At 41.8% G+C, this 72,089-nt stretch overlaps 3 long non-coding RNA genes and 1 pseudogene across 3 annotated transcripts; 1 reads left to right on the forward strand and 3 right to left on the reverse strand.

The window, feature by feature from the left end:
• Window positions 1–9,141: 9,141 nt before the first annotated feature.
• LOC135259557 (uncharacterized) lies at window positions 9,142–11,066 on the reverse strand. The gene is made up of 2 exons (XR_010331320.1): window positions 10,449–11,066; window positions 9,142–10,310 (listed from the first exon to the last, which is right to left on the reverse strand). It is a non-coding gene; the product is annotated as an uncharacterized LOC135259557 (long non-coding RNA).
• Window positions 11,067–13,183: 2,117 nt separating this feature from the next.
• On the forward strand, window positions 13,184–18,952 carry LOC135259559 (uncharacterized). The gene is made up of 2 exons (XR_010331322.1): window positions 13,184–16,488; window positions 17,331–18,952. It is a non-coding gene; the product is annotated as an uncharacterized LOC135259559 (long non-coding RNA).
• Window positions 18,953–35,032: 16,080 nt separating this feature from the next.
• Window positions 35,033–42,975, reverse strand: LOC135259556 (uncharacterized). The gene is made up of 2 exons (XR_010331319.1): window positions 41,917–42,975; window positions 35,033–35,578 (listed from the first exon to the last, which is right to left on the reverse strand). It is a non-coding gene; the product is annotated as an uncharacterized LOC135259556 (long non-coding RNA).
• A 1,118-nt stretch (window positions 42,976–44,093) lies between these two features.
• Window positions 44,094–45,885, reverse strand: LOC135258536 (coiled-coil domain-containing protein 106-like; annotated as a pseudogene).
• Between the last annotated feature and the right edge of the window lie 26,204 nt (window positions 45,886–72,089).

Here is a 72,089-nt window from a genome sequence, read left to right on the forward strand (position 1 = left end):
CGTTAACGTGTCGATTCCAATTGCCTTAATAAACAAATGTTTTAATATAAATTTGACTACCAATGTTTATTATTTGCTTGTAAATTCAACGATGAGAGATATAATGGTTTCACAAGGAAAACTACCTCAAACGAAGGCGCTTGCTAAGTAGCTACCCAAAAGTGAAATGGCGGGCAGGAAGCCTTTGGGGTTTTATCGACGCTGAGAATGCTGGGATTTTTTCCCAGACGCCACTGACTAGCAAACTAGGAAAAGGTAGAACCATCACACTATTGTTATTATAAGTGGACGCTTTTAATGCAAAGTGGTCATCATTGCATGTGAATGCATGAACGTGGCAGATCTCCGCTCCACAGGACAGCCATTTACAAGTCTGGCCCTCCGGAGGACAGGCATTCACACGTCTGGGTACCACCACTCAGTGCGCGCTGCCTAACGATCAACCGATTGTATCGTCTATGCTGCTGCATACCATCTTTTCTTCAACATTCCGATACTTTTATTTGTAGGATTGATAGGGAAGGCAAGAAAGGAACAGAAGAGCCCTGACAAGAACAACAAACATGATATAACAGGCCAATATACAGATTGTAACAGTTTTATATAGCCTCTCAAACACATTCATTATGTTTTTATGCGAACATTCACTTTGATGTCTTGACATCCGAGGCGACTGAATACATTCACATTCCACAAATAACTGTTAGCAACATTTATAGCACTTTTTGGTAATTTGTATTTGTTCTAATACTGTAGCTTATTCTTCTGCCTAGTTGGCTCTGCAGAGGTTAGGTCAGAATAGTGTTCACTGTGTGAACTAAACTGTGTTCTTGGCTAGAAATAGCTGTACAAAATAAGTATTCTATCTTATTGAACCTGTGTTTCGTAGTTGTCCATGACCATGAAATGCACTTTCCGCAGCGTCCGCCAAATAAATGTAATGCAATGTAATATAGCAGAAAACATGCACACGTCATAAAGATTTTGTTGCTGAATTGATTAATGCGACTCTCATCGTCATTTCCATATAATCGGAAAATTACAAGAATAAATACAATGAAAACTCGGACTTGCATGAAATTTTTAACTAATATTGCAGTGGTACACCCACCGTTTGCTTTCATCTATTTTAGATCCCTTCAAACTTACTGCTAGCGGAGCAGCTGAATACTTGAGTGCAATAAAATTCTGGCACTTTGCAAAAGCAAAAGGGACGACTGCTAGAATTAACCAGTTATTTTACCCTGACAAAAAGTGCGGAAGGCGATTTTCCCTGTTTGATTTTACTGTATATCCAAAGTAAATTACGCAGAACTACCACATACCTCACATAACTGTGCCAAACGTTTTGAGTCAGTTATAAGTGGCTAAGAAACAAAATCCGGATGGAAATATTCCGCAACCGAATTAAAGCGTTTGCATGTTTTGCTACATAATATGCTGTCCGAGCACGAATGCTTAATATTTTATAAAAACAGACTTGATGCTAAAGCAAGAAAAGAACAGAAGAGGATACATGTTATAATCCTCAATCTTAATTTCTTATCTGTTCCAAGAAGTTGGCAGGCTATAACCAAAAGTAGGCTACTGCGCGATATAACATAAAAGTTTGAATTGAAGTAATTATTATGAAAATAATAAATCACAGCGGCAGATTTTTACTTGACCAATGAGAAATATTCAGCCCTGCTATGCCGACTGCCAAAGTTCCTGTTCTTTTGGAAAGTACTACCCGCTGAGCAGGGACATTTTTGGGGGTAAAATAATTTAGACCTTGGTCCTGCGGTGGAAATGCACTGAGATCCTAAAAAGGTTCTGAGTTTCCGCGGCAGAAACGGCAGCACTTTGAACCGCATACTGAAAGGTGGATTACACAGTTGGGCGCAGTATATTTATTCGCCTCCGGGCGGCGGTGTAATGATACGTGTGGACGGGGCCTAGCAGCCAAGTTAGCGTTGACGACTATTTTTTTTAATAATCTGTAAGAGTACATTAGCAAACGGTGCAAAAGTAGCTGCATAAACAGTTGATTACAGTGGGTTTTAGCACATTCGTTGCAAAACACGTAGCCAAGCTAGGAAGCCATTCGCCAAACAGTGAAAATGAGAAACTTACCCCAGGCCTGGTTTGTCAACGCTGATCTTCAGTTAAAACTGTGGTCGTTCGTTAATGTGTCGATTCCAATTGCCTTAATAAACAAATGTTTTAATATAAATTTGACTACCAATGTTTATTATTTGCTTGTTAATTCAACGATGAGAGATATAATGGTTTCACAAGGAAAACTACCTCAAACGAAGGCGCTTGCTAAGTAGCTACCCAAAAGTGAAATGGCGGGCAGGTAGCCTTTGGGGTTTTATCGACGCTGAGAATACTGGGATTTTTTCCCAGACGCCACTGACTAGCCAACTAGGAAAAGGTAGAATCATCACACTATTGTTATTATAAGTGGACGCTTTTAATGCAAAGTGGTCATCATTGCATGTGAATGCATGAACGCGGCAGATCTCCGCTCCACAGGACAGCCATTTACACGTCTGGCCGCTCCGGAGGACAGGCATTCACACGTCTGGGTACCACCACTCAGTGCGCGCTGCCTAACTATGAACCTATTGTGTAGTCTATGCTGCTGCATACCATCTTTTCTTCAACATTCCGATACTTTTATTTGTAGGATTGATAGGGAAGGCATAAGTTTGTAGAAGGCAATGCACGAGCATTTACTGAGACACCCGACATTGCCTTTCACTTTACTCAGTGGCTGTCATTCTGTTGCACCGTTTATACTCACTCTGTTTATACTGTACGTCCTGTCAATATTCTTCATACTATACCTTTCCTTTTCATACTGTGGCGATCTTGCCTGTGTGTAACTAAATAATTGTTAGCTTGTTAGCGGTTAACTTGTCCTGCTCCGCGATCGTGTAAATACTCGTTATTTTGAATGTGTGTAGCCTGCTAGGAATCGCTTCCGTAGCGCTAGCAGCCCTCGGGTTTATGATTTTCACCGTCATGTTTCTGTCATTAGTCAATTAGCCAATACTGTTGTTGTATTCCCTGCCTGTCTCTGTTTTGCGTGTCTCGTGCTGCTGTTTCCCGCTGTATGTAAATCCGACCTTTGTGTGATGTGCCGTTAAGGCTGTGTGATTGGTTAGTCCCGTTGCGCCGGGGCAGCCAATCACGGCAAACGGGGTTTGACAAAAGCAGGCTTCGCCCAGCTATGATGGTCAGTCTACGAATTACCGTTTTGAGGAGATGTCACAAATAAAGCGAAGCTCCCCGGGAGCGATTCGAAAACAGCCAAGCCAGTCTCCGTCTCTGCTTCCTCGCGAAATCGCCACATTGGTGTCCGGAAGTGGGATTCAGCTAGCTGAAGTGGAGAAGGCGATCCGAGAGCTGGAAGACAGACTGGGGGTACCGAGGCGGCGGAAGACCGAGGCAGCAGAGACGGCGACGGGCGCCGATCTGCAGAGCTCGGTGGCGCAACGACAGAGGGCCCCCAGACAACCAGACGGAGCCAGTGCTGTTCGACCAACGCACCCGAGGGAAGCTAACGTTAGCACGCCAGCCAGCGCCAGCATGACAACCACCACGGCAGCTAGCACACAGCCGAAGCTAGCCCGGTTCAGTGGAGCAGCACAGTGGGAGACGTACCTAGCCCAGCTGCAGCTGGCTGCCCGTCACTGCGGCTGGAGCGAGAGCCAGACGGCGACGCATCTAGCACTCGCCCTGGAGGGTCCAGCGCTGCAGGTCCTGCTAGACCTCGATGCTGCCGAACAGGGCGATCTGAAGGCACTGACGACGGCCTTGGCAAGGCGTTTCGGCCAGAGGCGGTCAATGCAGAGCAGTCGGGAGAAGCTCAACAGCCGCCACCGCGAAGGAAAAGAGAGCTGGGGGACCGTGGCTGCAGACGTGCGGCTCCACGCTCGGCAGGGCTACCCGTCCCTCGACTCGGCAGGGCAGGACGAGCTCGCGTTGCACGCCTTCCTCCAGACTCTCTCCCCGGAACGGTTGCGACAGCACGTCATCCTGACCCACGCCCTGCTCCCTAGACGACGCTCTGAAGGAAGTAGAGAGGGCGGAAGACGTTCTCTGCTTGGTTCCAGGGCAGACAACCCGGCCCCGCGTCCGCGAAATCGACTGCTACGAGGAGGAGGAGGAAGTCCGTTGGGCACGCTCACCCCCACAACAGCGGCGACAGCGCCCACCACCAGCACGACGCGGTCGCTGCTATCGCTGCGACGAGCCAGGGCACCTGGCCCGCGACTGCCCAGCACCAGCGCCCAAACCCCGATCGCCACGGCCGGCGGGAAACGACACGGGGGCGGCGCTGTGAGGAAACCGCTGCCCCAAGAACCCATCCTCAACCAGGAGCAGCCTGCTGCGCCTGAAACCAGTTCGGTCCCACTCGCAGAAGCAAATGTTTCATCTGCCTTTGTGAAGGCGGGAACTGAGCAAAGTCCTTCTATTATGAGAGCTGAAAGCAAATTCCAGCCCGCCCTTTTCAGGGCAGGAGAGCAGCCTGCCCTTTTGAGGGCGGAAGAGCAATCCATCCAACAGCGAGTGGGCCGACTGGGAGAGGCGGGCGGGCTATACCTGCATTGTAGGCTGGATGGGCAAGCCTGCTGGGCACTGGTCGACACGGGGGCCACCATCTCCCTGGTGCGACCAGGAACGCTCCCCAACACTGCCTGGTCCTCAACAACCACTCAGCTGCAGTCAGTGACGGGACAGAGGCTCGCCATGCGGGGCAAGAAGATGGTGAGCGTGGAGGTCGGAAACAGAGAGGTGGTGACGCACGAGTTCTGGCTGGCCGACATCAGCGACACGTGCATAATCGGCCTGGATCTGCTGGTCCACTGGGGTGCTACGGTGGACATCGCCAACGCCAGGCTCTCCATCGGTGCCACCACCCTCGCCCTCCACGCCACCCCCAAGAGGAAACGCAGGTCCAGGAGGACCCGTCGCCGAGCAGCCTCAGCCCACCCTCACCAGCCGCCGCCAGCCTCAGCCCACCCTCACCAGCCGCCGCCCCAGCTAACCAACACAGAGCGTGGCTCGCCTGCCCCACTGTCACAACCTGCGCCCCCCTCTGTCGAGACGGTGAGTGCTGTCCGCGAGCTGTGGCGATGCAGCTGCAGCGGCCTCAACCTTCACCAATGCCAACAGCTTGAACGCTTGCTGAAGGACAATGCAGACCTCTTCGCTGCCCGCGATGAGGAATGCACGCAGACCGAGCTAGTGCAGCACGCCATTGACACTGGTGACGCTGCACCGGTTCGTCTGCGCCCTCACCGGTTGTCACTAGCAAAGCGGCTGGGGGCAGAGGAGAAGGTTAGAGAGATGGCCGCTGCAGGCGTCATTGAGCCCTCCAACAGCCCGTGGGCGGCCCCTGCTGTCCTAGTGCGGAAGAAGAACGGAGAGTGGCGTTTTTGCGTGGACTATCGGCGCCTCAACGCCGTAACGCGCAAAGATGCCTACCCTCTCCCCCGCATCGACGAGGCGCTAGACCACATCGCGGGGTCCAGTTGGTTCTGCTCGCTGGACCTCCGGAGTGGCTACTGGCAGGTCAAAATGGCCGAGGATGCGAAGCCTAAGACCGCCTTCACCATCGGGCAAGGGTTGTGGCAGTTCCGCGTGATGCCGTTCGGACTGTGCAATGCCCTGCCACGTTCGAGCGGCTGATGGAAAGGGTGCTGTCGGCCGTCCCCGAAGCTGCTGCGTAGTGTACCTGGACGACCTCCTAGTACATGCCAGTAGCTTCGAGCACGCCCTCGCTAACCTCCACAACGTGCTCGCGGCGATTCGCCGGGCTGGGCTACGGTTGAATCCCGGAAGTGCCAGCTGCTCCGGAGGGAGACGGCCTTCCTGGGGCACGTTGTGAGTGAGCGAGGGGTAGCCACCGACCCAGCTAAGGTGACTGCTGTGCGGGATTGGCCGACCCCAGCAAATGTAGGCGAGCTGCGCAGCTTCCTGGGGTTGGCGAGCTACTATCGGCGGTTCGTGCGGGGTTTCGCCTCCATTGCCAGTCCCCTCCATCGCCTCACCGACAAGTACCAGCCGTTCATCTGGACCACTGCATGCACAGAAGCCTTTGCCCGGCTCAGAACGGCTCTCACGGAGGCCCCCGTACTGGCGTATCCCGATGTGCACCGCCCATTCATTGTCGACACCGACGCCAGTAACGTGGGGGTGGGAGCCGTCCTCTCTCAGGAGGACAGCGACGGAGAGAGAGCTGTCGCCTACTACAGCGGTGCCCTGAGCCGGGCAGAGCGGAACTACTGCGTGACCCGCCGAGAGCTGCTGGCCGTAGTCAAGGCACTGAGGCACTTCCGACCCTATCTCCAAGGTAGCCACTTCCGCCTCCGCACTGACCACGCTTCGCTCACCTGGCTCCTAAACTTCAAGCACCCGGAGGGCCAAGTCGCACGGTGGTTAGAAGAGCTACAAGAGTGCGATTTCCAGATCGAGCACAGGGCGGGCGGCACCACACCAACGCCGACGCTTTGTCCCGCCGTCCCTGTGCTGAGCTGGATTGTCAACACTGCCAGCGACAGGAAGATAAGAGCCAGGTGGAGCTAGCGGTGGCTACCGCTAACATCAGCGAGGCGGGGTGGCTGCCAGTGTCGCAGGAGCAGCTGCGGGAAGGCCAGGAGGCTGACAGCACGCTAAGAAAGGTGAGGGGCTGGCTGGAGGCAGAAACACCGCCGCAGTGGGCTGAGGTCTCGGCTGAGGGGCCCGAGCTCAAGACCTACTACGGGCAAAGGAGGAGCCTTGAGCTGCGGGACGGGCTGCTGTATCGGCGGTGGCAGGCACCCGGGCTTGGAAGCGACCTCCTCCAACTCCTCGTTCCCGAGCGCTCCGGCTCCAAGTCCTCGGGTTGGTGCATGGCTCGGTGGGGCGGGCCATTTCGGGAACAGCAAGACCCTGCGACGATTGAGGGGCGCTTCTACTGGCCTGGGTGCCGCCGGGACGTGGAGCTGCACGTCCACTGCTGCGACTCCTGTACGGCATGCAAGGGGCCTACCAGGCGCTCCCGCGCCCCTCTACAACGCTACGTGGTGGGGGCCCCGATGGAGCGAGTGGGGGTGGACGTCCTCGGCCCCTTCCCTGTCACTGAGGCCGGTAACCGCTATGTGCTTGTGGCTATGGACTACTTTACGAAGTGGCCCGAGGCGTACGCGGTGCCGGACCAAAGTGCTGCAACAACAGCGGGGAAGCTAGTCGAGGAGATGTTTGCCCGTTTCGGGGTCCCCGCCCAACTCCACAGCGACCAGGGGCGAAATTTTGAATCGCAGGTGTTAGCTGAGGTCTGCAGTCGGCTCGGGGTAGCGAAGACCCGCACAACTCCACTCCATCCCCAGAGCGACGGACTAGTTGAACGGTTCAACAAGACCCTGACTGCACAACTCGCTATCCTCGCCAGCCAGCACCAACGAGACTGGGACCGCCACCTGCCCCTGGTCCTGTGGTCCTACAGAACTGCCGTACAGGAGTCCAGCCTCTGCACGCCCGCCGCCCTGATGTTCGGACGGGAGCTCCGGACGCCCGTGGATTTGGTGTTCGGGGCCCCGCCTGAAAGCAGGGAACCAGCCCGTACAGAGGCCTGCTACTTCCGCCAGCTGCTGGAACGACTGCGGGTGGCACACGACTTCTCTCGCCAGGCCCAGGACACTGCGGGACTGCGGCAGAAGCGCGCCTACGATCAGCACTGCAAGGGGCAGGCCTTCAAGCCAGGTGATAAAGTGTGGGTCCACTGCCCAGTGCGCAAGAAGGGCCTGTCTCCTAAGCTGCAGTCACATTGGCGTGGGCCTGGCGAGATCTTGGAGCGGCTGAGTGAGGTGACGTATCGCCTGCGCATGCCAAATCGAGGGCGCCTGGTGGTGCTCCACCAAGACCGACTCGCACCTTACCAACCACTCGCCACCGAAAACGCAGCTGGCGGACAAGGTAGCAGCCCTGTCCCCTCTACACCACCGGCAGCAGAGGAAATGGCACAGCCCACCGCGGGCCGACCTACTCGGAAGCGACGGCTACCGAATTATTTAATCGACTACGAGGTAAATCGCATAGAAATTGTGGGTCGTCGGGGACTAGCGACCCTTTAGGTGGGGGCTGTGTAGCGATCTTGCCTGTGTGTAACTAAATAATTGTTAGCTTGTTAGCGGTTAACTTGTCCCGCTCCGCGATCGTGTAAATACTCGTTATTTTGAATGTGTGTAGCCTGCTAGGAATCGCTTCCGTAGCGCTAGCAGCCCTCGGGTTTATGATTTTCACCGTCATGTTTCTGTCATTAGTCAATTAGCCAATACTGTTGTTGTATTCCCTGCCTGTCTCTGTTTTGCGTGTCTCGTGCTGCTGTTTCCCGCTGTATGTAAATCCGACCTTTGTGTGATGTGCCGTTAAGGCTGTGTGATTGGTTAGTCCCGTTGCGCCGGGGCAGCCAATCACGGCAAACGGGGTTTGACAAAAGCAGGCTTCGCCCAGCTATGATGTTCAGTCTACAAATTACCGTTTTGAGGAGATGTCACAAATAAAGCGAAGCTCCCCGGAAGCGATTCGAAAACAGCCAAGCCAGTCTCCGTCTCTGCTTCCTCGCGAAATCGCCACAATACCTTTCATATTCTATATAGGCTATATATATATATAACATATGTACATACGCTGCATTGGACTTTACTGCTTCTTTTGCACTTCAGGTGACATGCTAACTGCATTTTGTTCTCCCAGTACTTGTGCTTGGTGCAATGACAATAAAGTTGAATCTAATGTAATGTCATGTAATGATGCTGGCTATTGCCCTACTAACAAAATGTGGTTGTGGCGACGTACTATTAACGTCCTCTATTGGTCTCCTGACGTCCGCGTTACGTATCAATTTACGTAGTATTAACGTAAAAACGTAAGACTAGCGTTATTACGTGATTACCTTTCCACAACGTTGCTGATTGGTCACTTGCTTATTAAACCCTGACGATCCATTTAGAGTTTGTGTATTAAAAAAGGTATATCATGGTGTTGTAATTTTGTTCTCCATTCTATCCTACCAATGAAATGCCATTGCTTCTGTAATTCATATCTTCAAAAAAAAAAAAAAATACTCAGTGCAGCAATACAAAATGTACACATATCAAGCCCAAATGGAATAGAAAGCCTTTATTGTCATTGTATAGAATACCACTGAGATCAGGTTCAAGTTACATTTCTAGGTACGCAATATGTGCTGAAGCAAGCATAATTATGGTACAGAAGATGAGACAAACATACAAAACTAGATACAAAAACAACATAAAAAGGGTGACTTGCACTAGTGTAATGTCTATAGCAGGTCCCCCAAAGCATATGTGCTAGTATAATATGCAGTACCTCCTCATCACCATAATCATTTCCACCACCATCATAAGCATCAACTGCAGCATATTGACAGAATATCATGACTACGTCCTCCCTAGTATTTTTCTGATAAATGTATTGATATGTCAACAGATTGAAGTGCACAAGAACTAAATTTAAAACACCCAAAACTCCTTGTCAATAAAATATGCATTGTCTTGCATTGTTGTAGTTTCAGGACAGTAATAACCATAGACCAATTATTTCAACATTATAACAGTCTTGAGTATTTTTGTCTTTTTCAAGCAGTGAACTACATTTAAGTTACGATCCCCCACATATTAAAGTAGGATGTCTGCAGGCATTAGCAAGTTAAATTTAAGGCTTTTTAGACATTTTAAATGCTTCTTAGAATAACATTTAAGACAGTTTGCCACACAAGTAAGCACAGGCAAGTTGTACTCTCAGCTAATTGACATTTTTACAGTTATCTAAAACGACAACATTGACATTTGTCCAAATGTTTATTCTGGTCCAAGAAAAGGACACATTGTGGGCTTTTACCATTGAAATACAAACACATTGTAACCACAGATAAATACACCATGATATATTCAACTGTCATGATGTATTAGACAATTTCATGAACAAAAATAAATTTAAGACAATGTAGGACTTTTTAAGGGCTTGTAATCACCCCTAAAGACATGTCACATTCATTTTTTCATGTTACTTAATTTTCAAAAATGCTGTCCATGTTAGCTATTTAATAAGGTTATAAGAGCTCAATAGAGTCTTATTACGTACTATACAATTCCAAATCACACTGCCCAAATTCACAGGCCTCCCATGCATTGTTCAACGTGGAATAATGGAACTTGGAATACAGTCACTCTTGTCTCAGGCATGTCTTGAGTGGGGAAGGCTGGACCTCGGGTTCTTCACTGGGGCAACAGTCATAAGACCATGTGTGGGAGCTGAAAGGATATTAAATTGGACCAAGTAAGAAAAATACATTGAGTAACACACGCAGCAGGATAAAATCGTAATTGTGTTTTGACAATGACAAACAGTCAATGAACAAAGAGCTGTTTCCATATAATATCCATAACTACCTTTATTCTGATCTTCTGCTGTAGTTTCCATTTGAGCTGTTGCGCCAAATGTAGAGAACTCTGCAAAACAAAATCAATTTAAGTCAGTATTTGTTTAAATACAGAGAAATACTCTTGATTAATATGGATTACACAATGCACTGGCGCAAAGCCAAAGCCGATTTATTTATTTATTAAATTTTTTTAAGACCACGATTACACCAGGTATGGAGTAATAATGCTGCAGGATTTGTGGGAAAAAGGTTTTTGGATTTCTAATGGAAATAATGTTTAGCTAAATGCTTTCAAATGAGCGCAAAAATAGCTTGCAAAAGAGGCGCCAACAATGCTAGCTTGAAAAGGCTTGCTAGCTCCAGTTTGTCAAACACCCAAAACCAAATGAAGACCACATAACTATTTCATATCATATTTAATAACACCTTAGTTGCTACTGCCATATAGTGAAGATTCTGACAAATTACACTTTCCATCGTCTAAATCAGCAATGCGGGAGACACGTTTCCCTGGCTTTTACACAAAACTACCGAACGTCGGAAAATTCTAATAGCGAAACGTTTATTTTTATGTTCATTTTTTTAAGTTCCGAGAAAGTGCTGAAGTTTCGGTATACCGTGCAACAGTACGTCAGACACATATTCCAATCCATTGCTCAGCTTAGTAGAGAATGCACATTTCAGAGCGCCTCAGAGAGACAGATAGAATAATGACACATAAATACAAATTGCAAATAATAAATACGCGTAAAACCAATGGTAAGATTGTATATTTATTCAATGTGTAGTCCCAGATATTGACTGTAGAATGACGTGGTAATTTTTAAAAAAAAGTTAGTCTCGCTTATTTCGTCATTCAGTTAGCAGCGTTTTCACTGCTGTAGTGGCATATTTTAGGGCTAATGTCGGGTTCATCTTGTTGCTACGGAATATTGCATTACATTACAGGCATTTGGCAGACGCTCTTATCCAGAGCGATGTACAACAAAATGTGTAACCATAACCAGGAACAAGTGTGTCGAAAACCCTAGAGGGCAGTAGCCTACCGTTCTAAGTGCAGGGAACAACCGCATTGTGCAACTTAAACCCTGTAGGTTACACTGATTAACACTAACACAGACAAGAACAGCAACAACGCAGTCCATGCACAAATACAAGCAATAGTTAAGACGAGTTAAGTCACCTACGAAACAACTACATAGTTACAACCCTAAGCTTACAGTCAATTTAGAGATTAAATTGAGAATACGATTTCTCTCAGCATAATGACGGATTTACAGACTAAACGAACTTACCCGATATTGTCTTCAAACGGACCGTATTATTTATCTAGACATTGACAGACTACAGCATAAATTGCGTCTTTTGTTTATATTCAATATTAGTAACTGCAGCGAGAAACTGCAGCTCTAGGTCGTTATGTTATGGTAGCAACGGAACGAAGCGGACTATATATGTATTAGGATACCGTTATTATTTCATTATACCAGCGTGTTTTCGCGCGTGTGCACAGAAACTCAGAACCCATAAATAAAATGGTTTAGCTGTTTCTCAGCATAATGACGGATTTAAAGAGTAAACGAACTCACCTGTTATTGTCATCAAATGGATCCATGTCAAAGAAAAGTAACGATTCATCCTCTCTAAGCTTTACCGTAGCGTATTATTTATGTAGACATTGGCAGAGTACAGTATAAATTGCGTCTTTTGTGAATATTCAATGTTAGAAATTGCAGCAAGAAACTGCAGCTGTAGACACAAGGTAGTCTGTTATGTTATGGTAGCAACGGAACGAAGCGGACTATGTATGTATTACCGTCATTGTTTTATTATACCAGCATGTTTTCGCGCGTTTGCGCAGAAACTCAAAAACTACCAATAAAATGGTTTAGCTTTTTCTCACCATAATGACAGATTTAAAGACTTAACGAACTCACCCGATACTGTCTTCAAATGGATCCATACCAAAGAAAAGTAATTATTCGTCCTCTCAGAAAGGTTTTACTGAAAAACTTTGGGTAGCCTATCCTAGCATGCACGCTAGGTGGCACTGTCAGACCGTCTTTTCACTGATAAAAACTAGACCTAAGATGTCGGATTACTTGCGTCGCCATGGTTGTCGCTTGCCGTAAAGAAGTTTACTCGATGTCGTAATCGTTTGGATTTGGAGCTCCAGCTTTTCCGCACCCCACCTAATGAAAAAGTCCAAATGGTGTGCAAACCATATGGCGGACATAGGTGCTCCCAATAGGAAAGTTGTAGAGCACATTCAGATGCATCAGTCGATGAAGTTTTGTGTTGATCTGACTTACGGTGTGGGAGTTATGACCTTTTGAACTATGATCCTTTGTTATTGCGCCACCATCTGGCCGACATAGGTGATTTTTAGTGCCTGGGTAGTGGGGTGCCATAGGAACCCACCTACCAAATTTGGTTGGTCTACAACTTATGGTTGCTGAGCCTCAGACATTTTTGCGGAGAAAACTGCCACGCCCCAACTAAAAAGTCTAAATGGCAGGCAAACAATATGGCGGACATAGGTGGGGCCAATGGCAAAGTTGTAGAGCACGTTCAGATGCATAGGTCGATGAAGTTTCTTGTTCATCTAACTTATGGTGTGGGCGTTATGGGCTTTTACGCGTTACCCTTTGTTATAGCGCCACCATCTGGCTGACTTACGTGCTTTTTAGTGCCTGAGTAGTGGGGGGCCATAGGAACCCACCTGCCAAATTTGGTTGCGCCAGGACTTATGGGTGCTGAGCCTCAGACACTTTTAGCGGAGAAAAATAATAATAATAATTAAAGCCGCAAGCGGCGTTGGAAGGGGTCCAAGCAGTGGCAGCATCGCGCCCCCTATGGAGCGATTTTAAAAAGGCTTTGTCCTCACGATCATATGCCTTCACCCAACATATCTACTGAATATCATGATGATCGTATGATATATTGATGACTTATGGCCAATTTTGAGCTAAGAGACGCTGTCGGATGACTTAGTTACGTCGCCATGGATGTGTCCTGACAGCTTCCCGTTGATAGGTTCCCTGTTTTAGGTACATGTATTACTATATATATATTAGGCTGTATGTAGTGTATTGTGTTTCCCTTTCTGCCATCACTGTGTCTGTAGTTTGTATGCCTGTATGTCTAGCACCTCTGTAGTGTGTCTCCGTATAACACCTCTAGTGTCTGCGGCAAGGAGGTCACATTCCTATGCTAAATGGCTGCGAGGGTCCACAGGAAGGGACAAGACCATTTGTCTCCGGTCCGCCACTTAACTCAACCTTTTGATGTGTATGAAGGAAAACTGTATATCTAGACACCACACAGTGTGATGGGCAGAGATTCTCTCAGCGCAGCGCCCGAGTGTGCTGGGTCTGTCTCTCCCTTGCGCATTGAATTAAACCACAAATCCTCTGAGGAAACTTTGTCAGCGTGTTCTTCATCGTCCTGCATTTGACTCCACGAATAAGGGCAAAAATATCCTAACAGTTTTGGCAACCACGAAGGGACAGGAAATATCTTCCACTTGAAACAACGAGAATCAACAAGAAGGTGAGTATCTTTTATTAAACACAACTTACCACCTTCATTAGGCGTTGATTTTCCTTGGTGCAATTTGGAAGTGACTCCTGTTCTGTATTTTAAGAAATAGTTACGTGGACGGGACTTTGATGTAACAACTGATAATGAGTTTGTCTTTTAATGTTGACGTCATTTTAATGTGGTAGTGCTAGCAGTATTAACAGAGTACGCGGGAGCGTCAATCTGTTCAGTAACGTCTGCGTGCTGAAGTAGAGCACGGCAGCGTTCCGGACCACGTCGGGTCCTCGACGCTGAGAAACGCGTCGGTAGTAACGTGTGTCGGTATTTGACAGAAGGACACGTTTCGAGCCACGTCGGGCTCACGGGCGAAGTAGCGTCCACTTTCCTTAGTAACGTCTGCGTGCTGGGTGAAGTCACGTAACGTTCCGGACCACGTCGGGTCCTCGACGCTGAGAAACGCGTCGGTAGTAACGTGTGTCGGTATTTGACAGAAGGACACGTTTCGAGCCACGTCGGGCTCACGGGCGAAGTAGCGTCCACCTTCCTTAAAACAGTAACGTGTGTCGGTATTTGGCAGAAGGACACATTTCGAGCCACGTCGGGCTCACGGGCGAAGTAGCGTCCACCTTCCTTAAAACAGTAACGTGTGTCGGTATTTGGCAAAAGGACACGTTTCGAGCCACGTCGGGCTCACGGGCGAAGTAGCGTCCACCTTCCTTAAAACAGTAACGTGTGTCGGTATTTGGCAGAAGGACACGTTTCGAGCCACGTCGGGCTCACGGGCGAAGTAGCGTCCACCTTCCTTAAAACAGTAACGTGTGTCGGTATTTGGCAGAAGGACACGTTTCGAGCCACGTCAGGCTCACGGGCGAAGTAGCGTCCACCTTCCTTAAAACAGTAACGTGTGTCGGTATTTGGCAGAAGGACACGTTTCGAGCCACGTCGGGCTCACGGGCGAAGTAGCGTCCACCTTCCTTAACAGTAACGTGTGATATTTCCTGTGTGTGTCGTTTTGGGTCAGAGCACATCAGACGAGGGAGCGTCTGTGTAATAATTTGTTGGACAAGTTTTGGTGTTGCTGATTGCTGTTAGTAGCCTAAGTGTTTCGGAGTAACACTGCAAATTGTGAAAAAACTGGGCTGCGTGCCAAAGTGTGTGCAAGAAGAGAACCTTGGTTGTTTACCAATGCGAGTGAATGCGAGAAAGTGCACTCAATGTTGTTTTGTTCGGAGCTCCATCAGTGTTGTCATGTCTACAGAATAACGTATTGTTGTGTTAGGCCTACGTGATATGTTTGTTATATGTGTACACAATATAGTATATATAACCCATATAATATAAGAGTAAAAGCGCATATTTTCCTTTCGTGTAGTTAACGGCTCATAATAGCTAATCTGCGTAATTCTGAAGGGCTACCAACTACGGGAATGATGACGGAGAAAGAAGTTTTATGCGGGGATCTAATGGCAGCGGCATTAAAGCTATGGTTAAAAGATATGGAAAGCAATGAGAACTAATCCCCCATTCCCTAGCAAAAATGACTCCGGTGTAATTTCAGAGAAGGCACTGAACGTATGGTGGTCCCAACAGAAAAACAATAAAGAGAAAGGTAAATATGCAGCAATGTGTGTTAGCTGATGTAATTAATAGCCTCCCTGAAATTAAATCATGTGTGTGCCAATATGTCGATGATTTATTAATTTCGTACAAAATACGGACACGCATTGCAGAGACTTAGATGTTATTTTAAAACATCTGGCAAAACATGGTGTGAAGTGTAACCCACGCAAAGCACAGATCGCACAAACAGAAGTCGTTTATCTAGGGTATATGGTTTCACAGGGGTGTAAGAGAATGACCACAAACCGAATTGAAGCCATAACAGAGTGGCGGCGACCTACTACAGTACGAGCGCTACGCAAAATACTTGGTATTTTTAATTATTGTCGGACCCATATACCCAACTACTCAACAATTGTTCAACCGATAAACGACCTCTTAAAGGGAGCGGGGGGTCCACATGACGGGATAGAATGGTCGTTTGAGTGTGAGACGGCTTTTTCCATTTTAAAACAAAAAAACTTCGCACTTCGCTCCCCAACCCACTTGTGCCTTTCACACTATATACTCATGTAAATACAGGACACATGGCGGCGGTGCTTACACAAAAGCATGGGGACAGACAAAGGCCGGTTGCATATTTCTCCTCTAAATTAGATGTGGTTGTAAAAGCGATGCCGGAATGTTTACAAGCTGTTGAAGCTGCCTCCATTGCCTTAAATCAAGCGTTGCCGTTAATTAGCACACAGGAAATTGATGTTGTAGTCCCTCATTCTGTTCTGTCTATTTTGTCAAGAAAAAGGTTGACAGCAGTACACGTGGCTCGATGGACTCGATGGGAAACACGTCTTCGGATGCCATCAGTACATTTAAAACATATAACTACTTTGAACCCAGCTACCCTATTCCCAAATCCTGATGAGGGACAACCTCATCACTGTTGTGTAGAAGGGGAAGGTAATTTTGATAACCGTGAAAGAAATCGCCATTCAGGGCGCATTTGGCCTATATGTTGATGGTTCATCTTTTTATATAGATGGAAAAAAACACAAAACACAAAACACAAAACGGACAGTTAGTGAAACATGGTAGACTGGTGAATCAGTCAGCACAAGTTGCGGAATTATGGGCTTTGGCAGAAGCGTGTACAGTAATGGGAGGGAACAATGTAAACATATACACTGACTCACGTTATGCATTTGGAGTAGTACATGATTACCTGAACTTGTGGGCTAACAGGGGATTTACCACCAGTGCAGGATCACCAATACAAAATGGGGGAAATTGCATAAAGCCACTGAACTACCAAAGTAGTACATGATTACCTGAACTTGTGGGCTAACAGGGGATTTACCACCAGTGCAGGATCACCAATACAAAATGGGGGAAATTGCATAAAGCCACTGAACTACCAAAGTGGCAGTAATTAAAATTAAAGCTCACACAAAAGGTACAGACCTACACTCAAATGGGAATAGGTGGGCAGATGAAGACAACATATGGAGGGGTCCAAACAACACAGTGATCCTACCAGCTGTTTTGATGAGTACTATGGTTAGCTTATATCACTCCTTAGGACCTGATGGAGCATGGCGCATGCAACATCGGATGAAGCAAACATGGTGGCATCCAAAATTAAACACTAACATCAATGACTATGTCCGCAGGTGTATCACATGCTCTCGATGCAACCCCGGACCAACCATCGAAGTGAGAATGAGACAACAGCCCAGACCAGAACAACCGTTTGCCCAATTGCAAATTGATTTCATCGGTCCTCTACCAGGATGTAGGGGAAAGAAATATGTGCTGGTGCTCATTGATCATTTTACTAAATGGGTAGAAGCATTTCCAACAGCGCACAACACAGCAACTGACGTAGCCAAAGTGCTATTAACCGAAATAATTCCAAGATGGGGTTTGCCATGTGCTATTGACAGTGATCAAGGTACTCACTTTACAGGAAAAATCATTAAAACAGTATGCCGAGCACTGGGGATTAAACAAAAGTTTCACTGCCCTTTTCATCCCCAAAGCTCCGGTCTGGTGGAACGTGCGAACCGCAGCTTAAAAAACAAACTAACCAAACAGTTGTTTGCAGGCACTGGAGAAGACTGGGTTTCACACTTACCGGCTGTCCTTCTTTCCCTAAGAGCAGGCCCCACTAATCCTGAATCACTCTCTCCTTTTGAAATGCTAACAGGTAGACCCATGAGGACTCCCGGGGATTTGTGTATTGCAGGAGGAGAATTGCATGTGATGGGAGATAGGTTGCTGGAATATTGTAAGCTTTTGTCTCAGTGTGTACCACAGGACCCACGGACAAAACCGGATCCAGTGACAGACCTGGAGGAGAGCCCCGCAGTCCAACCCGGAGACCAAGTCCTGGTGAAGTCCTTCCAGAAAAAGACATTCGGCCCTCACTGGACTGGACAACATACTGTGTTACTCACCACCCCATCAGCTGCCCGCTTGACCGGAATACCAACATGGATTCACCTGACTCGTCTGAGAAAGTACACGAGTCCAACACAACATGAAGCGCAGCTCAATCCTTCTTCCCCACAAAGTACTGGGAAGCCGGTTTGTGTTAACACACCTTAAGGCAGAAAGATATGCGGATCCGCAGTTCTCAAATGTGCACCAACGCGAGTGGATACATCTGGACTTGGGACCATACTTTTAATCAAACTGGATGGGGATCTTTCCAATGCAACAAGGACATATGGAGAGTTGTAAACTGTCAATTGTGGGGTTTGAAAAACCCAGGAAAACTTCTGGACAATCTTTAAATTGTGAGAAATTGATTCTCTCACCAGAACTGTACACAGGCCAACCCGAGGAGGATGGGTCCCCCCTGCTGAGCCTTGGTTCCTCCCAAGGTTTCTCCCCTTTACTCTAGGGGAGTTTTTCCTTGCCACTGTTGCCATGTGCTTGCTCACTGGGGGTAAAGGCCTGAATAGGTTATGGGGAATATGGCATTTAGCACCATATTCCCAAATACAAAATGGGGGACTGATAGGTTCCCTGTTTTAGGTACATGTATTACTATATATATATTAGGCTGTATGTAGTGTATTGTGTTTCCCTCTCTGCCATCACTGTGTCTGTAGTTTGTATGCCTGTATGTCTAGCACCTCTGTAGTGTGTCTCCGTATAACACCTCTAGTGTCTGCGGCAAGGAGGTCACATTCCTATGCTAAATGGCTGCGAGGGTCCACAGGAAGGGACAAGACCATTTGTCTCCGGTCCGCCACTTAACTCAACCTTTTGATGTGTATGAAGGAAAACTGTATATCTAGACACCACACAGTGTGATGGGCAGAGATTCTCTCAGCGCAGCGCCCGAGTGTGCTGGGTCTGTCTCTCCCTTGCGCATTGAATTAAACCACAAATCCTCTGAGGAAACTTTGTCAGCGTGTTCTTCATCGTCCTGCATTTGACTCCACGAATAAGGGCAAAAATATCCTAACACCGTCAAGGCCTTGACTATGTCGTAACATTTAGATGGCATGTCGTAACACTTAGATGGCCGAGCGTGTATGTACAGCTGCAGTGTTTCTGCGCCGCAACTAAAAAAAGCGTCACACTAGTGTTGTCACGATACCGAAATTTTGACTTTGATACCGATACCAGGTTTAGTATCACGATACTCGATACTGATAAAATACTCGGTACCTAACGATACTGAAATTACCTTAATATGTCAGAAACGTAATGTCCACAAGGGTTGACCTCATTTTCAAATTCATGGTTTATTAACAACCTGGTTCATTAACAACCTGTAAGTTGAAGTCTCTTCAACATATTAATATGCATAGGCCTATAGTGTTACAACACTGAACAATAGAAAAATATGTTAAATATATTTCAAAAATTAAACAGTTGTAAAGTAAATACTCTTTAAAACAGGTCTTTCACCTTTAAATAGATTTAAAAACAGCATATTTTAATAACAAAAAAGCATCTATCTATAATAAAATATTTCCAAATTGGAACAGCTATTGCTACTGAAGTGAACTGAGTCAAAGCTTGCGCTGTATCAGGGAAGTGAATTCACAAGCGCAGGTCACCTCACTTGCCAACCTTAGTTGCTACTGCCTTCTAGCGAAGATTCTGACAAATTACACTTTTCATCCTCTCAACCAGTAATGCGGGAGACAATTTTCCCTGGCTTTTACATTTGACTCAAAACTACCGAACCTCGGAATATTCTAATACCGAACCGTTTATTTTTTTCTTTTCTTTTTTTTTAAGTGCCGAGAAAGTGCTGAAGTTTTGGTATACCGTGCAACACTACGTCAGACACATATTCCAATCCATTGCTCAGTTTAGCAGAGAATGCACATTTCAGAGCGCCACAGAGACAGATAGAGTAATAACACAAGAATGCACATTTCAAATAATAAATACGACATTGAGAAAAAACGGAAAAAAGACGTTATATCAACTCGCGAATTGCGTGGTGCGCACGAAGTAGACTACCGTTTTATTCATTAAGACATTGGCAGATAAGAAAAGTTTTAGTTGCGCTGACCTATAAAACGCTATTCCAAACGCAAAATCAGATATGTTATACATCGTTAGAAAGCTTATAATCTCACCTACTGAATAAATTAACTGTCAATCAAGCCAAATTGGACAAAGAACAACGACAACGCCATAAGCAACAGGTGTGGTATTACGCACAGCTATTTTTGAAAATATCCGACATTTCACAAACGGATTATCCAAGACAATATATGACCACTCATTCGCAAAAGGGACACCTCTACGCGTGAAACCAGTGGTAAGATTGTATAATTATTCAAAGTTTAGTCCCAGATATTGAATGAAGAATGACATGGCATAATTTAATAAAAAAAAACTTTGTCTCGTTTATTTCGTTATTCAGTGAGCAGCGTTTTCACTGCTGTATTGGCATATTTCAAGGCTAACGCCGGGTTTATCTTTTTGCTACGGAATATTACAGTAGCCTACATTACAGGCATTTGGCAGACGCTCTTATCCAGAGCGACGTACAACAAAGTGTATAAACATAATCAGGAATAAGTGTGCCGATGGCTGCGAGGGTCCACAGGAAGGGACAAGACCATTTGTCTCCGGTCCGCCACTTAACTCAACCTTTGATGTGTATGAAGGAAAACTGTATATCTAGACACCACACAGTGTGATGGGCAGAGATTCTCTCAGCGCAGCGCCCGAGTGTGCTGGGTCTGTCTCTCCCTTGCGCATTGAATTAAACCACAAATCCTCTGAGGAAACTTTGTCAGCGTGTTCTTCATCGTCCTGCATTTGACTCCACGAATAAGGGCAAAAATATCCTAACACCGTCAAGGCCTTGACTATGTCGTAACATTTAGATGGCATGTCATAACACTTAGATGGCGAGCGTGTATGTACAGCTGCAGTGTTTCTGCGCCGCAACTAAAAAAAGCGTCACACTAGTGTTGTCACGATACCGAAATTTTGACTTTGATACCGATACCAGGTTTAGTATCACGATACTCGATACTGATAAAATACTCGGTACCTAACGATACTGAAATTACCTTAATATGTCAGAAACGTAATGTCCACAAGGGTTGACCTCATTTTCAAATTCATGGTTTATTAACAACCTGGTTCATTAACAACCTGTAAGTTGAAGTCTCTTCAACATATTAATATGCATAGGCCTATAGTGTTACAACACTGAACAATAGAAAAATATGTTAAATATATTTCAAAAATTAAACAGTTGTAAAGTAAATACTCTTTAAAACAGGTCTTTCACCTTTAAATAGATTTAAAAACAGCATATTTTAATAACAAAAAAGCATCTATCTATAATAAAATATTTCCAAATTGGAACAGCTATTGCTACTGAAGTGAACTGAGTCAAAGCTTGCGCTGTATCAGGGAAGTGAATTCACAAGCGCAGGTCACCTCACTTGCCAACCTTAGTTGCTACTGCCTTCTAGCGAAGATTCTGACAAATTACACTTTTCATCCTCTCAATCAGTAATGCGGGAGACAATTTTCCCTGGCTTTTACATTTGACTCAAAACTACCGAACCTCGGAATATTCTAATACCGAACCGTTTATTTTTTTCTTTTTTTTTTTTTTAAGTGCCGAGAAAGTGCTGAAGTTTTGGTATACCGTGCAACACTACGTCAGACACATATTCCAATCCATTGGTCAGTTTAGCAGAGAATGCACATTTCAGAGCGCCACAGAGACAGATAGAGTAATAACACAAGAATGCACATTTCAAATAATAAATACGACATTGAGAAAAAACGGAAAAAAGACGTTATATCAACTCGCGAATTGCGTGGTGCGCACGAAGTAGACTACCGTTTTATTCATTTAGACATTGGCAGATAAGAGAAGTTTTAGTTACGCTGACCTATAAAACGCTATTCCAAACGCAAAATCAGACATGTTATACATCGTTAGAAAGCTTATAATCTCACCTACTGAATAAATTAACTGTCAATCAAGCCAAATTGGACAAAGAACAACGACAACGCCATAAGCAACAGGTGTGGTATTACGCACAGCTATTTTTGAAAATATCCGACATTTCACAAACGGATTATCCAAGACAATATATGACCACTCATTCGCAAAAGGGACACCTCTACGCGTGAAACCAGTGGTAAGATTGTATAATTATTCAAAGTTTAGTCCCAGATATTGAATGAAGAATGACATGGCATAATTTTAAAAAAAAAACTTTGTCTCGTTTATTTCGTTATTCAGTGAGCAGCGTTTTCACTGCTGTATTGGCATATTTCAAGGCTAACGCCGGGTTTATCTTTTTGCTACGGAATATTACAGTAGCCTACATTACAGGCATTTGGCAGACGCTCTTATCCAGAGCGACGTACAACAAAGTGTATAAACATAATCAGGAATAAGTGTGCCGATGGCTGCGAGGGTCCACAGGAAGGGACAAGACCATTTGTCTCCGGTCCGCCACTTAACTCAACCTTTTGATGTGTATGAAGGAAAACTGTATATCTAGACACCACACAGTGTGATGGGCAGAGATTCTCTCAGCGCAGCGCCCGAGTGTGCTGGGTCTGTCTCTCCCTTGCGCATTGAATTAAACCACAAATCCTCTGAGGAAACTTTGTCAGCGTGTTCTTCATCGTCCTGCATTTGACTCCACGAATAAGGGCAAAAATATCCTAACACCGTCAAGGCCTTGACTATGTCGTAACATTTAGATGGCATGTCATAACACTTAGATGGCCGAGCGTGTATGTACAGCTGCAGTGTTTCTGCGCCGTAACTAAAAAAAGCGTCACACTAGTGTTGTCACGATACCGAAATTTTGACTTTGATACCGATACCAGGTTTAGTATCACGATACTCGATACTGATAAAATACTCGGTACCTAACGATACTGAAATTACCTTAATATGTCAGAAACGTAATGTCCACAAGGGTTGACCTCATTTTCAAATTCATGGTTTATTAACAACCTGGTTCATTAACAACCTGTAAGTTGAAGTCTCTTCAACATATTAATATGCATAGGCCTATAGTGTTACAACACTGAACAATAGAAAAATATGTTAAATATATTTCAAAAATTAAACAGTTGTAAAGTAAATACTTTGGCATAATTTTTAAAAAAAAACTTTGTCTCGTTTATTTCGTTATTCAGTGAGCAGCGTTTTCACTGCTGTATTGGCATATTTCAAGGCTAACGCCGGGTTTATCTTTTTGCTACGGAATATTACAGTAGCCTACATTACAGGCATTTGGCAGACGCTCTTATCCAGAGCGACGTACAACAAAGTGTATAAACATAATCAGGAATAAGTGTGCCGAAAACCCTAGAGGGCAGTAGCCTACCGTTCCAAGTGCAGGGAACAACCGCATAGTTCAACTTGGACCCAGTTGGTTAAACTGATTAACGCTAACACAAACAAGAACAGCAACAACGCAGTCTATGAAAACATTCAAGCAATAGTTAAAACGAGTTAAGACTAAGTCACCTACGGAACAACTACCTAGTTACAACCCTAATCTTACAGTCAATTTAGAGATTAAATTGAGAATACGATTTCTCTCAGCACAATGACGGATTTAAAGACTAAACGAACTCACCCGATATTGTCTTCAAATGGACCGTATTATTTATTTAGACACTGGCAGACTACAGCATAAATTGCGTCTTCTGTTTATATTCAATATTAGTAATTGCAGCGAGAAACTGCAGCTGTAGGTCGTTATGTTATGGTAGCAACGGAACGAAGCGGACTATATATGTATTAGGATACCGTTATTATTTCATTATACCAGCGTGTTTTCGCGCTGTGCACAGAAACTCAGAACCATAATAAAATGGTTTAGCTGTTTCTCAGCATAATGACGATTTAAAGAGTAAACGAACTCACCTGTATTGTCATTCAAATGGATCCATGTCAAAGAAAAGTAACGATTCATCCTCTCTAAGCTTTTACCGTAGGTATATTTATGTAGACATTGCAGGTACAGTATAAATGCGTCTTTGTGAATATTCATGTTAGAAATTGCAGCAAGAAACTGCAGCTGTAGACACAGGTAGTTGTATGTAGGTAGCAACGGAACGAAGCGACTATGTATGTATACCCATTGTTTATTATACCAGCATGTTTTCGGGTTGCGCAGAACCAAACTACAATAAAATGGTTTAGCTTTTCTCCATATGACAGATTTAAAGACTAACGAACCACCGATACTGTCTCAAATGGACATACAAAAAGTAATTATTCGTCCTTCAGAAGGTTACTGAAAAATTTGGGTAGCTATCTAGCAGCACGCTAGGTGGCACTGTCAGACCGTCTTTCACTGATAAAACTAGACTAAGATGTCGATACTGCGTCGCCATGGTTGTCGCTTGCCGTAAAGAAGTTTACTCGATGTCGTAATCGTTTGGATTTGGAGCTCCAGCTTTTCCGCACCCCACCTAATGAAAAAGTCCAAATGGTGTGCAAACCATATGGCGGACATATGGCTCCCAATAGGAAAGTTGTAGAGCACATTCAGATGCATCAGTCAATTAAGTTTTGTGTTGATCTGACTTACGGTGTGGGAGTTATGACCTTTTAAACTATGATCCTTTGTTATAGCGCCACCATCTGGCCGACATAGGTGATCTTTAGTGCCTAGGTAGTGGGGTGCCATAGGAACCCACCTACCAAATTTGGTTGGTCTACAACTTATGGTTGCTGAGCCTCAGACATTTTTGCGGAGAAAACTGCCACGCCCCAACTAAAAAGTCTAAATGGCAGGCAAACAATATGGCGGACATAGGTGGGGCCAATGGCAAAGTTGTAGAGCACGTTCAGATGCATAGGTCGATGAAGTTTTGTGTTCATCTAACTTATGGTGTGGGCGTTATGGGCTTTTACGCGTTACCCTTTGTTATAGCGCCACCATCTGGCTGACTTACGTGCTTTTTAGTGCCTGAGTAGTGGGGGGCCATAGGAACCCACCTGCCAAATTTGGTTGCGCCAGGACTTATGGGTGCTGAGCCTCAGACACTTTTAGCGGAGAAAAATAATAATAATAATAATAAGAATAATCCTAACAGATACAATAGGGTTCCACCAGCTTCGCTGCTTGGACCCCTAATAATAATAATAATCCTAACAGATACAATAGGGTTCCACCAGCTTCGCTGCTTGGACCCCTAATAATAATCCTAACAGATACAATAGGGTTCCACCAGCTTCGCTGCTTGGACCCCTAATAATCCTAACAGATACAATAGGGTTCCACCAGCTTCGCTGCTTGGACCCCTAATAATAATCCTAACAGACACAATAGGGTTCCACCAGCTTCGCTGCTTGGACCCCTAATAATAATCCTAACAGATACAATAGGGTTCCACCAGCTTCGCTGCTTGGACCCCTAATAATCCTAACAGATACAATAGGGTTCCACCAGCTTCGCTGCTTGGACCCCTAATAATCCTAACAGATACAATAGGGTTCCACCAGCTTCGCTGCTTGGACCCCTAATAATCCTAACAGATACAATAGGGTTCCACCAGCTTCGCTGCTTGGACCCCTAATTATGGGGGGTAATTTCAACATGGTTAATGACAAATGGCTTGACAGATATCCTCCCAAATGTCAATACAGCTCTTATAACCCTATCTTATCTGATTTCTGTAGCACTCACAGCTTGTTAGATCCTTGGTGCCTTAAACTTCCGGACACCAAGCAATATTCCTGGTTCAAACCAAATAATGCAGCAAAGTCAAGAATAGATTTCTGGTTAATTTCTTTCTCTGTGATGAACTTTGTCTCTGACTGCTGTATGTCAGCAGCTCCTCTCACAGATCACTCTGTTATTAAGTTGATTTTTAAACCCCCTGGTGTTTGTGGCAGAAACAAAGGGTACTGGAAATTTAATTCTAGTTTATTAAAATGCCAATAATTTTATGATGGTATTAAAACTGTAATCTCTAATGTGATGTGTCTGATGAATCTGTGACATCCTATATTTCTAAATGGGAATTCTTTAAATTTAAAATTCGGAATATTTTATTCATTTTGGAAAATTGCTAAACAGAAGTAACAAATTATCAGAAGTTAACATCATTAAAAAAATAAACACTAGGAAAGCTGAAGGGGCCTACATAAGATCCAGGACGAAATGGATAGAGGAAGGGGAAAGGAGCACATCGTATTTCTGTCGATTAGAAAAGGCAGGAGAGAAACTCAATCAATGCCTTATTGATTCATGGCCAAGTAAATACTGATCCAGCCTTGATTGCCAAGGAAACAATTTATTTCTATAGTAAATTATATTCCTCAGCCTTTTCTATTGATGATGCTGATTCATTCTTTAACCATATCAAAGATCTTATTCCCTGTATAGACGATGAGTTCGCAGAGTTGTGTGATGCTGATATTACTTCAGATGAGCAGGATGAAGTCTTTAGACAAATCTCCAGGCAGTGATGGTCTTACAGTCAATTTCTATTGACATTTTTGGGACTTATTAAAAGATCCATTCTTTTTATGTTAAAAGAAGCAACTGATAATGTGACATTTCCTTCCACAATGAAACAAGGTATAATAACTTTAATTCCCAAGCCTGGTGAGGACCCCAAAATATTAGATAATCTTAGACCAATCACATTATTGAACAGCGACTACAAAATTGTAAGACAGATTTATGCTAATAGATTAAAAACGAATCTACATAAAATTATAAGTGATTCCCAATCTGGTTTTATGAAGGGTGGATTCATTCGCAACAATATTCGCTTAGTGCTTGATCTTTTAGATTATAGACATTTAATAGAAGATGATGGTTTTATTTTATTTCTTGATTTTTATAAAGCATTTGATTCAATTGAGCACCCATTTATTTTCCATTGTTTAAGGTTATTAAGATTTGGGGATAAATTTAGAAACATTACAGAATCTCTTTATAAAAATACAAATAGTTCAATCTCTTTACCAGGAGGTACATCACCCCGATTTACAATCAAATGCGGGGTTAAACAGGGTTGTCCTATTTCTCCATTTCTCTTTATAATGGCTACAAAAATGCTTTCTATCTTTATTAAAAATTAAAATATGGTTCCGTTAGATGTACCTGGGAAACCAGTAATCATCAGCCAGTTAGCAGATGATACAACCATCTTTATGAAGCAGCTAACTGAAGTCCCCAAGATACTAAAATTGATTCATACTTTCTCCAAAGCCTCTGGTCTAAAGCTAAATTTAAACAAGTGTGAGTTAATGCCAATTCATCAAAGTCATTTAATAGAGGCATACAACATTCCTATAAAATCCTCTGTTAAATACTTGGGCATACATATATTTAATGATTCAACTGAAAATGAAAATATGAATGTGTGGAAGGTAGTAGATGAATGTCAAACTAGACTTAACTCATGGTTATTGACAGACATTAGCTTATTGGGTCGAATCTCTTTGACTAAAATGGAAAGCCTTTCAAGGTGCATCTATCCGGCATACTCAATGGCTGTTCCAAATAAAACTATTAAAAAGATCAATCAGGTTAATTTTGATTATATTTGGAAAAGGAAAATTCACTCTATTAAGAGAGCAGATATCACCAACTAATTTAAAGATGGAGGAGGCCTACAAGCTATCGATTTTGATTTTATAAATGGAACCTTAAAAATGAATTGGTTAAAATCTTTTATGAACAACAATAATGTTTGGTACCATATTCCCAAAGAAATATTCACAAAATTGGGAGGTATAGAATTTTTACTTAAATGTGATTTCACTATTCAAAAACTCCCGATTAAATTATCCCCTTTTCACCAGCAGGTCATTTTATATTGGAAACTCTTATACAATCACAATTTCACCCCACATAATACACCAATATGGAATAATAGATATATTATTGTAAAAAACAAATCATTGTATAACAAGGACTGGATGGAGAAAGGTATTTGGTCGGTGACTCACTTAGTTCATAGTAGTGGCTGTATGATTTCATATGAGAATTTCAGCCTTAGATATGATTTAATTGGCAATCGTAACATTTTTAATTCTATAACTAAAGCCATCCCCAATTCTATTATTTATTTAATTAAAGGAATTTTAACAAATTCTACTCCTATCACCCCTTGTCTCCCTCAACTTTTAGTTGGAGGCTGTGAATTTAATGAAGTCAAAATCCCAAACAAAACTATTAGAAATATGTTTAATAACATTTCATACACTATAGTATCTTACAGAAACTCAATTTCACAATTCTATTCGAAAAGAACTATTCACATGTTACGAACTAAATATTTAAAATTCCCCATAACTCCAAAAGCAAAAGAAATCCATTAAAAAAAATTTAATGGAATGTATCCATCCAGTGAATTGTTATGATAACGATTTGGAATTGAAACCAATAATTGTGTATTTTGTGATGATACTGAAACTACTGATCATTTATTTTTTTCCAATGTATGTACTTTGAAGCTTTATGGCTTGATGTACATGACTGGCTTTACCCAAAGGTTTTTCAACTTGAAAACTTTCCTCAAAATGACATTGTTTATGGACTCATCATGGACAATAGCAAGGATGACTTTCTGGTTAATAACATTCTTGGAAAATTTCATATACGTGTGTTTCTGCAACTACGGGTATTTTTAAGTCCCAGCAGTGAAATTTTGGATTTCCGTTAAAATTTGTCATATGATGCTTGATAAATATATACACAGTGTTATTACACATCTTGACATAAAAAATAATTACTACATAATGTGATTTAATCAAATTTATGAAGAATTTTATGGGTGCAAAGACCACTTTTGTTCATGTCCCGCAACTTTGGTCTCAATGTTGATATATGTAAAATGAGCTAATTAAATTACAATATGACATTATTTCAAATGAAATTGTTTCATATAAATATGACTTTACACCATATTAAAAATAATTTTTTTTTTTGTTTACATTTGATATATATGATTTTTTCATCTAAATGCGCCTGTCCCACACTGAGTCCTTACCGCGACACTGAAAAAATGCCATAGTAAAAGTTTTTTCAAAGCCAAACAAATCTAGCTTCTATGGAAACAGAAGTTAGCAAGTGAGCACATGGATGACATTTGGGCCACCCACATTAGGTGACCTCAAGATCAAGAAAAACAAGGTAAAGATCATCTTTTCTTCTGAAGTATTTATTGTGTGTCCTTACCATACAGCTTAGTAATTGCGTATTTTGAACTACATTTTTAAAATAAATTAATATTACTGGTGAATTCATGTATATTAGATGTTAAGAGTCAAAGCTAACGTAGCAGACCTTGCTAGCTGCCATTTATCTGCAATATTAGCAAAAATGTCTTTACCGCAGCAGTTTTAGGTGTAGCGGTAAAGACCTTGTGTCGCGGTAGAGACAAATTCAATGTGACTTATATATTACATTGCAAATATTAAGTCTATTGTAAACTAAACATAAACATGTCATTTTTTCAACCCTAGATGAGACCAAATTCATCTACAATAAGATCACTGAAATGCAGAGAGGAAATGAGAAAAGACCCGGACAGATACAAAGCGTATCTCCGGAAGGAAAAAGAGCGTTACAAAAAAAGAAAGGAGAATGGGCAGTTAAAGAGTGTCTCCCAACTGACGAAAAGAGAGACAAATCTGAAAATAAGACAGTGGAGGATAAATAAAAAAAACCAGAGGGCAAAACACAAAATACTGGAGGCCTTAAATCAGTTTGTTGCTACGAACACACCACCAATATCCCCAGAGGCCTTACCTGTGAATGAAGCTGGTAATGACTTACCTGTTGCTCCTCAAGGACCTGCTGGTGTCTCACCTAATGTGGTAGTTGCTCAGAAGAGGGGGTGTAAAAAAGTGAAAAAGAGGCAATAAAGATGTATAAAGAACTCACAGATGCAAAGTCCAAGCTGAAGAAGGCATTGGCCTCAGTCGAAAAATACAGGAAGCGTTGTTTCAGGCTTTCAAAAAAGATGCACCCAACCGACTCACCCCCAAACCAAAGTCGCACATCCCAATGCAAAATTAGAAGGGTTTTACTGTTCCATAATGTCGTTATGGCAGAGCTGAAAGAAAGTAGCAAGTCATTGACCAATCCCAAGGAGAAGCAGATCATTTCAAAAGTGATTGCAGGAAAGATCATTAAGAAATATTGGCTCGGAAAATATGCACATCACGAGTTTGTGTTCTCACAAAAGATGAGAGCAAACCGAAAGATGTCAAACTCCCTGGATTATCACAGGAAACAACAATCAAATGTGATCACCAATGCCAATGAAATAACAGTGGCACATTTTCTTGAAAGGGATGACAACAGCAGGGCCACCACAGGAAAACAGGACACAATAACTAGAAAGCTAACTGAAAATGCAGAAGCGCCTACTCTCCGGTTCTCTTAAGAATCTACACCTGAAATTCAAAGCAGAGAAGCCAAACATCAAATTTGCATACAGTGAGTTTTGCAAGAGAAAACCCTTTTGGGTTGCACATCCATCCGTCAAAGACAGGGAAACATGTCTCTGTAAGCTATGTGAAAATGCACAATTCATGGCGGACAGGCTATTCCAGCAAAGTGTAGTGAAGACCAGCAAGGTTGAAGACTTGATGCTATCCGTGTGTTGTACTCCATCAAAAGAGTGAATGTACGGGGAATGCTCCATGTGCAGGAAGAAAGCACTCCAAATTCTGCCATTTGAAGAGGGGAGTCAGACGTGGTGGCATCAGTGGCAACACAAAGTTGAGGAGAGAGAAAAGGTCAAAAGATAGCAGGACAGAGAAATTTACTGTCCATTTAACAACAAAGGAGAAGGTTTATGGAACCCTCTAAATCATAATTGATGACTTCTCCGAATTACTGCAGGTGAAAATAGGACGGCACACTTACAACATCAAGCACCAGTATGCTACCTTGAGAGAGCTTAAGGAGAATCTGACCGAAGACGAAGTGTTACTGCATGTTGATTTTGCTGAAAACTACCTCTGCAAACATGCAAGTGAAATACAGGCAGTGCACTTTGGGGATTCTCATCAACAGGTGAGCCTACACACAGTTGTGGCCTACACCAAGGGAGCACAATCTTCATATTGCACTCTGTTATCCTCTTTCCTCCATGATCCTTCGGCCATATGGGCACATCTCAGACCTGTTCTGCACCATCTGCAGGAGAATAACCCCAGCGCTAGAGTACTTCACATGGTCAGTGATGGACCAACCACGCAGTATCGGTCCAAGAACAACTTCTTCTTCCTGTCGACAGAGCCCTTCAAGATGGGATTTAAACGAATAACATGGAATTTCCTTGAAGCAGGCCATGGCAAGGGACCAGCAGATGGTGTGGGTGCAACAGTAAAGAGGATGGTGGATGTCCTAGTGGCAAAGGGGATGGATATACAGAATGGGGCCAAATTGTATGAGGAGCTGTCAAAGGTCAAGTCATCTGTGACACTCTTCAATGTCACAGATGAGGAGATATCAGAGGTTGAGAGATCCCTGATTGATGATCTGCAGATAGTTATAGGCACCATGAAGATCCATCAGGTATGTAATTACCTGCACCATTAAATTTCATGAATATTTTGAATAAATATTTATTTTATAGATGAATGTGAAGGAATACTTTCAGTAGACATTACAGGGTTCGTACGGTCATGAAAAACCTGGAAAAGTCATTGAAATTTAAAATGCAATTTCCAGGCCCTGGAAAAGTTATGGAAATATAGCTAAAGTTGCATCAAATATAATTACTAATTAATCCAATCATAAACATAGTATGTATAGTAATAAAACGTAAATTGGCACGTAACCTTCGCGGTATTTTGGTGGTGAGAGAAGTTAATTCGGCCTGGCTCAGTCTGTTTACAGGCACGTCCAACAGGCACGCTTCTGCTAATGTAGCAGTTAGTAAACGTAGGCCCTACTGTGCCGACAATATGCCAGGGAAGTGCAGCTTCAATAATATATCAGAGCTCGAAATTAACTTTTTTACTTGGTAGCACTGGTGCTCCCAACTTCAAAAAGTTAGGAGCACCAGCAAGATATGCAATAGATTTTTTATTGATAAACGACAATATAACAGTACGGTTTACAAGTAACCGTTAAACTGTCAGGCCTAAAATGTGTCGACTCTTCAAGGAATTGCGTGTTATGCATTCAAACGACACAGCGCTTCTCGTCACATTAATACCGCTAATTTAATCAACCGCCAGTAAACTGCATCAGAGAAATTAGCTGTTTCAACTGGGTCGCTACACAAAACACTACGTTAATGTTTCAAAAAAAATGCCGTAATTGTTCGCTTCAACTTTTCAGCTTTCGATAACGCTAATAAATTGAACATAAACTTTTGTCTTCAGGTAACATTAGTTACCGCGTTAGCTCTCGGTGTCGCGTGACAGTGGAGTGCTGCGAAAGGGAGTGATTGAAGGCTAATATTAACCAATTTAAAATCAGCATTAAAGGTAAGAATGTCTAGCTCACGATTGGTTAGAAGGGTCACCGTCAGCTCACAAGGCACATATTGAGTGTACTAACTAGCGAATGTACAGAGAAAGAGACGTTCGACTGGAAAAAGAAAAAAAAAAAAAGGTCGCACCAGAACAATTATTTTCACTCGCACAAATGCTCCCAATTATATTTCGAGGTCACACAGATTAAAATTCGGGAGCATATGCGACCAAAATGGTCGCAATTTCGAGCCCTGTTTGAGACATTGACAAAAATGTTAAACTATTCGAATTAAAATATGAGAGAATGTATCTAAGTGTGTCTGTCTGGTGTTTATTTGTTTTAGAGAGGCACCATATGTTTCAGATGCAGACCTAAGTTTACTTAGTGTTACAATAAATAATTTTAAATCGTCCCGCTGAGATAAAGTCATTTGTTTTGGTCATGGAAATTCAGTTAAAGGTTGTGGAGAAGTCATGGAAAAGTCATTGAAAATCATTGGTGAAAAAGTGTATGAACCCTGACATTAGAACTATTGGTTCTGTCCTGTTTATCATGTCCTGTGGATAAGATGTTTGAGAATTGGGCAGAATGTTCTGTTAAGTTGCCAACATACTATATTTTTCAGATCCACACATCAGTCTCTGGGCAAATAATGGGGAGAGTGCTGAGCTGCTTCTGCAGAAACCCAGATCCATGCACCTGCTTCAGCCCACTGTGCGTCACCTTTGCTCCTGCATCAGAGCCTTCCATGGGAGCCCTCCATCAGCATCCTCCGACATTCCAGGAAACCAAGACGATACAACTAATTTCTGATGTCAACCAGAAGCTGATTGGTAAATGGTGTGTTTTTCTGTACGACAATGACCCTTATCCAGGCATCATTCAAGATGTTGATAGAGAGAGTTGTACTTTGGTCAAAACAATGCACAGAGTTGGGGTTGTGGAGGAAAACCCCTTCTTAGGTTCGGTGGGTGAGTCGGTGATGCAAGAATAAAGACTAGAACTTATGATTTCTTCTAATAACCTTTTTATTCTCTTTAATCAATAATCCTTTTCATGTACGTAGGCCTACGGGAGGTCTCTAGTACCATAAAGATACATAGAGAGCTTCCTCCCATTATGTTTTTACATCCTTTTTATACAACCAGATCTCCTCCTACCCTGATGTATCTTCCCTTTAAAATAACCAATCCCAGCCTAGGTCAAACATATGTTTCATAAGTTAGTTTAACAATAACTATTATATAATCTTTCATTTTAATCAATGACAGATATTTCACTACACACACTTGAATAACAAGTATTTGTCTTCATGGTTAACAATTGTTCCATCTTCCAGTTTCAAAGTACATGCACTTTACATGCATTCACTACATGCTGTAATCCAACTGAAATATTGACTCATATACACACCACCATGTTCTAACAAACTATGTTTATATCATTACTGTTGCTGTGATTACTTTGATTTTCATCCATTCATTTTAATAGAATATAATCTATACATTTACTAGATATAGCAAATCAGTTCTTTCTAGATCAGTATCCTTTCTCTTCTCTTACAACTCAAAGGTCTTCTGCACAAGACTGTTTCCCAACAGAAGTTACTTACAAAATTCCACTAAGTAAATGTTTACAATTTTCCCTCCTGCAACTGGGGTTCAAAGATTCTCTAGGTAGTATGCATCAGTGTACAAGGAGACCACTGTCTTTCCTTAGTTACAAATAGACATAACACAGAATATCTATTGTTCTTCAGAGATCATCCCATAATCGCATACATTTAAATATATTCTTGATCAGTACAATCTTTAATAAGAAGAAATGTAAAAACATTAAAAGAATGAAGAAAACCCATACTTCCACATTCCCCCCTTTGAGACCATTTGGTCTCACATAAACATTAAGCATGGCTATAAATGTATTCATTATAAGTAAGTTATTCTTCTAGAGGTAGAATTGATTTATTTATTAACCATGGTAGAATAAGCATCGGGGAGAGCATGGCCAAAATAATAGACAAAACATAAATGAAATACAGATATCTTACCTACCTCCCTAACATAACCAAGAGAAAAATGTAAAAAGAAAACAGGCTTCTCACCCCTACACCTACCAGGATTGCTATTTCTAGAAGATGTTTACATTGTATACTACAGAGATCAGTATATTAACAATAAGTTTGTTATCTGTAGACAACAGCACAGCCCACTCCGGTTGGGAAGCATGCTTCTGATCTCAGCACGTGCTTTTTTAGAGTAGATACCACCTTGTCCAATCACCAATCATCACCTGCAACTTGATATACTAGGGAACACACAGAACAAGGTGACCAGCCCCCCCCTTAGGTAGGGAGGGAAACAACACATAAAATCATGCAAAAGCACTCAAAGTCATAATAGTCTGTTGAGTGTGGATGTTTATCTTTATGTATCAGTTAATGCATGTATTGTAGATTTTTTCAGATATCATTTTTGCAAGTAGTATAAATCAGAAGTATCACTGTTTGTCCCTGGTACTATAATTTGTTGGTTTTCCCCATTTGTTCGGTTTGTCTCTCTTTCATTACTCACATCCTCTAGACCTCCTAACAACTTTCTTAATCCTACTGTCACTTCTGCCTTTCCTCTATCTATGTCATTCACAGCTAAGTTCATTTTAAGTGGTACTACTTCTCCAGGTGTCAGGGTTATTGATGTAATAGTACTCTTATCTATGGTGAAGTCATGGTATGTCTCAGTAGACTTTTCAATCTTACTAGGGTCTGTTTTGCTGCTGCTATTGTTTCTTATAACTATTCGAAAAGTGTTTCCCTCGAGAAGAATAGAAAGTACCCAGAGAAACTGGCATTCCTTTATTCTTTTTCTATGGTTCTTTCGGCTTCTGACTCTTTTGCTCTGCGACAGTGGTTTAGGTGTACCCATGGTCCAATCTCCTTTACCTTAACCGCTGTTGGAGTGGCAAGGATCACCTGGTAAGGTCCTACTTGTCTTGGCTGTTTCCACTTCCTTTTGAACTATTTCACGTAAATCCAATCACCTGGATTAACCGGAAGATCAGGGGTTTCTGCTTGTGGCCCCTGTGCTTCTTTAGCCTGTGAATAGATAGATCTCACAACTTAGGTTAGTCCTTTCAAATACCTTCCTAATTCACTTTCCAATACTTCCAAACTTACTTCTCCTTCTCTTGGTTTCATTACAGGTACAGACATTACTCTACCAGTAATCATTTCATGCGGTGTTAAATGTGTAAACCTATTTCTACTATTTCTCATGGCCATGAGTGCTAATGGTAAACATTTAACCCAATTTAATCCTGTTTGCCTGCAGGCTTTTGCTAATTTCATTTTTAGAATTCCATTGCAACGTTCTACTGTGCCAGCTGATTGAGGATGCCATGCGCATGAGAATTTATGTTGAATCCCTGTCATTTTACATAGATCTGAAATTACTTCAGCAGTAAAGTGAGTTCCATTGTCACTATTAAGTGTTTGGCAGACACCAAATCTAGGGAAAATTTCAGTTGCTAAAGCTTTTGCAACAGTTTTAGAATCTGCTTGGGCAGATGGGAAAGCTTCTACCCATCTAGAAAATCTGTCTATGACAACTAAACAGTAACGATTTCCTTCTACTGGGTCGACCATATCTACATAGTCCATTACCAAATGGGTAAATGGACCCACCTGTGGAGGCATAGTGCCTGGAATTGTTGGGATTCCCTTTTTAATGTTTATTTCTTGACAGATTTGACAATTTGAAATCCAATTAGTCACATGTTCAGTTAATTTAGGAATAAACCAATGGTTTTGAATTGTTCTCATCATTTCCCCCCTTGCAGAGTGGCAAATTCCATGAGCCGCTCTACAGATAAGGTGTATTAATGCGGCAGGAGCCACAATTTTACCAGTTATTGTTTGGCGCCACAGGCCTGACGCTTGGTCTAAGGCACAGCCTCTAGATTCCCAATCAGATTTTTCAGAGGCCATGGCTTGATTTTGTGCCTCGATTAATTGTTGTAGAGGTACCTCTTGAGCTTGAATTACAGATGCTTGGACTGCTATAGGCCAGTACTCCATGCTAGCAGCTAGTTTGGCTGCTTTATCTGCATAATTGTTACCTTGAGACACAGGGTCATTACAACGAGTATGTGCTGCACATTTAATAATGGCTAATTTAGATGGCAGTTTCATGGCCTCCAGCAGTGCAGTTATTTCATTTCTATTGCGAATAGGTGTTCCTCCTGCAGTGAGGAAACCTCTTTATGCCCAAACTCCTCCCCAACTATGTACAACCCCACATACATATGCAGAATCATTATAGATGTTGACTGATTTTTCTGAGGCTAAAATACATGTTTTGGTTAAGGCTGTGAGTTCAGCTTGCTGAGCACTAGTTCCTGGACTGAGTGGGGCTTCTACGATGGTTTGAAAAGTCCATGGGTCCACTTGGGAAACAATAGCATAACCTGCTCGTCTTTTTCCTGTTGCTTGATCAATAAATGAAGATCCATCTATGAATAGAATTAGATCGGGAGAGGGTAAAGGCTCAGAGAAGAGGTCTTCTCTAGTCTTGGAGTCTTGTTCAATAATAAGTTCACAATGATACGGATAGATCACTCCAGCCATGAGGAGATCTTGGATTGTCGTGCTAATGCCTTCTTCTGCATCTTGACTGAGCGGATACTGTCTAACTCTGGGTCCGGACATTTCTGGCTTCAGTTGGATTTGAACTTCACCACAAGATTTCATAAGTCCAATATCTGAGCCTCCTTTTGCCCACAGATAATCTGGAACATCACTAAGGAACTGTTCCTCTTCATCAGTTAGCATCATTAAGGCTTCAATTGGTTTGGTGTGTTTCTCCAAACGAACAGGCGTGATCAAATCAGTAGAAATGAACCATTCGTCAGGATTGTTACCATTTAGAAGTCCAAGAATGTTGGTTGGAAGGTAAGGTTGTTGGGACATTCTTTTGATCATCGGCCCAATGTCTTTGGGTTCAAATCCTGGATTAACACCAAGTGTAACATGAGGGCTGCAGAGGCTCCCATCATGTACCACTGTGTAGATGGCAAGCTGTCATTTTTTAACATTACCACGGCTCCCACTCCCTCTTTTCCAATGTAGATGCCTCGGATATGAATCATGCCCTCCATGCCTCTCACATTTTCTAAATCTTCAGCGTATTCTTCATTGTTTCCTTTGGGGTCAAAGTAGAGAGTAAGATGTTGTTGCCCAGTATTTTGCAAATTAAGAATATTTTGTGATAGTAGTGGGCAGGTAGACGACCAAAGGGTCCACAGAGTATCCAAATTATTCTCTCTTGGTAGTTGGGCACAATAAAGCACTGGACAGTCTGGTTCTGGTGTAATAAGGTCCATGACATATTGTCCTGGCAACCCAGGAAACGTACAAATGATACCCTCGGGGGAGCAGGAAATAAAAGCATTAAGTTTGCATAATAAGTCTCTTCCTAGTAGGTTGACAAGCGTCTTTGGAGTAAACAACAGTTTTGCTTCGACTGAACTGTTTCCAATAGTCATAGTTTGTGGTGCAGTAAATGGAACATTTTGAGTAACCCCTGAGAAGCCTCTTGTCTTGATATGTTGTCCAGTCAATGGCAGGTGCTGACCATCCAAGCCAATACAAGAATGTGTCGCACCAGTGTCAATGAGAAAACTGCACATTTTCCCTCCAATATTAATGTCCACACGTGGCTCAGTTAGAGGGTGTTGTGATAAAATAGAGACCATTTGAGATTCCCCTGTTCCTAGGGTCTCAGAGCTCTCGGGGCAACCCTATTGGGAACTAAATCCTATACCCCACTGCCATTCATTTTGATTTTGTTGGACCATTTGGTTTGGAAACCCTTCGTTTCTTCCTTGTCTGGAATACATTGCAGATGGGTCATTGTGGCCTTGCTGTGACAAGAATCCTCCACCACGTCCTTGGTTTTGAGGTCTGTTCCCTCTGCCTCTGTTTCCTTGTCCTCCTGACCAGCAGTGTCGGGCAAAATGTCCGAACTTACCACAAGCAAAACATTACTGATTTTGGAGATTTTGTTGAGGTTGCTGCCATTGTTGTGGTCTCCACTGTGGAAGTATCAGCTGTGCAGGTATCGGCATCTGCATCTGCATCTGCATCAATGTTGGTTGCATCATTTGAGCTGGAGGTTCAAGAGGCTGCACTGGGCCCGCGTGCTGAGGTTGAGGTGGCTGAATGACTGCTGCTTGGGTAGCGGGTGCTTCTGTTTTTCCCTCTTTCTCCGAGATTTGTAACATGAGTAATTTTTGTTTAAGGTTCTTATTCTTGCCCTCTGCAGTCTTAAGTGATTCCTTATATAGGCGCATGTGGTGAATAATATACGTCCTTTGTTTCTCCCAGGGCTCTTGATCCAGAGCCACAACATTATCCAGGGCCTTCTTTACTGAAAGGGGTAGAGCCTTGACCACCATGTGAAAGAACATAGTTTGGGCACCCTTTGATGAATCAAATGGCTCTCCCATATTAGTGAGCCACGTTTCCTGCATCCTGGAGATGAAATCATGGATATCTTCATTCTCTTTTATTTCTGCATTCACAACTTGTCCTAGATTAGCCTTGTGAGGATATAAGGCTCTCAGAGCTCTCCAGATGGCACGTCTGTATCTGTTGAAATTATCGCCATCATGGTGATTTGTGACAAGCACAGTTGGCAGCTTCTCTTCTTCAAATACATCTTTTGTTTGCAACCCACAGCATCTGGCCAACAGTTGTTTAATATCTCCCAAGCATAGGGCAAGATGAATTGTTCGGCTCTCCACCTTCGTAATCCAGGGGCCCGCTCCTTCAGTGATTCTGGGTAGATCCTTAACCATGTTTTCCATGTCCATGGCAGTCCATGGAATGTATCTGGTGAGTGATGGTTGACCCCCTGGTTGGGGCACAACTTGTAAAGGGTGCATGGATGCATCATATCAGTCTTGAGAGCCCCTCTGGCATTGGCTTCTACGGGGCTGTCCTTTCTTGACTGATTCATCAAGGGCTTCGTGTATGCTCACCACATTTTCTTTTTGTCGTTTTAATCTCTGAAGATCTTCAAGGGGTACAGACACATCTTGTAATGCATTATGGTAGACAGCCTCAGCTTCTGCTACTCTTTCAGAGCTTAAGATTACAACTGGATCTACTTATGGTGCAGCTTGGTATTTTGGTGTGCACAAGTGGGGATGGGGAGATATTTTGTTTTCCCCCCGTCTGGAAGTCCTCATTACTTGATTCTTCTTCAGAGTGGCTGAGAAGGTCTGGATCATGGACATCCATTTTGACGCGTAGAGTGCCCTTTAATGTTTTCTGTACTGTGCATCTTTCTTGACATCCCTCACTTTTTTCTTTCTGCAACTTCTTAAGTACCTTCTTATCTTGTTTAAATGTAGCACTCTTCTTTCTGTAATTTATTAGAGGCTCTTCATCATCATAGGAATTGGTACAGATTGGTACATCTTTTTCTTCTAGTATTTTTGTATTTTTATAGTGTAGTGGAGCGGTTCTTTTCAATGCATCTCGGTACCCCGTAGCATCAGGTCCTGTCTCTGCATGTATAAATGTTGATGCACCCCTGTCTGGTGAGAGCTCACTAGTCGTTGTGAACGCATTATCATATTTACTTTTGCCCAGATGAACTTGACCCTTGACTTGAAGAGTTCCGTGTACACTGGTTGTTTTCAAAGCTGACTGGCACTGTTCATCTTCTGCAGCTGCACTAGAGACAACCATTTGGTGGAGTGCTTGGCTCGGATATAAAGATGGTGTAGTACTGCTATACGCTGGTGGACACACAGAAGTGAATTCCGGAGCTGTTGACACCATTACTTCCTCTTGCATTGCCTTATCTTTAGTCTGGAGGGGAGGAGCAACTTGGATTCCTGCTTGTCTTATTGCTTTGGATCTGTGATTCGCAGCTTCATTCTTCCACTGGGTCAAGTGTATTCTAAGGGTTTTTAACTTTTCTTTCTGTCCAATCTGAGCTTTACTCTCTTTATGAGCTAATATGGTTTCAATAGTTTGCAAATATGCAGGGCGCCACGTGCCCTGTTCTGGCCATGGGGTGGGACTGGTAGCTGTCCACTTCTGCCACTTTTTCATAGTATCATCATACGATATTTGGAAGTACTCAGTCATGGCCTTTAAAGGAGTTAAGGGCTTAGGTATGTTATTTATTTCCTCAGTCATGATGCAAGAGAGTGGGATTCTTCCATAGGTTCAGTCAAATCCTTAGAGTAATTCTTTTTTATTTTATTCTTTTTTTTTTTCTCTTCTAGTTAGTAATCTTATAATCAGTCAACATCCACCATATGTTCCGCTTTATCAAACACCTCCTTGTATGTTTTACTCAAAAAAATAGTTTATATTGCTCCTGTTATTATGAGACCTTATCTCCCCCACAAGAGGGCTAAAATAATTATAACAAACTTTGCACTCTTAAACACACATAACCCACAAAAGTATAAATCAGCAAAAACAAGTTTTCTTTTATAAGTAATAGAAAATAAATCAACAAATATACTGTAGGTAGTTCAAAAATAAGAATAACTTCACTGCTCCAAAGAGCCATCTATCACCATCATTATACAGTTATTGTAATCATAGATCTATAATATAAAACAATACTTATTGCGCAATTAATATATTTATGTTTCTAAAATGTAAAACAATATTTTCTGGGCCCATAAGACTAAGACAACCAATAAACATCACACTTTGACAAACCACACATAGCAATTTTATCCCAACCAGAGCAACATAAAGACAGACACACTATATGAAAACAAAAAACACAACAAAAAATAACACAGCTTATTGCAATAAGACTTTTAAAATTCTTTCCCTAACACGAATACAGGGTATCAATATATGTCCCTGACTATAATTGTCAATAAGACTTTTGTATAGCTTTCCCTAAAACTGTCCCTTTCCTACCACTTTTCCCTATCACGCTTAATTCAGGGTAGCAGTACACAATCACGCATACAGGTTCCCCTGATTATTAACCTTTTCACAGCGGATTTCATGTGGAAGACGTCTCCTCTCAACAGTTACTCTCTACACGTCCTGTTACTAAGGTCCGTTACGTATTTGGCTAGCTGCACCTAACTCTATGTACTCTTTCCCTATAGGCCTCTTCTGTCCCAGACAGGTCTTTAAACTCTTTATTTCTTTACTCACTCTTTATACACTTTACTCACTATTTATACTCTTTATTCTCTCTTTTTATTTTCTTTATTCTCTTGTTATACTCTTTATTCACTCTTTATTTTCTTTATTCTCACAACACCACTTTAAACACACTTTACAACAACTCACCCCCAGGTCACTCGAATCTGGTCACGGTTGGGGCCGACAGACTACGGGTAACTCCTTATCACAGACTTTTTATTAAAAAGGCGTCTGCTTACCTTTTACTAAAGTTGACCGGTCACTAGAAGGAGAAACACCGCACTCCGTCGGTTCCCTTGCGTGCCTCCCTCGAGGTTGTTGGACTCCTGGCTGGCTCGCCAAATTTTGTGGAGGAAAACCCCTTCTTAGGTTCGGTGGGTGAGTCGGTGATGCAAGAATAAAGACTAGAACTTATGATTTATTCTAATAACCTTTTTATTCTCTTTAATCAATAATCCTTTTCATGTACGTAGGCCTACGGGAGGTCTCTAGTACCATAAAGATACATAGAGAGCTTCCTCCCATTATGTTTTTACATCCTTTTTATACAACCAGATCTCCTCCTACCCTGATGTATCTTCCCTTTAAAATAACCAATCCCAGCCTAGGTCAAACATATGTTTCATAAGTTAGTTTAACAATAACTATTATATAATCTTTCATTTTAATCAATGACAGATATTTCACTACACACACTTACAGAGAAATGTATATGCATGACTTGAATAACAAGTATTTGTCTTCATGGTTAACAATTGTTCCATCTTCCAGTTTCAAAGTACATGCACTTTACATGCATTCACTACATGCTGTAATCCAACTGAAATATTGACTCATATACACACCACCATGTTCTAACAAACTATGTTAATATCATTACTGTTGCTGTGATTTTCATTCATTCATTTTAATAGAATATAATCTATACATTTACTAGATATAGCAAATCAGTTCTTTCTAGATCAGTATCCTTTCTCTTCTCTTACAACTCAAAGGTCTTCTGCACAAGACTGTTTCCCAACAGAAGTTACTTACAAAATTCCACTAAGTAAATGTTTACAATTTTCCCTCCTGCAACTGGGGTTCAAAGATTCTCTAGGTATGCATCAGTGTACAAGGAGACCACTGTCTTTCCTTAGTTACAAATAGACATAACACAGAATATCTATTGTTCTTCAGAGATCATCCCATAATCGCATACATTTAAATATATTCTTGATCAGTACAATCTTTAATAAGAAGAAATGTAAAAACATTAAAAGAATGAAGAAAACCCATACTTCCACAGGGTCAATAGGTTTTTTTGGCCAATGAAGGATAATGTGATCTGGTACACATGAGAGTGTGGTTGGACTTGTGCCAGAACCAAAACCAGTGACGTCAAGGCACATGATGCTTACTGACTCAGTGTGGAAGGAACTCTGCTCTCATTTTAATTAGTTACCTGTATATTTACCAAAAGCCTCAAAGTTGCAATGAGTTTACTCCTCAGGCTGAAATGAGAAATATTTTGACTTGGTACACAAATGTAATGTTGTGGTGAGATGCTGTTAGTGTCATGGGTTTGTGAGTGTTGGTATTAATGTTCGTGCCACATCAACTTTAGGCCATAATATTTTTGAAACATGAAAATCAGTTTGACATAGTCTTTATTGCAATACCTCTACTAACTTTGACACATGTAATACCTTCTCCTTTTGTCTGTTACTGTTGTTCTCTACAGTAGTCTATTGTTACATTATTAACATTTACCATTAACATTGTGTCCTTACCGACACAAGATGTCGTTACCACAGCAATGCTTTATTCTAATTATTATTATGATTTTTATTTGCAAAAATTATTTTAACACTTAAGTAGAAATGATTTACACATTAGAATTGCTATATCTGTCATAAAAAGCAATATATTTTATCTTTTGTCTGTATGAAGACTATTGGGTAACCCTTCCTTTTACAGTCCCCTAATTACTAAGTGTTTACCTGGTAAATATGTGGTAAATTACAGTATATTATTGGGTAATTACCACTGGTAAAAAGTAGGTAAATACAGAGAAACTACAGCTGAAATACTAAGAAAAACCTCCACTATTACCCATCAACTCAACTAAGTACAGTGTAGTTGTGACCGGTTTAGGTTGGTAACAACTCAGATATAATTGCGTACTTCCTAGGAAAGTAGGCAACCAATTCTTAGAAACACCTCCTCTATTACCCACCAATACAAGTTACAATTGTAGTTATCCAAGGTTTATGTTGGTAACAGCATAAGTTTTATTATGTACTATCTAGAAATTAAGATAGTACTTTCCAATAAATTACTTTTTTCTTATGTAGTTATTGTTCATGGCTACACCCATTTATAAAGGGTTTATTAGATGGACCTTATACTTACCTGGTAACAACCTCCGCATGACATTTTATTGAATTACGCTGAAACAGGAGAACTGTAAAAGAAAGTAACGCTTTGGTGGTTACATGGTACTAAAAAAAAGGGTGCTTGTGCAGCAAGGATCATAAAATAAATGTCATAATATAAACAATATGCACCAACACAAAGCTTAAAGTGTTCTTACCATGTAAATATATAAATAATAAATAAAATAAATATTAATATAAAATAAATATAAATAAAAAACAAAAACACAGAACCCTTCAAAATAAGTTTGAAATATGCATTTAACTCTGCTGCCCTACAAAGGCAAAGTGCAAAACTGGGTTCAAATAGACAACTCCCTACCATAGAAAACAAAAACACAGAACCCTTCAAAATACATTTGAAATATGAACAATGGTATTACAGTGCAGTAGTGTGGCCACTCACTTTCTGAATTTATATTTTATGGGGAGTAGCTCTGAGTCTTTTTTTCATTATTTTTTCCCCTTGCAGGTTTTTGCATAATTGCCTACAGTGTCTTCTTCAGTGAACACTGGCAGTGGCCCGAAGTTTTCCTCTCTGGCAATCACAATTTCGGCAATGATAGCAGTCAACGCGATCGTGTTCCTGTCCACGTTCAGTGTTTGGCAGCTGAGGCTCACGCTCCTGGTGCGCCTAAACTCTTTTAGGACAGCTCGGTATCTGTGCACAACATCCTCTGGACTCTGAACTACAAGACAGATCATAAAAGGAAAATATAGATTAACATTATATCATAATCACACGAATATATCAATAATTCTGATTATACATAACAGGACATTCTGGAGTCAGACAGGTAAATAAGCCGAAGTAATCTAGTCTCTGCACTACTCTTCTTCACTCTGGTGTTACATCAATACAGTAGTGATTACACTAAAATACATAACTGATTCATAATAGGCCCAGCCTTGAATATGTTAAATGTATATGAAATTGTGGATTGTGTGTGTGTGTGTTGGCACTGACCATAGCCTTATGCCTAATAAAATCAGTCAACACATGAGGGTGCTACATTGAAACTAGAATGGAAATGTGACAAACTGCACCTTACACTAAGATGAAAATGTTTCATAGACTGTGCTAGGTCCATTTTTCTGACACCTATAGCTTTAATGCTATTAAATTAGGAGACAACCAAACAGCACACGTTATCAGAATTTGTGGGGTGTGGAGGCAAGAGTAATCAAGGGGGTGGTGTACAAGCAATTTAGAAAGAACTATGATAACCTACAAGCTACATATATATGTAATGTAATTGTGTGCCATCTTTTTCCAAATGATGGAAGTTACCTCTTTTTCCAAATGCTCTGGGGGTTTTCTTGTTCTTCTTCCTCTTCCTCTTCCCTCTTTCAGAGGAGGAGTCTGACTCAGAGTCAGATGCCGAAGAGTCTGAAGAATCCATAAGCCTCCTTTTGTGGGACCCTTAAACAGAGTAACAAAAATTGTAAAATAATTAGTTTTCTTTTATAGATCTTTTTCTGATTTTGCACTTGAAAAAATCATCTTCTTGTAGTACACTTATCTTATTCATTTTCATGATGTGGCGATATCAAATCAATATATGCAAAATAACAAGCAACTAATCTTACACTTGTGGAAATAGCTTTATGTGTTGGTTTTGGGCAGAACACAGTCTGGATACCTTCTGAAGTTGTTGAGGGGCCGGTCTTCACTGGGTTGAGAGCTTTCTCCCTAAGGAAATCCCGCTCCTCTTTCAGAAGCCGGTTCTCCTATTTGAGAAGCCGGTTCTCCTCTTTTAGTCATTTATAATCCTCCTGGAACTTATCCATGGTTGGAGCAGTGGCTTTTGCTTGAACCTCCACAACTAAAAAATATGCAAACAGAAATGTATTTCATACTTATATATTTAAAGATTTATTTTTCATTTCCCCCTGTTTCCTCCCAATCTGGTGGTCAGTCATAACCTGTTCTATTTCAATTGAGATTGAAAGGATACAATGACAATTAAAGCCGCAAGGGGTCCAAGCATTGGTACCATTGCGCCCCCTATGGAGTGATTTTAAAATGGCTTTGTCCTCATGATCATATACCTTCACCCAACATATCTACTGAATATCATGATGATTGTATAAAACATTGATGACTTATGGCCAATTTTATGCTGAGACGCTGTCGGATGACTTAGTTGCGTCGCCATGGATGTGTCCTGGCCGCTTCCCGTAAAGGCCTTTACTAGGTTGTAACACTTAGATGGCATGTCGTAACACTTAGATGGCCCAGCGTGTATGTACAGCTGCAGCGCTTCCATGCCACAACTAAAAAAGGTGTCACACTAGTGTTGTCACGATACCAAAATTTTGACTTTGATAACGATACCAGGTTTAGTATCACGATACTCAATACTGAAACGCTACTGATTCAATACTCGGTACCTAACGATACTGAAATGACCTTAATAGATCAGAAACATAATGTCCTAAACGGTTGACCTTATTTTTGAATTCACGGTTTATTAAAAACCTGGTTTATTAACAACCTCTAAGTTGAAGCCTGTTCAACACATCAATAAGCATAGGCCTATAGTGTTACAACACTAAACCATAGAAAACTATATTAAATATATTTCAATAATTAAACAATTGTAAAGTAAATTATCTTTAAACAGGTCTTTCACTTTAAAATAGATCTAAAAACAGCATATTTCAATAACTATACAGCATCTTCCTATAATAAAATATTCAAATTAGAAAAGTTATTGCTACTGAAGTGAACTGAGTCTAAGCTTGCGCTGTATCAACTACGGGAAATACACATGCGCACGTCAGCTCAATTGCCAACCTTAGTTGCTACTGCCATCTAGCGAAGATTCTGACAAATTACACTTTTCATCCTCTCAATCAGTAATGCGGGAGACACATTTCCCTGGCTTTTACATTTGACGCAAAACTACCGAACGTCGGAAAACTCTAATACCGAACCGTTTCTTTTCTTTTTTTTAAGTACCGAAAAAGTGCTGAAGTTTCGGTGTACCGTGCAACACTATGTCAGACACAAACCTATTCCAATCCATGGCTCAGCTTAGCAGAGAATGCACATTTCAGAGCGCCTCAGAGACAGATAGAATAATAACACATGAATACACATTTCAAATAATAAATACGACATTGAGAAAAAACGAAACAAAAGACGAAATATCAACTCGCGACCTGCATGCAGCCCGCAGAGTAGCCTACCGTATTATTTATTTAGAGATTGGCAAATAAGAAAATTTTCGGTTACGCTGACCTATAAAATGCTATTTCAAAAGCAAAATCAGACATGTTATGCGTCGTTAGAAAGCTTATACTCTCACCTATTGAATAAATGAATTGTCAATCAAGCCAAATTGCACTAAAAAGGGCGACAACGCCGTAAGAAACAGGTGTGGTATTACGCACAGCCATTTTTGAAGATAGCCGACCCAGGTGTCACTAATGCACGTATATTTCACAAACGGATTGTCCAAGAAAATATATGACCACTCATTCGCAAGAGGGACATCTACGCGTAAAACCAATGGTAAGATTGTATATTTATTCAATGTTTAGTCCCAGATATTGACTGTAGAATGACATGGTATAATTTTAAAAAAAATTGTCTCATTTATTTCGTTATTCAGTGAGCAGCATTTTCACTGCTGTATTGGCATATTTTAGGGCTAATGTCGGGTTTATCTTGTTGCTATGGAATATTACATAACATTACATTACAGGCATTTGTAATGTCCAGTGTAATGTAATGTAATGCAATGTAATGTAATAACGAACGTTTGCAGAAATTGATCATCACTAATTCTACCCCAGGTTTGCTACAGCATTTTAACCCGGCTCGGCAGTGTAAAGACATCTTGAGTTAGCCTAATGTTAGACAACGAATGAGTATGTACATAACGTTACTTTTATAATAACACGATTTATTCAGTAAATAGTAAGTGTTATAGTTGGCGTGCCAACTGACTGACGTCACACAGGCGACACTGGTTGGATCCGGTTGGATCTATGGGAAGTGAGGTCCAAAAACACACCTGCAATTACCGCTTCTCGCCATTGACACCGCCATAGAGAATGAAACTGAAATCTTTGAGATTGTCACTTTAAATATTTTTTTTTATATTTTATTTTTATATCATTTCAATCTCTGTCTGTTTTGATTTTCTTTTTATTGTATGCACCTGATCCTATTGGTCTTATGTGAAGATCTGAAATGTTGTTTGTATATGAGAATTTGTTCAATAAAAATAAATAAATAAATAAATAAAAATAAAAAAGAACTGGAGACAGCTTCCGTTTACCGGTTCCATGGATTTCTATGGTAGCTGCTCAAAGCATAGACATGTATACATAGACGCCGCATTGGCCTTTGGATCGTACGTCAACGTCGCCGCTAGGGTTGAGCCGAATACTCGGATGAAACAAGTATCCGGTATGGATAATGTACTTTTTACGAGCACGAGTACCATCCGAGTAAAATGTGTCAATATCTTTTTACAGTCCTGGTCAATATCCGTACTCGTGGTGAAGTGTCCACATCCTTCCGTGATAGGCCAGCCAGACACAGAGCTCCTCCTCTACACAGAGCCTCCTCTACGCATCTTGTTGCTGTGACGGAATATGATTTTTTAGTGGTGAAAGAATATTTTTATGAATGCCAAGATAGACAATATTGTCCATTATGTCATGGGTGGGGGGTGTAGCTGTAAATGAGACTGCAGGGAGGGGACACGTGTTAAATGAACAACCAGAGCGACAATGGTGGCGCAGCAAAACTCCGTATTCGGCATAGTTATTATGTATCGTCTACTAATGAAACTAAAACAGAGCGTTTCTGTTTTGAACTCATACTTAATACTTGCAGTAGCACTGAACGTCTGAGTTCAGTATTCTTGGCGCGCCGGCATGCCAACCACTAGGGGCTTTGCGCTAAGAGGTTAAAAGGTTACCAACTTCCGGTTATGCCCCACCCACTTCCGGTTTAAACCCCGCCCATTCCGAGTACGGATACAGATACAGATAATTTAGTTGGTTGAACAGATACAGATACAGATAATGGTTTCTGTAAGGGACTAAAAGCCCATATTACATTTCTGCAAGAAACTCATTCAAGTGAAAATGATGTCAAGTTCTGGTCCAACCAGTGGGGGGATAGAATGATATTTAGCCATGGTTCTTCACGTTCAGGTGGAGTTGCTATTTTATTCAACAATTGCCCAGGAAAGTTCATATCTTACAAAGCAGATGTAAATAGTCATTGGATTGTGTTAGTTGTGAATATAGAGGATTCATTCATCTTTTGCAGTCTTTATGGTTACAATAACAGCTCACAGAACAAGGATTTGATGTCAACTACTAGCATTTTGATTGATGAAATGAAAATCCTTTATCCTACTGATAATATTATAGTTGAGGGAGACTTTAATATGACCCCAGATGAATGGAAGGACAGGTGCCCATCAAGGTTTGATACACATCACTTTAACAACACCATCATAGACTTAAACCAGGTAGAACATGTAAGTCTAGAATTGATTATTGGTTACTTTCATATAATCTATCACAGTATATCTCTAATTTATCAATGGATATGGCCCCTTTAGCAGACCATAGTCTAATACATTTGGAACTGAAGCCAATTAATACTAACAAAAATAACAAAGGTTAACTCAAGTCTATTGAAAGATGAAGAGTACTGTCAGAACATCAGATCCATGCTTGAGGAGACTTTATACAACCCTGAAATGCAATCATATGTAAACAAATGGGAATTCTTTAAATATAAGGTTAAAAAATATTCAATATCCTTCAGTAAAGAAAAGGCTCTTATGGCAAGAAAAGAGGAAAAAGATTTAATTAAAGAGTTTAACACACACTGTAACAAAAGTAATCCCACAGAGGAGGACAAACAGAAAATTATGGAATTGCATAACAAGCTTGAAATGGCATCAAAACACTGTTGATTGAAAATGAAGAATGCTCTGCTCCTAAAACAATTACAAATGAAATCTTCTCCTTCTATAATCGTTTGTATAGAACGTCATACTCGGAACATGACTGCTTAAAGTTTTTTGAACCGATTGAAGATAAGATTCCCACAACTGATCGAGAGTTCAAAAATATCTGCGATGCAGAAATAACGTGTGAAGAATTTTATAATGCACTCAATCGTTTACACTTGGACAATTCTCCAGGCTCTGATGGTCTGACAGCAAATTTTTACAAACATTTTTGGTGTGAAATTTAGGAATTTTGAATAAGGTGTTGATTGAGGCCCTTGGTGAGCATAATCTTCCTACAAGTATGAAGCAAGGGGTCATAGTATTAATTCCAAAGCCAGGTAAAAATCCCAAAGTCATAGACAATTTAAGATCTATTACATTGTTAAACAATGACTATAAGCTATTTACATATATACACAATTTGTCTCAAAAAAGGTATATCTCAAGTTTCAGTGAAACTCAGTCAGGTTTCTTAAATGGTAGATCTATTTACAATAACATCCGTCTTATTCTAGCTATATTAGATTACAGTGAAATGATTGAGGATAACGGCTTCATTTTATTTCTCGATTTCAAAAAGGCCTTCGACATGATTGAACACCCCTTCATGATCCATACTCTGAAGGCATTTGGTTTTGGGGACAGGTTCATAAAGGTCATGGAGACTTTATACAAAAACATTAATAGTTGTGTTTCATTACCACATGGCACCTCGCCTCGGTTTGATGTACAGAAAGGAATCCGGCAGGGTTGTCCGGCGAGTCCAGGACTATTCATTTTAGCGGCAGAAATGCTGGCTATTATGATAAAGAACTGTGATGACTTGACAAAACTTAATGTATTTGGAACAGAGCTTGTAATAAGCCAGTTGGATGACACAACCCTGTTCCTCAAGGATAAACATCAGATTCCTGTTGCAATACAGAACATTGAAGGCCTCTGGATTATACCTCAATATCGAAAAATGTGAGCTGCTGTCTATTCATAAACATGCACGGAATGTTATTTTTGATATACCTGTTAAAACTGCGGTAAAATACCTTGGTATTTATGTAACAAAAGATCAAAAGGAACATGAGCTGCTTAATTTGACAAAGTAGCGGAATGTAAACGTAGGCTTAATGTTTGGTTGCAAAGAGATCTATCCATTTTCGGTAGAACGTATCTCACCAAAATGGAAGGCATCTCTAGAGGTGTTCACCCTGCATCTTCATTAGCACTTAGTTCAGACTTTGTTAAATAAACCAACCAACTCAATAAACCAACTCAAATTTAATTTTATATGGAAAAATCAAACTCACTATATCAAAAAAGCTATCACTGTGAAAGACCTCTCTGAAGGTGGACTGAAGGCAATAGACTTTTAATGCATGAATGGAACTTTAAATCTGAACTGGCTGAAACAATGTGTTAAATCCCCTGGCAGTATCTGCATCCAATTTCAATTAGTTGTTTTTATATTCAAGGAGGATTCGACCATACCTGACGACGCACTCCACCCAGCTGCTCGTCCAGGCTACGGTGACCTCTCGCCTTGATTACTGCAACTCTCTCCTTGCAAGCCTGCCAGCTTGTGCCATACAGCCACTACAGATGATTCAGAATGCCGCTGCCCGACTCATCTACAACCTCCCCAAATTCTCCCACGTCACTCCTCTGCTGCGATCACTTCACTGGCTACCGGTCGCTGCCAGGATCCGGTTCAAAGCCCTGACCCTTGCCTACACTGCTGCCAACAGGACAGCCCCCATCTACTTGCAGGACATGACTCAATTCTATGTACCTGCTCGACCACTCCGCTCTGCGGCAGCAGGGCGCCTTGTAACCCCTCCCACCCGCCCAAAGGGATCACAGAGCTTCTCCACCCTAGCTCCCCAGTGGTGGAACGAACTCCCCGTCCCTCTCCGAACCTCCCCCTCACTACCCATCTTCCGCCGTGGCCTGAAGACTCATCTCTTCAGACTATACCTAGACTAACCACCACCACGCTGTATATTTCACTCTTTTATAATAATAAAAAAAAAAAAATTTTTAAATCCTTTTCCTGTCACTTGTTACACATTGCCCCATCCCTGCACTTCTTGGTAATTTGTATTTGTCCTAATACTGTAGCTTATTCTTCTGCCTAGTTGGCTTTGCAGATGTTAGGCCAGAATAGTGTTCATTGTTCTCGGCTAGAAATAGCTGTACAAAATAAGTATTGTACCTTACTGAACCCGTGTTCAGCAGTTGTCTACGACCATGAAATGCACTTTTTTTTTTGTACGTAGCTTTGGATAAAAGCGTCTGCCAAATAAATGTAATGTAATGTAATGGGTTTATGATCTACATGGAGTAGAAAAAAAAAAAAATTTTCAAAACTTTTTTTTCTTTTTTTTCTACTCCACGTAGATCATAAACCATTGAATATAAAACATTGGTATTCTACAAAAAGCTGTAGCCACTGATGCGATGGTTAATTTATCACAGCACACAGGCAAATCTACGCGCTTGCTGAGTCTATTGAACTATGAGTTAGTCAAGAAATAATAAATAAATGGGCAAAACGCAAAAATGTACGTAAAATCTTGATATTCATAGGCTACATCATCTTCATCACCACTTCATCAGCATCATTTTAAAGATAATCTATCCATCCATTATCTATACCCGCTTATCCTGGTCAGGGTTGCTGGGGGTGCTGGAACCTATCCCAGCGTGCATTAGGCAATAGGCAACAATACACCCTGGACAGGCTGCCAATCTATCACAGGGCACACACACCATTCACCCTTACACTCATACCTATGGGCAATTTAGAGTCTCCAATCGGCCTACCTGCACGCCTTTGGACTGTGGGAGGAATTACCTGGAGGAAACCCACGCGGACACGAGGAGAACATGCAAACTCCACACAGAAAGGCCGAGCCGAGATTCGACAGTGCTATCCACTGCACCACTGTGCCGCCCCATTTGAAAGATAAAATTAGCAAATTAAATATAGCTATTCTCATTATTTTATTTTTCATATGTGATTACGTTGTCGTCATCATCAGCACCATCATCATGCAATAACAGAAATTCTACAACTAATAACATTTTAATGATATAAGGCTATTAGTAGCAATATCAAAATGAGAATGTTGTCTAAATAATATTGAGGAATCAGCATAATAATCTTAATTTAAGACCCATATATGCCTAGCTTTATTAGCTACTGAGTATTTATTTATTTGTCATGAGTCATCACCATGAACAATGGACACAAGAAAATTATGGCAGGTAACATTACTATTAGTAATATTAATATATCAAAATAACAATATAAAACAATAATGGTGGTGGATTCATGTTATTCTAGGTCATGGTTTAACACTCTGCCTATTCTGATATATTGATTCTGTGCAAGCAACTTTGGATTCAAACCTTTTCTGCATTGATGAGTCTATAACAGTCTCATACTCGTTGGATTCAGAGCTTCCTGTGGAGAAGGCAACAGAGGGTTAAGATGAGTAGCCTTTCATCTCGCCCTCTGACCCTCAGCACAGGCGCCCCCCAGGGTGGTGTCCTCTCACCCTGGCTCTTCTCCCTCTAGACAAACCATTTCACATCCCACCACAGCTCAGTCACCATTCTTAAATATGCAGATGACTCAACCATAATTGGACTTATAACCAGCAACAACAAAGACCAATACCATGAGCAGGTAGCCCAAGCAGCCACTTGGTGCCTTGATAACAACCTCCAGCTCAACACATCTAAAACACAAGAACTCATTATAGATTTCAGGCACACCCCCCTCCCCAAACCCCCATAAACATCTCAGGAGAACCCATAACCATCACTGACTCATTCAAATTTATTGGCACCCACATCAGCAACACACTCAAATGAAACATCAATACAGACCACATTACCAAAAAAGCCCAGCAAAGACTGTTTTTCCTAAGACAGCTCAAAAAATTCTAAGTAAAACAAAGCCTTCTCCTTCAGTTTTACACAGCCATCATTGAGAGCATACTCACCTCATCAATATCAGTTTGGTACGGCAGCACGGACAGTCACACACGCAAAAAACTGCAGCGTATAGTCTATAAAGCATCCAAGATTACTGGCACCCCCCTCCCATCAGTTGAATCACTATATTACAAATGCACAATCAAAAGAGCAAAAAAATAATCTCTGATCCCTCTCACCCTACCCACCACCTCCTCCAGCTGATGCCCTCTAGGAGGCGCTATAGGTCCCTGCCCATCAAATCATCCCGTTTTAAAAACAGCTTTTTCCCCACTGCAATAAGGACTCTTCTCACTAACCCTGACAGATGTACCACACTTAAAACTCTTGTGTCAATCCTGTAAATATTGTCTGTGAATTTTGTTGTGGGAACTTGTGAATATTGTCTGTGTGCTAATTATTGTGTTTAATGTAATGTTGATATCTGTTTATGTTTGATGTTACTGACACCGTTGTATTGAGCTTCCCACCATGCTGTACTGAAAGCAAATTCCATCGACCTCGGTCGTGTGGTCATTAAAAGTGATTGATTGATTGATCGATTGAGACGAGCGGGTGTGCTCGTCTAAGCAGTTAGGAGCACTGTGACGTAAAACTATGCGGATCAAATTGGAATGAAACAAATCTTATATCTTCTTCTGTGGGACTCAGAACAAGAATCGGTGCCTGGAGCCAGATAAAAATGTTGTCCAAAATAATTTAATTTGCCAGGGTAAATTTGTAGTTTTGAATGGACCTCAATGGGGAAATGAGCTTTCTGCACCGGAGGCTTATTAAACTGCAATACCTCAAGTAACCTTCTTTCGAGGTGGAGCTGAGTTTGGTCCATACGGAGTTGCCGTAGCTGTCTCAGATTCAGGAAACGGGCGGTAAACGAGTGGGAAGATCGGCTGATAGTGTTTGTGATTTCTTTTAGCTGGTTAGCTGCAAATCAACGTCAACGTTAATGCGGAGTCGACGGGCAACAGTTTAAAATAAAGCTTGTCTCTGGAAGGGTGCATTGTGCTACGCTGGTTTTGTTTTTGTCTGTTTTTTTGTTTGTTTTTTTACTTAGTTTGGCTTTATTTTGAGTGATTAAACGATATTGACTTTGTTTTGCGGACGTCAGGACGTGGTAGCAATAGGTTTGGGTGTCGGGGGGAGTTTTTGTAGGAATATCGACCGACAATCCCTGACAGGATGGCGGGGAGGGAGACGGATGGTGACAGCATGGAGGAAGGTGAGAGGGGGGCAGGTGAGTGGCAGGTGGTGAGAGGGAACAGAGGCATGAAGGAAAGTAGAAGAGAGAAGTAGTAAAAGAGAGAGAAAAGAGGACGGAGCTAGCTCAGGTGGAACGGATAGTGAGGGGAGCGAGAGGGAGGAGGAGGACCCGAAGGCACGAGTGATAAATATAGTGGTGAGATTTGAGGGAGAGGGGGGAGTAAAGAAAGTCGATCCGCTGAAGCTAACTAAAACTATTAGAGGACAAATTGGAGAAGTGAAGTATGCAAGAGTTTTGGGAGATGGAAACTTGCTTATAGGATGCGACAATGAAGGTCAGATGGAGAAGGCAGAGAAAATTAGTAGTGTTGGAAAAGCTAAAGTAGCCAAAGTAGTAAGAGTGGGGGAGCAGAGGGGTGGTGGGTGCAAGGGGGTAATTTCTGGATTACCGCTTGTAGTTAGCATGAAGCAACTGGTAGAGAACTTGAGGGTGTGGAATAGGTTAGTTAAAAGTGCTAAAAGAATGACAAGGGGGGTGGAGAAAGAAGAGACTGAGACCGTTTTGATTGAGTTTGAAACAAAAGTTCTCCCAAAGGAATTAACTTTGGATTTGTGAGATACAGAGTTGGAGAGTTCATACCAAAGCCAATGAGGTGTTTTAACTGCCAGGAATTTGGGCATGTGGCTAAGGTGTGCAAAGGGAAGAGAAGGTGTGCTAGATGTGGTGGGGAACATGAGTATGGGTGTGGAGAGGGAGTGAGACCAAAATGTTGTAACTGTGGAGGGAATCATAGTGTGGCTTATTGGGGTTGTGAAGTGTTGAGAAGAGAGGTGGAGGTGCAGGAGATAAGGAGGAAGGAAAAAGTCTCATTTGCTGAGGCAGTTAGGATGGCAGGACAGGAAAAACAGAATAAGGAGGGAGGATGTAGCAAAGAACAAGCGGTAGCAAAAGAAAAGCAAGATAAGAAGAGTGCATGGATAGAGAAGAAGAAATTGGTGACTGTCATAGCAGGAGTGATAAATCAGAATCAGAATCAGAATCAGAATCAGAATCGAATTTATTGCCAAGTACATTTACACATACGAGGAATTTGCTTTGGTCAACACACCGAGGCAGCCATCTGCGGCGCCAACGTATTAGATGAGAAATGAGAGAACAGGAGGAAGGAGGAGGAAGAAAAACAGTCCTTTCAATGAAACGAGAGAGCACTCGTTTCATTGAAACGAAGAAAAACCTCAGCACATAGCAACATCATAAAAACATTACAAACATTACAAACATTACAACAAAAACTCGAAGACTTGCACATGTGGTAGGGGGTAGGGTGTCGGGGAGGGAAGTGTCGCAGCACAGACACTGGGGGGAGCGCGCAGCCGCTCAGGCGCAGCGCATCAACCCTCAGCAGACTGCAGTGTAACGGGGGAGGGAGGGGGGGTGGGAGCCAAGAAGGCGTTGAGTAGGAGGTGGTGTGTGTGTTATCTTCATGTGCGTGTGTGTGTGTAAGTCCATGGACTTCATCTCCACCACAGTCTCAACATTGTCTCTGCCGTCTGATACTGATGACGAGGACACGGCCATTGCCGTGGAGATGACCTCGAAGAGTCCTGATCCAGAGACAAAGTTCCATAGGAGCAGGGAGGTGGGGGTAGGGCCGAGCATCTGGCTGCATAACAATCCAGGAGAGTGGAGAGATATCAGCCTTCCAAGGCCGATGTGGGGGAGCCAATGAGGATAAGGATTGTTTTGGGTTCAGGCAGACTTCTGCATTTTTCGTCTACCTTTAGTCCTGTGGTTCTCTCAGCGTTGTTCCAATCATCCGAATTAGTGGCCCATTTCAGTGAGCCGAACCGGCAACTTCTCCAAGTTGGTATCCGTCATGCGAATTTGCGATCCAATCGCATCCAGTTTGCGATTGAGCTCACAAATCGCTTGAGTCTGAGTGTTGACAGCCCTGCCCGTTCCCTCAATGGCGGGCAGCTTCCCAATTAGTGCTGCCAACGCCTTCGGCATTTTGCGATAAATCAGGATGCTGCCAGCTCCAAACAGCAGAAAGCCTGTTATCATAATTCCAATCAAGTAAACGTCTTCAACATCCTCAACGGAAAGGATCGACAGGCACACGACCCTCCACTCATTCCAGGAGTCCATCGTGTATCCGGCTGCAAACGTTCCGTCAGGGCAAGAGGGCTCTCCCTGACCCGTTCTTCTCGTCGAGAAAATACTATCAATTGCGTTGAGAGACCAGTTGATCAGATCCATGCTTTTAGGTTTCGGAGAGAAATGCAGAGAGAGGCTCCGGATAGTTCAGACAGACGCAGCACAAGACAAGAGAGCAGCAAGCAGGGGCAGATAAGGGCAGGGAGGGAGCAGAGGAAAAAGCGTCCGCCTTCGTTGAGAGCAGGAAGAAGGCAACGGCTGAGATAAAATCTAAAACAGAAAGGATTCAGGTCATTGTCAAAGCAGCAGTACACCACTTGGATATGATAGGTTTAAAATGGGAAGAAGTAAGGGATGAACTCAGTGTACAGTCAAGTCAAGAAATGGCATGTGTGGGTTGATTGTACTAATAATTTTAATTCTTCAGTGGAATGCGAGAAGCCTGGTTGCTAATGGGCAAGATTTCAAGCAGTTTGTAGCCAGTAGGAGAGAAAAACCAGACATTGTGTGTATTCAAGAGTCCTGGTTAATGTCTAACTTGGATTTTGTTTTATATGGTTATGTGGCAGTAAGGTGAGATAGGACAGAGGGGGGAGAAGGAGGATGTGTCACTTTTGTAAAGCAAGGCGTCCCTTACAGAGTAATAGGTATAGGTAATGAGCAAGAGTATGTGGTAGTAAAAGTGTGGGCAGAAAGGAAAGAGTTAGTGATTGTGAATTACTATAATCCATGCAAAAGGCTAGAGTTAAGCAAGCTTGAGGAGATAGAAGGGCAGAATGGTAGTAGCACGGTTTGGTGTGGTGATTTTAATGGACATAACACATTATGGGGGAGTGACAGAACAGATGCTAATGGTCAGGTGATAGAAGAGTTGTTAGATGAAAAGAACTTAGTATGTTTAAATGATGGAAGTAGTACAAGAATAGATGTTAATTCAGGGAGAGAGGCTGTGCTTGATCTTACACTTGTGTCAAACAACATAGCAGCAGTGTGTGATTGGACATTGTACCAAGAAGGTACGATAGGGAGTGATCATTACCCAGTCTGGTGTAAGATAAATATTGCTGTCTCATTGACCATAGAGAACACAGGTGGGAAATGGATCCTTGGGAAAGCTGATTGGGAGAAATTTCTGGAAGGAAGTGATAGATATTTAAGTCAGGTTAATGATAGAATGGACATAGAGTCACTTGACAGCAAAATAAAACAAGGCATAATGACAGCTGCATTCGAATCCATTCCTAAAAGTAAAGGTAGTATGAAGAAGAAAGTGGTACCATGGTGGGATGATAAGTGTAAGGAAGCAGTGAGAAATAGAAATAAGGCGTTTAAACTAGTCAAAAGAACTCATAATTTTCAACATATGATTCAGTACAAGCAGGCCCAGGCAGTAGTAAGGAGGATAATAAGACAGACAAAAAGGACACATTGGAGAAAGTACTGTGGTACAATTGGAAACACAACTCAGGTGGGAGAAGTATGGGGGATGATAAAAAAGATGGGAGGGGACAGGAGGGAGTGGAGTTATGCAGCTCTGACCGATGGAAATGAGACTGCAGTAACAAATAAAGAAAAGGCAGAGTTATTGGCAAATACGTTTGTTAGGGTACATAGCTCCAATAATTTATCAGTAGAAGGAAGAAGAGGCAAAGAGAAAACAAAGTCTGAAAATATGGAGGCTTTACGCAGAAAGGAGAGTAATGATGATGGACAAAATGTACCTTTCAGCATGGGAGAATTAAAAAGGGCACTAGATAAAACAGGAAAGACAGCACCGGGTAAAGATGAGATATGTTATTGTCACGGTTTCTGTGCAGGTAGATCATTTTTCTGTGCCTGCACCGGCTCAGTGGTTAGCATTCCGATTAGCCACTCGGCTAATCGTTATTTTGGTGTGCGGGGACGATTAGTTCGAGCTTGCAGATTAGCCACTCGGCTAATCGTTATTTTTGGTTCCTGTGGGAGGATTGTTCCTGCTTGAACATTCCATGCATTCCTGCAGGGTTACCTCTGATCTGTTTCACCTGTGGGTTGCTCACATCTTCCGCTGATTACCAGCCACACCTGTGGCTGGGTATTTAAAGCGTCAGTAGGCAGTGGAACGGTGCTTGAGTGTAACGTGTTTTGCTCTAGCCAGTTCCCTGTCGTATTTCTGAGCAAGGTGTAAGGAATTTAAGAACAAAGAAATTTAAAAAGAATTCTGACTTCAGTTTGTTTGTTTTTTCTTTTGAGAAAAAGGTATTAGGACGGTATATGTCCAGATTCTGAGGCTGGCAGTTTTAAGGGGTTATTGTGTCACCGTTGGGGCACAAACCTTTCTGCCCCTTACTAACTAGTTTCCCCCCTGGTTTTAGTTGGCCTCAGAACGTCTTTTGTTTGTTTTTGAAAAGACATTTTCTTTTTCTCTGCTTCGGGTCGAAGTCGTTTTCTTTTCTTTTCCCTGTTCCTTTATTTTCTTTATATACTCTTTCTTCCTCAGTTACCCATTTAGGGGTTTATTCATTTTTTGGGATACGTCCCTTAGGAGTATAGCACCCCCTTCTCATTTTGTCTCTCACGAGACTCGGTGTTTACTGGAGTGCCCCTTTGTTAACTTATAGATCCCCTGTTTGTCGCGTCTGGTCTTCACACTTCCCCTCCCTCACAGTTATAGCATGTTAAAACATCTGAGTGTAGGAAGTCTGGAGAAATTGTTGACACTGTATAATAAAGTGTGGGAAGAGGGGAGAATGCCAAGGAGCTGGAAGGAGGCGATAATTATTCCAATAAGCAAACCTGGAAAAGATGCCAGCAGGTCTAGAAACTATAGACCAATTGCCTTGACATCTCACATTTGTAAGTTAATGGAACGTATGATAAATAAGAGGTTAATGTATTTTTTGGAAAAAGGAGGTATGTTGGCGTCGTATCAAAGTGGATTCAGGAGAGGAAGGAATACTATGGATCCAATGTTGTGTCTGGAGAATGAAATAAGGAAAGCGCAAGTAAATAATGAGACAGTGGCTGCAGTGTTTTTTGATGTTGAGAAAGCGTATGATATGCTATGGAGAGAGGGACTTCTAATAAAACTGCACGTAATGGGAGTCGGAGGGAAAATGTTTAATTGGGTTATGGACTTTTTAGATGGAAGGACTATTCAGGTGAAGATAGGGTCAGAGTTATCAACCAAATATGTTGTGGAAAACGGGACACCTCAGGGAAGTGTAGTAAGTCCAACTTTATTTTCCATCATGATAAACGACATATTTATGAATATCCCTATGGATATGGGGAAGTCTCTGTGGAAAAGAGGGAGAAATGTTGAACACATAGTGAAGAAAGTGCAAGATGGAATTAATCAAGTTGAAAAGTGGGGAACAAAGTGGGGAGTTAAATTTTCAGTTGAAAAAACTAAATCTATGCTCTTTACAAGAAAGAAACTCAGGGAATGCAATTTGAAATTCTCTAAATTAGAGAAAGTTGTGAGTTTTCGTTTTTTGGGAGTATATTTTGATATGAGGTTAACATGGAGGGAGCATATTATATATGATGTTTGTAGATGTAAAAAGTGATAAATGTCATGAGGTGTCTTGCAGGATTGGAGTGGGAAGCTGATATAGCATCTCTGAAATATATTTATGTAGCCTTAATTATATCAAGATTAGACTATGGAAGTATCGTTTATGGGTCAGCAGAAAAATTTGTGCTGGCGGACCTAGATGTTATACAAGCTCGGGCTTTACGAGTGTGTTTAGGAGCAGTTAAAACTTCCCCAGTGTGTGCACTCCAAGTGGAAGCAGGTGAAATGCCACTGTGGTTGCGTCGGAAACAGCTGGTGGCTAACTACTGGGTTAATCTAAGGGGGCATGGAGATAGTCATCCAACAGAAAGGGTACTGCAGACAAGCTGGGAGAAGGAGAGGATGGAAAAATCAAGTTTTGGATGGGCAGGAGATCAAGTGGCAAGAGATATGGGAGTATATGATAAAGAGTTTGGCGAAACTGGTGTGGCCTGTTAGACCTGTCTGGTAGTTAGAAAGTGTGGGGGTAGATCTGGAATTACTTAAGATTAAGCATAGTAATAAGAATGCTGACTTAGTTAGTGAATATTATAACTATAGGGACTGTAAGTATAAAGGCAGTGTTCAGATTTTTACAGATGGATCAAAGGATCCGCAGACAGATGCAACAGGGGCTGCAGTGGCTGTGCCTAGTTACCAAGTGGGAATTGGAAAGAGAACATCGGATTGTTTAAGTGTGTATGCTGTTGAATTGTTTGCCATATTGATGGCATTAGAATGGGCTGAACAGGGTAGGGTTAACAAAATAGTAATATGTAGTGATTCTGTGTCTGCCATTGCAAGTATTAAGACCGGTACAGCCAGAAATCACCAGGATCTGCTGTATGAAATCTTGTTTGCCAATTCAAGAGTGGTTAGGCAAGGGAAAAATGTTACATTCATGTGGGTCCCAGCACATTCAGATCCTGGGAAACGAGAGAGCAGATACGTTGGCAAAAGAAGCAGTCAAAAAGGGAAGTGTTGAAATCAATATCAAGTTATCAAAATCGGAGGGAAAGGGCATTGTGTGGGGAAATATCAATAAAGAATGGCAGCAGCACTGGGATCAGGAGAGAAGGGGGAGACATTTACATCTGATACAAAATAGAGTAGGCAGTGTAAGAAAGAGGGGAGGAAACCGAAGAGAGGAGGTTGTAATATCAAGATTAAGAATAGGACACAGCAATTTACGCAGCACGCTTCATCTTATAGGTAAACATCCAACCGGTCTTTGTGAAATCTGTCAGGTACCAGAAACCGTAGAACACGTTATCATTAACTACAATAAATATAGGTCGGAAAGGAAGGATATGATGGAGGAGATGGGAAGATTGGGGATAACAGGAGCAGGATTGAGGAATGTACTGGAGTGTGGTGCTAGTGGGCAGGGGAGGAGACGTTTTATTAACTACCTTCGGGGAACGGGACTGTTAATGAAAATGTGACAGTCAATAAGCTGTAGGAGTTAACTTACTCCGAAAGATGGCAGTAATGCAACTTTCAGAGGTTTGACGTCGCACACGAGTGGTTGATGGGCGCATGCGTGTAGACAATTGTTTGGGACGGATGAGCGTGATCTGTTGTCTGTATGGTGTTTGATGGAGCGAAGTTCAAACAGTTTATGGCTTTTGTTTTGTTTTTTCTTGACTGTTAGGTGCGGACATTAGAGAAGGATTTAGAGAAGCACGAGCACATCCCGGCTTCGGGTTTCTGGCCGGGGTTAGCTGTGTAGAAAGACCTTCAAAAGGTTTAAAATAGGGAAAGCGCCAAGTTCAAGCCCCTACGCAGTTCTGTGATTTTGCTGGTGGTCGTTTTGGTTTTTTTTTTTTTTTTTTTTGTTTTGTTTTGTTTGTTTGGCTAGTATTAAAGTATAAGGAAAGGTGTACTACTTTGGTAGCTGATGGCTACGGGAAAGGGTGCTGGGGTTGAGGGAGGTGCGTGGAAGATGGCGGGTAAGGGAAGCCAGAAGAGGGTAGCATCGAGTGAAAGACCTAAGGTATCAGAAGTATCTGGGGAAAATAAAATGAGAGAACATATTCTTCAGAATTACTCATTTATGTTGTTTAAAGTCAAAGACCAGAAACTGGGAGATGGAGGATTTAGGGCATTAAATCCCCTAAGAGTTACAACCGCTTTGGAAACTCAGATCGGTAAGGGATTCCAGGCCAAGATATTGTCAAATGGGCTGTTGAGTGTGTTGCAAAGATAAAAAACAATATGATAGCACTAAGGAGGTGGAAGTTGGTAGTGAAGGTTGAGAGCGTGGTTCCCAGAGAGAGACAGGGACTCAAAGGAGTAATTTATGGTGTGTACGCTGGCCTGTCTGAGAAGGAAATCTTAGACAACATTAAGGGTGGCCGAGTGACCGAAATCTTTAGATTCAAAAGTAAGGAGGGAGGCAAAGGGAACCCGCCAGTCCTGCTAACGTTTGCAGACAGTGCGCTGCCAGAGAGTGTATATTGGAAGCATGGCGTATCGTGTAAAGGAATACGTAAGACCACCGTTGCGATGTTATAACTGTCAGAGGTTTGGGCATATTGCTAGCTCTTGTCGGGGCAAGCGTAGATGTGCGAAGTGTGGGGAAGATCATGTTATCCAAGAATGTAAGGCAGAGGCCCCCAAATGTTGTAACTGTAGAGGGGATCATGCGGCAGCGTTCCGTGGATGTGAGCATTTTGTCCAAGCCAGGCAGGTCCAGAATGTGAAAGAGCAGCACAGTTTCGTATGCAGAGGCAGTTAAAAGAGTGGATAGAGAGCAGGGACTTGGGAACTTAACGACAAACAGTGCAGTGTTGGGGAGCCAGCCCGCTTGTCCAACTTTACCACAATTTCCCCCTGATATGTTGATATTGAGCAGAGAATCTTTGCTAGCTTTCAGTGTTGGTAGGTGCAAAAATAACAAGCAAGAAATCGGACATTATTAAAATTGTGGTTGATGCAGCTGAAAGGTTTCTTGGTTCAAAACAGTTTTTACCGGAAAAATAGGGAAGTGGGATGTTATGGATGGACATCTATTGGGCAGTGATCATTATCCAATTGTATGCAGTTTCGGTAGAAATCTGAGAATAGAAGTGGAAGAGTTCCCAGATACAATTTTTCTCAGGCTAAATGGGATGAATTTCAGGAGAGGGCTCAAAGTTTAGTAGAACAGAGACAGTGAGGGCTCTGTAGACAATTGGAATGCGTCTCTCAGTAAGAGAGCCTGTGGCACTATTCCTATGAAGAAGAATCCTAGATCTCGTGCATTGGTTCCTTGGTGGAACAAAGAGTGTGACACAGCTGTAAGAAACAGAAATAGGGCATATAGGAAATTAAGGAAACATCCAATGCTGTGTTATGCAGTGGAATATAAGAGATTAAGGGCAGTAACAAGAAGAGTAATTAAAAATGCAAAAATAAATAGTTGGAGAAGATATTGTGGAACACTAGGCCCTGAGACTCCTGTAAGGCACCTGTGGGCAGCGGTACACAGAATGTCAGGATTGTATAAAAGAGAACCAATTCCGGTTTTACAGAATGGTGAGGTGGAAGCAGTATCCGACAAAGGAAAAGCTGACATGTTTGTTGATGTCTTTCAAGCAGTGCATCGATCTGGGAATTTGGGAGTTGAGAGAGGTATGAAGAGGAGTAATCTGATGTTAGCTAATCAGTGGAAGCTGGATAGGAGTTCAGAAAATGACAATCCAATAAATTTGTTTTTTACTATGAAAGAAGTGAGGGATGCCATTTATTCTGGTGCAAACACTACTCCTGGGAGAGACGGGCTGTCTTATGAATTATTCAAACATTTGGATGAGTTAGTTCTTGAAGAAATTCTAGCTTAACTCGGTGTGGGCAGAGGGTTGTCTACCTAAGGAATGGAAACATGCAGTCGTAGTCCCTATCTTGAAAACAGGTAAAGATGCATCTGACCCCAGTTCATATCCGCCTATAGCATTAACATCAGTGCTTTGTAAAATCATGGAAAAGATGATTACCAATAGGCTTGTTTATTTTTTAGAAAGTAAGGGACTTTTTGCCCATTTCCAAAACGGCTTCAGAAATGGTAGGTCAACAATGGAGTCAGTCACAGTTTTAGACCAAGATATTAAAAAGGCATTTGATAGTAAAGAAATAGTGGTAAGTGTATTTTTGGATATTGAGAAAGCTTATGATTCCTTGTGGAAGGAGGGACTAATGATTAAAATATATGATTTAGGAGTTAGAGGTAGAACGTTCAATTGGATCAAAGATTTTCTAATGAAAAGAACAATACAAGTACAAGTGGGTGGGAAAAGCACAAAAATCGTTGAAATAGGAAACGGTACCCCGCAAGGAAGTGTAATTAGCCCAGTCCTATTTAATATAATAATAAATGATATTTAGTAACATTGGAAGAGGGTTTGGACAGTCTTTATTTGCAGATGGTGCCATTTGGAGAAGAGGAAGAAATGCAGAGTTTATTTTAAAACAAGTCCAAAAGGCTTTAGTTTCTGTAGAAGAATGGGTAGACAAATGGGGCTTTAAAATCTCAGCTGCAAAGTCTAAATTTATGATATTTGGTTTTAGAAGAAAGTTACCTAACCTAGGACTGCACATGTATGGATCTTCACTGGAGAGAGTGAAGATCCATACAGACTTCAAATTTCTGGGAATTTGGTTTGAAGAGCGAATGACTTAGGCTGTTCATACAGCAAGAGCACTAGCAAAAGGGGAAAAAGTGTTAAATGTCATGAGAAGTCTGGCTGGATGTGACTGGGGGGCAGAGAAAGAGACTATGCATTTAATATACCAGGCAATGATAAGGTCTGTACTTGACTATGGGTGTTTTGTTTATGGCTCAGCTGCCAAGTCGGTGCTCGGGAAATTAGACATTCTACAGAGCAAGGCATTGAGACTCTGCTGTGGGGCTTTTAAAACTTCCCCAATTCCTGCACTGCTTATTGAAATGGGAGAAATGCCCTTATACTTAAGGCGTATTAAGTTGGGGCTGCAGTACTGGGTAAAACTAAGTGGAGCTAATCAAACACTCCCAGCCAGGTGTCTTTTACAAGGGCCATGGGATCCGGATGGCAAGATTAAAAGGAAACCATTTTTTGATAGTGTAAATCAGTGGGCCAGTAAATTGAGAATGGAGCAGGAAAGCATAGCAAATCATACGGGCTGGTTACCTGTACCTTTTCGGGTAATGCAAGAGCTGGACATTGACCTCACTTTTTTACAAGAAAAGGACAGTAGTGTGAGTTTCAAAAATAGAACATTACCTCAACAGAGAGATGGAATCTTATTTGAAAGTTTTTACAGATGGTTCTAGGGACCCAGAGAGTGGGAAAGCAGGATTTGGATTGTATTTGGCTCAGTTTGGTTTTAGGATTGAGTGGCGTGTCACTGATGGAAGTTCTGTCTTCACAACAGAACTACTGGCAATTCTTTGGGCTTTGTGGTGGACAGAGGATGTAAGACCAAAGAAAGTCCTAATTTGTTCTGACAGCAGCTGCTCTGATGGCTATAAAAGGACTTAAATCAAAAGCTCGGCCTGACCTTATTAATGAGATTTTATCTGTTTTGTTCAGAATTGGGAAATCTGGTTGTGAAGTCAAGTTCTGCTGGGTTCCTGGGCATACCGGAGTTGAGGGAAATGAAATAGCTGACGCTATAGCAAAGGCAAGTCTTAAGAAAGGAGACATAAATGTAATTAAAGCCGCAAGCCGCGTTGGGAGGGGTCCAAGCATTGGCACCATCGCGCCCCCTATGGAGCGATTTTAAAATGGCTTTGTACTCATGATCATATGCCTTCACTCAACATATCTACTGAATATCACGATCATATAAAATATTGATGACTTATGACTAATTTTGTGCTAAGAGACGCTGTCGGATGACTTGGTTACATCGCCATGGATATGTCCTGGCCGCTTCCCGTAAAGGCCTTTACTATGTCGTAACACTTAGATGGTCCGGCGTGTATGCACAGCTGCAGTGTTTCTGCGCCGCAACTAAAAAAGGCGTCACACTAGTGTTGTCACGATACCAAAATTTTGACTTTGATACTGATACCAGGTTTAGTATTATGATACTCAATACTGAAATGATACTTGAAACTTAAACGATGCTAATTCGATACTCGGTACCTAACGATACTGAAATTACCTTAATAGATGAGAAACGTAATGTCCACAAGGGTTGATCTCATTTTCGAATTCACAATTCATAAAAAACCTGGTTTATTAACAACCTTTAACTTGAAGCCTGTTCAACATATCAATAAGCATAGGACTATAGTGCTACAACACTAAAATGCATATTTAAATGTATTATTTAATGTAACCAGTAATAGGAGAAAAGTAATTGTTTATTTGAAAGTGTTTTGGAAAATGACACAGAAAAGACTGGGAATCGCAAATAAAATGGCATGTGATGAGAAAAAGACCAAGTAAAAATGTATGCAAAAAAAATGTGAAAAGACAAATAAAAATCATGAACAAAATGGCAAGAGATTAGAAAACACCAAGTGAAAATCTCTGGAAATGAAACATGTGAAAGGGAAAATCACAAAGAAAAAAGACAAGAGATCACAAAAAGATTAAGTAAATTTCTTTAATTGTAATATGATTTTACTCTGTATTTTTCTCTATGTAAAATGGCAAGAGCACAAAAACGCAAAGGGAAAATAAATGTAAATGTAATATACAAAATAACGCACATGGGCCATCCAATTATTGGTCATCCCCTGTATGCCCCTCTCCACAGAATGAGATTGTATTTTTAGCGGTAGCTGGCTGGGGGGGGGAGGCACACGCTTTTTACAATGAGTTATGAAATAATACCATATAAGGTGGGGCACTGGAAATATTTGAATTGGGAAGTACTTTGTGAGAAAGAAATAACAGAATATATACAGTTCCATGGCTTCAAGTAAGGAAATATATACAGTGGTCTATATAATAGCTTTAATTTGTGTGAAAGAACTGGAAAGCATATATACAGTGAATGCTCAATTGGTAGAGTTTGTGAAATAAATGGGAAAATATACAGTGAGTGCTGCAGTGACTGCTGCACAGCCTACCTGTTGCAAAGTGTGCACTGTTTGTTTCAACATCTTATTTTACGGGGCTTTGTGGAAAAATATTCCAATGCACTATCATATGGGAAGGCGTCAGGATGGGGTCCATTTATGGAGATGCTGAAGTAGGCAGCCAGGTGTTGTTCCTTGAAGCTGGTTTCGGAGGTCTGTTTTCACCTGAGGATAAAGGAAAGAAAAAAGGAAAACCAGAAAGTGCAGTAATATAAAGAGAATGCGTAATTATTCGTTGTGCTTTTCAAAGTGAAGCTCTTACCCTGTTCATCGTCAAGAAATCATGTTCATACTGGAAATGGGGTCAAGTAATGCAATGTATTTACAGAATATAGTGTTTGCCCAGAGATGGTATTTGTTGATAATTGTGGTGCATATTGGTTTTCTATTTTCAAAATGTATCCCAAAATGTCTTCATGATTAGAAGAAATTTTTGGATAGTGCTTTCGATATTGCTTGTGTTGAAAGTGCTGTGACTGAAACAGGGATAGGTGTAGTCACTTGCCACATCTGTCCAAAATGTAAACAAGTCAGGCAGTTTTCACGGGAGGGGAATATTTTACAGCCTGCTAACCTTGACAAGCCAGCTGTATTGTAATGTTAAGTTATATCTATCCTTACTAGCTAGGGTCCTTACCTGCTTGCTAATAACTTATTTGAAGAGTTGGGTCTTGGAGATTGACAGTGTTTTGTTAAGAACATGGGTAGAGGAATGTATGAGAGTTAAGTTGAATGCATTAGTTAGGGGAAAAATGTGTGCAGAGGTGTTAATGAGACTAACCATTTGTGAACTCTGGATTGATTGTATTCAGGAATTTGGCCAGCTGTGTTGTCTGTGGGGAAAAGCCAACAACAAATCTTCCTCCTGTGCATGATCACGTTTTGAGTGTGCACAGAGAGGAGGGCCTATTCACAGATGGGCTGGGACAAATAAATCAATGTATCAGAGTTCATTGTTTGCTTCAGTTAGCTAATGGCATTGGTCTTGTATCAGGCTGCATGAGAGGCAATAATTTGATTCAGCATGTGTTTTCTGGAATTTGTATTGATTTACTGGAAAACATCAATGACAATACAGTTATGGAAACTAAAATGTTTGCATTATTTGAATATCAATTTTATGAGCTGTGTTATCTTTGACATAGATATGGTCGATTAAGGTGGCCTTTTCAGTAGTTGCCTGTTTAACAAGTTGGGTGTATCCATGTTGCTGCATGAAATCTTGAACAGTTTGTGTAATGAAGAGATTTTCATTGAAGTCGCCCATTATTATTTTGGTTCCAAAGAATGTGTCTAGATGATGAATCAAATGCAACAGTTTTGTTCTGAAAGTAACCAAACTGTAAGATGGTGGTCTGTAGAGGATGGCAACGTTTGCTTGCAGTGACTATATTGAATGTTTAGACATGGCAAATGTGTGATGTTGCAGTCTGCATCATTTTTAAAGTAAAGTCCAACACCACCATGCTGCTGTTTCTTCAGTTCCATGAAGATATGTTCAGTGTCATCATATGCAAGGCACCTTGGTTTGCTGTGAAATGAAAAGGTGTTGAGATGAGTGTCTTGGGTAGAATGTTGTTGTTTTAGCCATGTTTCTGTCACACAAATGACATCAGCTGCAAAATACCTGTGATCACATTGAATGTCTTCGATATGAGCAGAAAGTCCTTGAACATTGTGCAGAAAAATTCTGTAAGTTGTATTGAAGGATTGAAGTGGTGGCTCAATGAATGCAGGCATGTTTTGTATTGAAGTGTGAATTGTGTCATTAGCATATATAGCAGTGGCTTTAAAATCTTCGATGATGAGTCCTTCAAGAGATGTTACACGACTCAGTGCTACATATGCTTGTCCAGAGCTAAACATTTTCTTGAGAGAGACAACAGCTTTCTCCACTGTTAAGCCTTGTACTTTGTGAACAGTGCAAGCCCAAGCTAACGTCAGAGCAAACTGACGTCTCACACCACCACTGTTTGTTATTCTGTCCTCTTCAGGCTCAATTGGTGTGGCTTTTTCCAGTCCAGGTTTGGAAGATGGTTTCTTATTTCGAGCCATTTTTCCGACTTTTTCATTATCAAAGGTGACATATATCCTTGATGGGAAAGTGTCATCATCCTTGTAACATATGTCAGAAACTGTTCCAAAGACTCCATTTGCAAGTCCATCTGAAACATCAATGTTTTTCAGTAACATGACACGTGCATGTATGCCAAGATGCAGTGTATTTACCAAACAAGTATTGTAAACTTTGAGATGGTGTGTCATTTTTCTTTTCAAGCGACCAGTTTTAGCATCCCTGTCAAAATCTTGAGCTTCAATGGAAGTGGTATGAGGGCACATTTTGTCCAACATCTGAAAATTATGAGTGTCAACTTGTTGGTTTGTTGCATAAATGTGAAGATCTTCACTGAATTCTCCTTCTCCTGTCTCACGACTTTTCAGCATGTTTATCTTGTTGCAGTGGTTGCTTTTTCTTGTGTGTTCTTAAGCGATTTAGCAACAGTGCAAAGTGTGTGTCTTTCTGAGTATTTCTGTGAGTTCTGTTACAGCAAAATGATTTTGCCATAAGTTAACACCACTTGGTTGTGTATACAAGGGTTTTCCTTTGACTGGTGGCAATTGATATAGGTCTCCTTCTGCAATGATAGACACTTTACCAAAAGAGGAATAGTCACCTGTTTGTTTGATCTGTCTTAACCGTCCATGGATATATGTAAGAAGTTTATGATCAACCATTGAAATTTCATCAATCAGTATTTAGAGCTTGTTGAGTTTGGCTCTCAAAGTATTAATTTTTTCTTCTGCAAGTGGTTGATATGGTAATGAGACATCTATTCCAATTGAAAAACAATTGTGTATTGTAGCAGCATCAATGTTGTAAGCAGCAACACCAGTTGGAGCAGTGAGTAACACATGCGTGTCATCTGGGTTTTCTGATAGCTGTGACAAGATACGAGATGCTTCATAATTGATTGCTTTTATCAGGTGGGACTTGCCTGTGCCGGCTCCTCCAGTGATAAATACATAAAATGGATCTGGGTTTTCGTTTTTGTAAACACCACTGCCGAATCTTGTAAAATAATTGCAGCTGTTTTTCATTTAGTGTTAAGAACCGGTCTCGGACTGGACCCAAACGCAGGACTCAGAGGCAGCAGTAGATATATACAAGGGGTTTATTGGAGTACAGACAGAGACGGTAGGAATCAGGGCAGACTTGGGACAGGAACAGAGAAGGGTAGGTGCTGAGGTCCGGAGTCCGGCTTGGCGTGGCGCTGAACGGACTGTGGCAGGAACCAGGCAGACTTGGAGCAGGGCTGTGGGGTGTTGAGGGGAGATCCGGAATCTGGCTGGCGCTGACTGGAACACCTCCGGTGTCGGTGGCGGAGCTGGGCTGGGGACTGGGAGGCCGGCGAAGGACGGGCTGGATCGGGAGGTTGGAGCTGGGGAGGTAATAGGGAAGAACAAGGAACACGGAACAAGACGCAACGCAGACTACACGCAGGCACGACAGACGGGGAAACACTGAACAAGGTACATGAACAAACAAACAATCTGTGGCCAAGGAAACAGCGTGAGGGGAGGAAACCGATGAAGGTGCAGAGGAAACGGGGTATAGAAAATGGTGCAAGGCTAGGATATAACATGATAGCAAAGAGTGACGCTGGGCAACAAATCAACGATCTGGCAAAGACAGAAACAAAAAGTGTGGCTTTATAACCTGGTGCTGATAGGAATTAATCAGGGAGGGTGTGAGGAATGTGACCTGAAACGAGTGTGAAAATTGCTGAGGGCTGGAAGTGATTAAGGAGTGCATGGGGAAAGATCACGCCCACCCTGTGGGGAAAAGCAAAGACGTGGTGAGGAATAAGGCACGCGGAACAGAAATAACTGGAACACAAGGGAAACCATAAGACAACCGAAACACGGGGGCATGACATAGTGACCATAGGAGACACATTGCAGTGTCCTTTTGCAACCCACAGAACCTAGGTTCGATAGTGAAAGTGTTGCTTTTATCTGGCTGCAGATCTGGAAGGATTTCATCAGTTTCCTCTG

The sequence above is a fragment of the Anguilla rostrata genome, chromosome 7, assembly GCF_018555375.3.
Source record: "Anguilla rostrata isolate EN2019 chromosome 7, ASM1855537v3, whole genome shotgun sequence".
NCBI lineage: Eukaryota > Metazoa > Chordata > Actinopteri > Anguilliformes > Anguillidae > Anguilla > Anguilla rostrata.